Below are 65,516 nucleotides of genomic sequence, written 5' to 3' on the forward strand. Positions count from 1 at the left end.
TGTTGTTGGCAAAACCCCTCTTATTGTGATTAATTCGTTTTAAATGTTTAACTTAGTTCCACTAGGTATAAAAACCAATATGCACCTTTTGGTATGTAGCTTAATACTACATTTGCCAATATTTGCTATTTAATACTGTCATAATGAATATTGAAAATATAAAATAATTCGAGATACGGCAGGAATAGCAAGTGTTGATGAGGCAGGCAGTGCATGACCCTTGTACAGCCTCCCTGGTTCCGGAAAGAACCCTCCATTAAAATACATTACTTTAATTATTTGCTAAATGACATCACAGTTTATCGACGTTACATAAGTTAACTTAACTTGTATGTTGCTGTCCATTGGACAAAATCATGTTCGTCTAGTTAAAAGCAACTTAAACATGTATTACAACATGTATACATACATGAAGGCAACCTCAACTCGCCGTAGCATAGCATTCAACAGATTGTTTAGGACAGAAATCATTATTAACTTTTCAAAATGTACATTAAGTAATTCATTTAGGGTCCGCAAATATTCTCATATTTACTATATTGAAATTACGGTTTTAAATCGCTTTCTCTGAATTCCAGGAACGCAGTGTCTTAATTCATTCACCATGGGGAGAGAGGATGGGGGCATACCAGACTCTCTACCAACCATCCCTGAGGGTAACGTCTGTTTCACAGAATTTACTGTCTTATTTATTAGCATAGGATTCCTAGTTAAGAGTAGATTATAACGAGTTGTGGTTGACTGATACAATCAGTAAGTTAAATAAAATAATTCTGTACAGTCAGTACACCAAAGTGAGAGGTATCTTTCAACCTGGTCTCAGAGCATTTCCTATTATTCTCTATGTAAATCGTAAAATTCAATTTAGTATGATATCAAATCAAATCAAATCAAATGTTATTGGTCACATACACATGTTTAGCAGATGTTATTGCGGGTGTAGCGAAATGCTTGTGTTTCTAGCTCCAACAGTGCAGTAATATCTAACAAGTAATATCTAACAATTTCACAACAGTACACACAATACACACAAATCTAAAGTAAAGGAATTAAGAATATATAAATAAATATGGATGAGCAATGTCGGAGCGGCATAGACTAAAATACAATAGAATAGAATAGATATGTTACGTTTTTTATGGTATGTATTATTTGTGGATGTCCATCACCCATTTCGTATATGACATGTTACAAATTACAATTCGTATTATATGTTACGAATTTGCTAAATGTACAATATGTTCCGAATTTGCAAAAAGTATGATATGTAATGAATTCTAGCTAGGTGGCTAGGTGGCTAAGGTTAGCTAGCTTGCTAACGTTAGCTAGGCTAGGGGTAAGGTTTATGGGTTAGGGTTAAGGTTAGGGTTACGTTAGGAGTTAGGTTAAAGGGTTAAGGTTAGGGTTAGGGTTATGGGAAGGGTCACTGAAAGGGTTAAGGTTAGGGTTAGGGGAAGGGTTAGTTAAAAGGGTTAAGGTTAGGGGAAGGGTTAGCTAACATACTAATTTGAGTGTCCCGAATTTACATTTACTATGTTATGTCTAATCTATGAGACCAAGCTGCCTCATTGGACGCAGGTAGCCTAGCAGTTAAGAGCATTGGACCAATAACCTAATCGAAAGGTCGGTGGTTTGAATCCTGGAGCTGACTGGGTGAAAAATCTGTTTATGTGTCCTTCAGCAAGGCCCTTAACCCCAATTGTCCCTGTAAAATGATGTAAATGTTCAATTTATCATTGGTAAATGTTTAATTGATTCAGAGGTATTTGAAAAAAGTTACCCCAAGCTGGCCATCGATGAGGATAAGAAGCCTCAGGAGCGGATGACAGAGGGGCTGCCAACTGTTGACACGGAGTGCAAGCCAAAGAAGGGCCTGGGGTAAGCAACATTGCCATAATGGTATTCCTACTTTATTCCTGTCACAGTGTGCTACTACTGTTAAATATATTTTGTTTGCTCATAAATCTATGTTTCATTTTCAAGAAGGAAGAAAAAAGAACCTGCAAAAGCAGTTGGATTTTTCCAGTTGGTATGTCGTGACTTTGGTTTCAGATATAGTAGGAAATACACAACAATATTTTGGTAATCTGCACATACACTATAGTACATATAGTATATGTCAAAATGTGATAATTTGTTACAAGTGATCATGACAAGATTCATATTCTCCAGTCATTCCAATTTCGGCTGCATATGACTGTGGTTTTATGTGTGTTGTGGTTGTAGTTCCGCTACGCCACGGGTTGTGAGGTGCTCCTAATGATAATCGGCCTGCTATGTGCTGCCCTCCACGGGATAGCGCTGCCCCTTATGTGTGTAGTGTTTGGACAGATGACCGACAGCTTTGTACAAAGTGGACAGCGGCTCAACGTTACAGGTACAAATTCTGTTTGACAAGGTACATATGTAGGATCTTAATTTGAACACTCTGTTAAAGGACATTTAAAACTTCAAATCAAAACACATTTTATTCATCACATGCTTCGTAAAAAACAGGTGTAGACTAAGGGATCTATTTGAACAAACCTAATGCAATGGTACATCTAAGTGCTGGGGGTAGGGCTTTAGGTTGGGGGGTTTGTCAGAAATATATTTTCTATTTTCACAACCAAAAATTATCGGTGACGGTGGCGAGAAAGGGCTGGGTTTTTTGACAATTAAACCAGTTGTGGGTGTGTCAGGCTTGGCCCCTCACTGGCCATTCAGAAAGTACTCCATGGCTAAATATTTGGTTTATTCAAGTTGTGTATTTATGGTCTTTTATGTATTGCCTTGGAATCAACTCCAATTCCAAAGTTAGTCCATTATAGTTTGTTAAACAGATTACATAAATAATAAAATGTAGACCTATCCCATCTTTGCTAAATATGTTAACTTGAACCTGTTTGCAGTCAACATTGTTCAAAGTAATTGCATGGCTTCAATGTGGACATACAGTGGGGGGAAAAAAGTATTTAGTCAGCCACCAATTGTGCAAGTTCTCCCACTTAAAAAGATGAGAGAGGCCTGTAATTTTCATCATAGGTACACGTCAACTATGACAGACAAATTGAGAAAAAAATATCCAGAAAATCACATTGTAGGATTTTTAATGAATTTATTTGCAAATTATGGTGGAAAATAAGTATTTGGTCACCTACAAACAAGCAAGATTTCTGACTCTCACAGACCTGTAACTTCTTCTTTAAGAGGCTCCTCTGTCCTCCACTCGTTACCTGTATTAATGGCACCTGTTTGAACTTGTTATCAGTATAAAAGACACCTGTACACAACCTCAAACAGTCACACTCCAAACTCCACTATGGCCAAGACCAAAGAGCTGTCAAAGGACACCAGAAACAAAATTGTAGACCTGCACCAGGCTGGGAAGACTGAATCTGCAATAGGTAAGCAGCTTGGTTTGAAGAAATCAACTGTGGGAGCAATTATTAGGAAATGGAAGACATACAAGACCACTGATAATCTCCCTCGATCTGGGGCTCCACGCAAGATCTCACCCTGTGGGGTCAAAATGATCACAAGAACGGTGAGCAAAAATCCCAGAACCACACGGGGGGACCTAGTGAATGACCTGCAGAGAGCTGGGACCAAAGTAACAAAGCCTACCATCAGTAACACACTACGCCGCCAGGGACTCAAATCCTGCAGTGCCAGACGTGTCCCCCTGCTTAAGCCAGTACATGTCCAGGCCCGTCTGAAGTTTGCTAGAGTGGATTTGGATGATCCAGAAGAGGATTGGGAGAATGTCATATGGTCAGATGAAACCAAAATATTACTTTTTGGTAAAAACTCAACTTGTCGTGTTTGGAGGACAAAGAATGCTGAGTTGCATCCAAAGAACACCATACCTACTGTGAAGCATGGGGGTGGAAACATCATGCTTTGGGGCTGTTTTACTGCAAAGGGACCAGGACGACTGATCCGTGTAAAGGAAAGAATGAATGGGGCCATGTATCGTGAGATTTTGAGTGAAAACCTCCTTCCATCATCAAGGGCATTGAAGATGAAACGTGGCTGGGTCTTTCAGCATGACAATGATCCCAAACACACCGCCCGGGCAATGAAGGAGTCTTTGGAGGGAGTTGAAAGTCTGTGTTGCCCAGCGACAGCCCCAAAACATCATTGCTCTAGAGGAGATCTGCATGGAGGAATGGGCCAAAATATCAGCAACAGTGTGTGAAAACCTTGTGAAGACTTACAGAAAACGTTTGACCTGTGTCATTGCCAACAAAGGGTATATAACAAAGTATTGAGAAACTTTTGTTATTGACCAAATACTTATTTTCCACCACAATTTGCAAATAAATTCATTAAAAATCCTACAATGTGATTTTCTGGATTTTTTTTCCTCATTTTGTCTGTCATAGTTGACGTGTACCTATGATGAAAATTACAGGCCTCTCTCATCTTTTTAAGTGGGAGAACTTGCACAATTGGTGGCTGACTAAATACTTTTTTCCCCCACTGTATATACATAGCATTCGCACTGATATCGGGGCTAGGCCTACTGTAAATTGCATTATGGCTGAGCATGGACATGCCAAAAGTTGTCAATAAGCAAGATACAATTCATTATTGATAAGGCCTAAAAAGAGAGCAAGTAATTCTAATCACATTTTAAACAAAACAACAACTTGTTTTAAATAGGCTATTTCCAAATACACTTACAGGCACCATAATTGCTCCCAGTGAACATATCATATTAAAACAACGCAGACTATGGAGGGTTTTGCACACATCCAAACGTTTCACAGTAGTTGGACAAAGATCCAATATAAAGAGAAAGGGAGGGGTCTCCCGAGTAGCACAGCGGTCTATGGCACTGCATCGCACTACAGACCCGGCTTCGATCCCACTTTACCTCTCCCGAGCCCATTGGGGAGTTGCAGCGATGAGACAAGATTGAAAAATGGGATTAAATAAAGGGAGAATGTCCACTCACCATCATATTGTTCCAAATATAGTGTTTTAATACATATTGGAACCATCTTATAGATCTCATTCACACTTCTCCAGAAGTTGCATGTGTGCCATGGACGTTCTCAACATAAAACCAGGACAAGCAATCTGTTAGTTTTTTCAACAACAACAACAACAATAAATACATGTAAAATGTAGAGATGTTATAAAACCTCCAGGATAAAAAAGACTGACACATTGCTGTTGATCCATCCTTTGTTATAGTAGGCCTATAGGGTAACGGTAGCCTATAGAGGGCTTGGGTTTAAAAAATATGAAACAGAAAACAAGCAATCGTTACAGGAAAATAACTTCTAAATATGAGGTTCACAGGTATTCACTGAGGTTCTCATCTCTCGTTTCATGATGGGCATGGACACATGTAGGGTTTTACACATGGCTAAAGCATGGCTAAAATAATGTACGCCTGCCTACAATACATAGACAAAAAGGGAATGTCAGCTCACTGTTTTGCTCCTCTCAAACTTGATCTTTTAATAAAGCTTTGGTGATTAAGATTGATTTCCAAGAGGTCTCACTGAGCCAAACCCTTTATATGGTCTTGACTAGCTTGATTTGATTACATTGGGCAGGACAAAAAAGAAAACAGGCTTCATTGAGAGGAGGGGAGGCTATGCTTGGTTTTTAATCAAATAAAACAAAATGGGGGGAAAATATAGTGTTTTATGTTTTTACATACTAAGAAGGCCTATACAGGCACCAAAAGAACATTACTCTTGTTCCATGTGCATATGGGCAGTGTGCATCACGGCTGGATAGGCTGCGTTTTCACTGTCAAAATTCATGCCATAACCAACGGCATAACCGCTAAAACCAGTATTTGTTTGGTCTTAAATATCCCTTCCAGCACTCCCTGAAATGAGCACTTTGATCATTTTTTTAAGGACGCACCTCAAATATTTCCACCCCTCCCATCTGAGTGCAAGCAAGCTGATATAAGAGAGGTAAATTACCAATCCTTGCGCAATAGTTGAACAATAGCAGAGCGCAAATTAACGTGCGTTTGACACTAGTGCTGCCTTAACGGCAGCCCAAAATAGAGCCCTATCAGTGAAATGCTTACTCAACAATGCAGAGAATGTTTACTGTTTATACTTTACCCTGTCCCCACTGCTAGTGTATCCCACTTTGTGAATGTTTAGTGTATACAGTGCATTCAGAAAGTATTCAGACCCCTTGACTTTTTCCACATGTTGTTACGTTACAGACTTATTCTAAAATTGATTAAATCTTTTTTTCCCTCATCAATCTACACACAATACCCCATAATGACAAAGCAAAAACTGATTTTTATAAATTTTTGTAAATGTATATAAATAACTAAACAGAAATACCTTATTTACATAAGTATTCAGACCATTTAGTCAGTACTTTGTTGAAGCACCTTTTGCAGCAATTACAGCCTCGAGTCCCCTTGGGTATGACGCTACAAGCTTGGTAAACCTGTATTTGGGGAGTTTCTCCCATTCTTCTCTGCAGATTGTCTCAAGCTCTGTCAGGTTGGATGGAGAGCATCGGTGCACAGCTATTTTCAGGTTTCTCCAGAGATGTTTGATTGGGTTCAAGTCCAGGCTCTGGCTGTGCCGCTCAAGGACATTCAGAGACATGTCCCGAAGCCACTCCTGCGTTGTCTTGGCTGTGTGCTTAGGGTCGTTGTCCTGTTGGAAGGTGAACCTTCACCCCAGTCTGAGGTCTTGAGCACTCTGGAGCATGTTTTCATTAAGGATCTCCCTGTACTTTGCTCCGTTCATCTTTCCCTCGACCCTGACTAGTCTCCCAGTCCCTGCCGCTGAAAAACATCCCCCCAGCATGATGCTGCCACCACCATGCTTCACTGTAGGGATGGTGGCAGGTTTTCTCCAGACGTGACGCTTGGCATTCAGGCCAAAGAGTTCAATCTTGTTTCATCAGCAGAGAATCTTGTTTGTCATGGTCTGAGAGTCTTTATGTGGCTTTTGGCAAACAAGCGGGCTGTCATATACCTTTTTACTGAGTAGTGGCTTCCGTCTGGCCACTCTACCGTAAAGGCCTGATTGGTGGAGTGCTGCAGAGATGGTTGTCCTTCTGGAAGGTTCTCCCATCTCCACAGAGGGGCTTTTTTGCTCTTAAAACAGCCTCAATTCGTCGGGGCATGGACTCTGCACCTCCCTGACCAAGGCCATTCGCCCCCGATTGCTCAGTTTGGCCGGGCGGCCAGCTCTAAGAAGAGTCTTGGTGGTTCTTCCATTTCAGAATGATGGAAGGCCACTGTGTTCTTGGGGACCTTTAATGCTGCAGAACATTTTTAGTACCCTTCTCCAAATCTGTGACTCGACACAATCTTGTCTCGGAGCTCTATGGACAATTCCTTCGACCTCATGGCTTAGGGTTTTGCTCTGACATGTACTGTCAACTGTGGGACCTTACATAGTCAGATGGGTGCCTTTCCAAATCATCTCCAATCATTTGAATTTACCACAGGTGGACTCCAATCAAGTTGTAGAAACATCTCAAGGATGATCAATGGAAACAGGATGCACCTGTGCTCAATTTCGAGTCTCATAGCAAAGAGTCTGAATACTTATGTAAATAAGGTATTTCAGTTTTTTATTTGTAATAAATTTGCAGACATTTCTAAAAACCTGTTTTCGCTTTGTCATTATGGGGTATTGTGTGTAGATTGATGAAGAAAACAATTAATTTAATCCATTTTAGAATAAGGCTGGTAGGATTTCAGTTTTCCTGCATTAAAATCATCATCCACTAGGAGCGCTGCCTCTGGGTGAGCATTTTCTTGTTTACTTATAGTCCTATACAGCTTGTTGAGTGCGGTCTTAGTGCCAGCATCGGTTTAGTGTTTGGTATTGGTGTTTATTAGAATCCCCATTAGCCGCTGCAAAAGCATCAGCTACTCGCCCTGTGGTCCACATGAAACATGACATAATTAGGGCCGTTATGGTGACCTTATTACGGCCACACTGGTGGTCACGAGTCACAACTTTTTCTAATCATCTCATGTAGCCTAGCCCATATGCTTTGATAAGGTTTGTGTCACAACTAAAGTGGCCAAATAACTTCTTAAAATGAAGCACATTAATCCGCTTTACAACGGGTGTAGATCCTAACTGGCATACATACGCATAAGTTTCAAGTTTGGGGAAGATAATTTTCACCATACAAATGCGCCTTTATAATAAAAGTATTACATGCATAATCACATTTGTGGTCACTTTCGAGAATGGTGTTTTCCTGCTAATGGAACATTTGTGCTTATAGCCTACTGCTGTGTGTGCATTGCTGCGCTTATAATGTGAAGAAATAGCCGACTAGTTTATCAACATTTTAAGCTAAACGTTCTCATCTGTTGCGTCAGGCTCATTGCTTAAAACAGGTTTTTTGATGTTAGTGGTTGTATTAATTTGGAATCTATCTCATCCTACAACTGTCCCAGACTATGTTTGGAATATTTATTTATTGCACAGAATAGAATAGGTCAACTTTTGTACTATGGGGGATAGTATATTGACATAGGCTAGTGCTTTTGCTGTTTGTTAGGCCTACTCATCTTGTTGGCTGACGAAAAGTAAATGTGGACAGTTCTTCCAATATTTTCAATATGCGCCTCGGAATTGGATAAGGATGAGCGCATTTGCGTCCCCAATGTGTCTGTCTTCACTTGTAGCCTGTGAGAAAGACCAGATCATGTGATGGAGAGCCATGCGAGTGAGAGGTGCTTTGGCACGCAGCCGGAGAAGGGAATTGTGTGTAATTGTTATATTCAGCCCAAGGGCATAATGGCCACTGGCTGCAAAAGGTATGGATTTTCTTTAGGGGCATTACGGCCACACAAAGGGGATGCAGCCGGGAAATTAGAGGCATTATCAAGTGCATGTCAAATTGTGATTAAGAGACTGATGACGAGTGTACAGCCTGCACAAAAAACAAAGCAGAGCTCATGCCTTTCATGCAACCTTTATCAAATCATGTCATTAGAGTCACATCATGCAGCCTTAGAATGTATTAAAAGTCAAAACATATAGCCCAACATTTGTATCACAACTAAAGTTGCATAAATAACTCTAAATTAAGCATATAGGAGGACCTTTGCTCTTTGTTAATACAGAATAGCTGCATGTTGCATGTTGCATGTTGCGTTTATATTTTTGTTCAGTATAATTTATTTCAGCCAATCATCAGTCATTTGTGTCAGTGCTGAGCATGTTGAGTCCATCCCTATAAGCTGAAAGTCAGTTGTCTGTTATTGTTTTCTGTCAAATAACTTTGTATTTGATCAAACCATTTTTTTTCAAAAGTTTGCTAAGCACTTGTAACAGGCTGATTGGTCAGCTGTTTGAACCATTAAGGGTGCTCTGCTATTCTTGGGTAGCCGAATGACCTTTGCCTCCCTCCATGTCTGAGGGCACACACTGTCTTCTAGGCTTGTGGTGTTAAATACACAGCTATCTTGGTAAATAGTATGGTCTACAGCTTATCATGAGGTATTCTTACTCAGGTGAGCAGAACTTCGAGACTTCCTTAATATTAGAGATTGCGCACCAGCTGTTGTTAACAGAGACACACACCTCCCCCCTTGATCTTATCCGGGGTAGATGTATATTGTCCGTGTCTTCATTCAGCCACGACTCCGAGAAACATGGGATATTAGAGTTCTTCAGGTTCCATTGATATGATAGTCTCGAACAGAGCTCGTCCAGTTTGTTCTCTTGCACGTTCGCCAAAAGAACAGAGGGTAGAGGCAGTTTATGTACTCGCCAACGTAGTTTTGTCAGGGTGTCCGCATGTCGGCCTCTCTTGCGCTGTCTCTTTCTCTTCCGAGTGTCGGGAATCAGGGCCTGGTCCGGGGTGAGCAGTATGTCCTGCGCCGCCGACTCGTTGAAGTAGAAATCTTCATCCAATACGAGATTAGTGATCGCTGTTCTGATGTCCAGAAGCTCTTTTCGGTCATAGGAAACAATGGGGGAAACGTTAAGATCAGGTCTCAGGTTCAGGAATGGCTGAAAAATTATAACATTTACCTAAAATTAACTCTACAAATAGCACTGTTGGGATATTTGGAAAGACATAGTCAATCAATCAACAATATTATAACATTTTAGTAAAAATATTCATCTTTAACTTACAATCTTTGGATACTGTGAGATTAGAAAGGTTCAAAATTCATGTAAGACATCACAGCACAGTCGAAAGATATGTGGCACGTGAAAATCTAAAGAGGATGGTCTACGGAGATACATTTAGGTGGGGTGGACTGAGAGTAGCAGAGGGGTGGGATTAAAAAGCTCATGATCAGTAATAGTTTTGACTGAAACCACTATGTAGATTTCTGAGTACCTATCCAGTATCTATCCAAAATGTAATGTGTATAATCAAAAAATATATATATTTGTTGTCTAATTACTGTGTATAAAAGTACCATGTGTGTAAAATGTATATCTAGCCTAACCAAAACAAGTGGAAGAAAACAGGGTCAATAATAAAACAAATAAAGAAATAAAAACCTAAATAGCAGAATTGGTTAGGAGCTCGTAAAACGTCCGCTATCCAATCCAGCGCCATTCTTAACTTGTAGCTGATTTGAAAAGGTTTAAAAAGGCTCCTGAAGTTTGTCATTTCCACTTTGAAATTTCAGACTTGATTTTCCCTAATGAAAATGTCCATTAATTATAGGCAGGATTATTTTCCTGCTTGTAGCAAACTGTCTCAAATTAAGATCTTACATGTGTAATGGCTATAAAGTGCAGGGATCCTTTGTGTCCATGTATTACAGAATGAGATACACATATGAAAGTATTTATATTATGGTTGTATTGTTTAGGCATATCTTCACCATATATGATGGTGATTTGTGGATTATGTTTTATACTACACATATCATATGTTAGGTACGCCAGATTGTGAACATTGCCAACTGGTATTGTCATTTTTCCATAGCCAATTTGACTGTGGAGGAGATCAGTGCTTTATTGAACTCAACTGACGGATGTATTCAAATTCCTGGAGTTGATATAGAGGCTCTAATGACTCGGTAAGTGATAATGAGTACAGTAGATAACAAACACATTATAAATATATTATATAATAAATATAATCCTCATGTAAATACAATTATGATTTTATTTATGATTATAAACTGGGTGGTTCGAGCCCTGAATGCTGATTGGCCCGACAGCCGTGGTATATCAGACCATATACCACGGGTATGACAAAACATTTATTTTCACTGCTCTAATTACATTGGTAACCAGTTTATAATAGTAATAAGGTACCTCTAGGGTTTGTGGTATATGGCCAATATACTCTGCGTTGCATCGTGCCTAAGAACAGCCCTTAGCCATGGTATATTGGTCATATACCACACCCCCTCGGGCCTTATTGCTTAAACATATACTCTTTGATGTATACATTTGAATTTCCAGACATGCCTATTACTTCATCGGGATCGGTTGTGCTGTGTTCCTGCTGGGGACCTTTCAGGTGATGTTGTTCTTGCTGACAGCCACCAAACAGACCAAACGGATCCGGGAGAAATACTTCCATGCCATCCTCCACCAGCAGATGTCCTGGTTTGATACACACCAGATAGGAGTTCTCAACGTCAGGTTGACAGAGTAAGTTTGATACATTGGATGAATGATTGGGGTTTATTTTATATCAAAGAAAGTGTGATATTTTAGCCTAGATGATCACATTGAACAACTACAGATGTAAACAATGCTATTAAGATTGTTTCAATAATCAGGATTATGTCCGTTTTAGCGCACTGCCAATAATTTGACTTTCTACAGTGACATCAACACAATCAACGAAGGCCTTGGAGACAAGATCTGTGTGTTTGTGCAGTTCTTCTGTACCTTCTTGTCAGGGTTCATCATTGGTTTCATCTTCGGCTGGAAGCTGACCCTTGTCATCCTGGCCGTCAGTCCTCTCCTGGCAGGATCAGCTGCCGTCTGGTCCAAAGTAAGACTACCAATGACCTACAATGATCTTCATCCCAAATGGCACCCTATTCCCTATATAGTGCACTACTTTGGACCGTATGGGCCCTCTTCGAAAGTAGTAGACTATATAGGGAATAGGGTGCCATTTGGGACGCAGGCAAAATATTGTTTTCATATGTGCCACTAAACAGTGGTGGCATCTCTACTCTTGTGCCCAAACCCAAATTGACCCCTAGTTTATACTTATGACCCCTAGTTTATACTTATCCAATCCTCTCAGATTTCCACAATCACATTTATTGTATAAATTCCTTTTTACATCAGCAGTGTAAGATACCGTATTCATTAACGTTTGTATTTGATTTCAGATACTTGCCACCCTGACCAGTAAGGAGCTGTCTGCCTATGCCAAAGCAGGGGCGGTCGCTGAAGAGATACTAGTGGCTATCAGGACAGTTGTGGCTTTCAATGGACAGAAGAAAGCTGTGGAAAGGTTAGTCAGTTATTAACTAATTAATGTGTTGCATAAAACAGTGTATCTCTTCCCATAATTATTAATACAATCTACCAAAATCAAGACACATTCCACAATTGATGCATGTCTTCTATCTATTTTAGGTATGAAAACAACTTGGAGGATGCTAAAAACTTTGGAATAAAGAAGGCCATCACCACTAACGTGTCCATGGGCTTCACCCAGTTCGTCATATTTGGGATGTACGCCTTGGCTTTCTGGTACGGGACCAAGCTCTCTGTAGACGAGCCTGAAAACTACACCATTGGAAAAACCATTACAGTAAGCTTTTATGGAAGATCCTAAAGTGAAATTAAAATGTTATTGTGAAGAGGCCTCTGCAATGTCTTCACACCTGTCACTCTGTCTTCACACCTGTTACTCTGTCTTCACACCTGTTACTCTGTCTTCACACCTGTTACTCTGTCTTCACACCTGTTACTCTGTCTTCACACCTGTTACTCTGTCTGGCATGTAATATAATTCCTTTCTTCATTACATTTTTTATTGCTGTTCATTTTAGGTTTTCTTCTCAGTGATGATTGGGGCGTTCTCTTTGGGCCAGGGTGCTCCTAACTTGGAAGCCATCGCCAAAGCCCGGGGTGCTGCCTATGAAGTCTACAATACCATTGACCAGGTACCAGAAGTATTCGGTTTAACCCCCTGAATCACAATAGCATTGAAACTGTATGAACTCACTCTAACTCACTCAGAACAACATGATCTCAAGAATTCAAGTCAAATTTAGACGTTTGTCCTACTGCCGCAGTTGATGTGAGTTGATTTGTTTGTCATAGCCGCGGCCCATAGACAGCAGTTCAAAGGAAGGTCACAAACCAGACTGTGTGAAAGGAGACATTGAATTCAAGAACATCCACTTCAGCTACCCCTCCAGGAAAGATGTCAAAGTAAGTAGTAGATTTGAATCGAACCAGATCCAGACACTAACCTGTCTCCAAATTATTTGTAAAATGCAAAATAAGGAAGAAGTTTTGTTGAATTTTCACAGTTTCCAGTTGGATTAGCATACTTGCATAAATGATGACAAAAACATAATGACAAGCCGTACAATAGTAAAATGACAGGTAAAAATACATTGTGGAATGTGTTCCCTGTCGCTGTAGATTCTTCAAGGAGTGAATCTGACAGTGCCTCGTGGGAAGACCATAGCTCTGGTTGGAGCCAGTGGATGTGGGAAGAGCACCACCATTCAGCTGCTGCAGCGTTTTTATGATCCAGACTCAGGAGAGGTATGAACACATCTAATCAAGGTTTATTCAAAGTGTGTTTAAAGTGCATTTTAACAGAACCAGAGTGCATACAGAGTCATGAAGAAGAGACACATGTCCCACTATAAAGACTCCAGAGGAGGCTGGTGGGTGGAGCTATAAGAGGACGGAATAAATTCCATCCATTACAATGAGCCCGTCCTCCTATAGCTCCACCCACCAGCCTCCACTGAAGGACTCACATGCTTTATTATCCAACCTCAGGAGAGGTATGCAGGACAAGAGTGCATTTAAAGTTCACTGAACTGACCCATAGTGCATACAGAAACTCACATGCACAAACACACGTGTAATGTACACACACACGTGTAACGTACACACACACACACACGTGTAACGTACACACACACACACACACGTGTAATGTACACACAAACATTCACTCACGTACACTCATTCTCAAGTTCTGGTTTATCAGGTTTAGGGTTGACATCAGTTCAGTAAAGAGTAAAATAGTATTATAGTGCCCTCTTGTGGAATATTGATATATAATTTGTCAGGAACGCTGCTGGTCTGGGTTGCATAGCTGCGGGTGGTAAAGGGTGTTAAGGCTGCTGCAGCACACCCTGATAAATCAAAATAATAAATACAATAATAATTATTATAATAATAAACAAAAATTCCCACCTTTATTACTCCTGTATGAGCAGAGAAAAATAATTGTCAGCAAAGCGGAGAAATTTGCATGCCTAGTGAATATGACCCTGGTTTGTTGTCAGATTACCCTGGATGGTCGGGACATCCGGACCCTGAATGTGAAGTGGCTGAGGGAGAATATGGGTATCGTCAGTCAGGAACCTGTGCTATTCGGAACAACCATCGCAGAGAACATCCGCTACGGCAGAGAGGATGCCACAGATGAGGACATCGAACGGGCCGTGAGAGAGGCCAACGCATACGACTTCATCTCCAAGCTCCCCGATGTATGTGGGATAGGATCCTCACAAATGACAGCATACAATGGCTTCAGTGTTTCACATGTACTATACATTAAATTATCTATGGTGTACAAATGATCTGAAGTAAGTACGACAGAAGATATTCTGTTGTTTCTATGGTGACTGTGTTGAATTGAAAGGTTTTTTGTTTTGTTTTGAAATTGTATTTAGAGTAAGGAAATGGCCGAATAGTGATGATATTATCCAAATGGACAAATTAAATATGATTATTGAATCTCCATCCCATTTCATGTGGCGTTAACAGAAGCTGAACACCATGGTGGGGGAGCGGGGAGCCCAGCTCAGTGGAGGACAGAAGCAGAGGATTGCCATCGCCCGGGCCCTGGTCAAAAACCCAAAGATCCTCCTGCTGGACGAGGCCACATCCGCCCTGGACACCCAGAGTGAGTCGGTCGTCCAGGCCGCTCTGGATAAGGTCAGTACCCTCCCTGAGGACCAGACCCATGCTTAAGGTTGTTCTCACACCTGGTTTTGCGCAACCTAATCTCACATTTGACGGCGTAGCCTAATTCTATTTGCTTGACTGCAGCCTTGCAAGTTCACGTTTACGGCACTCGGACAAAAGTCAAGAATCACAATGAATCCATGAGATCTGGTTGGAATCCATCTCAGTGAAAATGAAGACCTAATACAACATTTTTTACATTTGGAATAAATGATGACAATATTGTCTCCTCCCATTCCCTTAGGCCAGGGCGGGCCGCACCACGATAGTGATCGCCCACCGCCTGTCCACCATCAGAACAGCTGACGTGATCGCTGGCTTCAGCAATGGGGAGGTGGTGGAGCAGGGAACACACAGGGAACTCATGGCCAGGAAGGGAGTCTACTACTCTCTGGTCATGCAGCAGGTACTGTATCCCCCTCACTGAGTCCCAAATGGCACACTATTCCCTTTATAGTGCACTACTTTTGACCAGGGCCCCAACTCTGCCTCGACAGTAGAATCAGTCAACATCTAAATCATGTTGATCAGAGTCATATTTAGAGCCACATCAGCATCAGAGCGATATACCTTATCAAGGCTGTGTCTATATGAATAATGAACAGCAGTAAACAAGCTCTGTGTGTAACATGATCAAATCCACTATCACACCTTGTCTGTTGTTCAGAGTCAAGGGAAGCCCACTATCATCACCTTGTCTGTTGTTCAGAGTCAAGGGAAGCCCACTATCATCACCTTGTCTGTTGTTCAGAGTTTTAAGGGAAGCCCACTATCATCACCTTGTCTGTTGTTCAGAGTCAAGGGAAGCCCACTATCACACCTTGTCTGTTGTTCAGAGTCAAGGGAAGCCCACTATCATCACCTTGTCTGTTGTTCAGAGTCAAGGGAAGCCCACTATCATCACCTTGTCTGTTGTTCAGAGTCAAGGGAAGCCCACTATCACACCTTGTCTGTTGTTCAGAGTCAAGGGAAGCCCACTATCATCACCTTATCTGTTGTTCAGAGTCAAGGGAAGCCCACTATCACACCTTGTCTGTTGTTCAGAGTCAAGGGAAGCCCACTATCATCACCTTGTCTGTTGTTCAGAGTCAAGGGAAGCCCACTATCACACCTTGTCTGTTGTTCAGAGTCAAGGGAAGCCAGAGGAAGATGAAGAGAACCCTGTGGAAGAAGAGGACAACCCTCCTAAATATGAGGATCTGGATGATGTCCTGTATGACTCATCTGACATGGATGAGCTGGAAGTGGTAAACGAGGAAGGAATAGAAAATGGCGGCTTTGAAAGGAACTCAATCAGCAGTGGCCGCGTGGAAATGAGACCGACCAAGAAGAAATCTAAGAAGTCCAAGAAAGACAAGAAGGTACTATTACATAGATAATCCTTAAGGGAGCAATATGACATCCTTTATGTGTTATATGGGAACATGGCTTTGTTATAGTGCTATTGCTGAACTATCATCATAAGTACTTACTATATAATGTATGGTATATAATGTATGGTATATAATGTATGGTATATAATGTATGGTTGCATTAATTTACAGTGGGGAAAAAAAGTATTTAGTCAGCCACCAATTGTGCATGTTCTCCCACTTAAAAAGATAATAAGTATTTGGTCAATAACAAAACACGGACTTTCAACTCCCTCCAAAGATTTTCTATGGGGTTGAGATCTGGAGACTGGCTAGGCCACTCCAGGACCTTGAAATGCTTCTTACGAAGCCACTCCTTCGTTGCCCGGGCGGTGTGTTTGGGATCATTGTCATGCTGAAAGACCCAGCCACGTTTCATCTTCAATGCCCTTGCTGATACATGGCCCCATTCATTCTTTCCTTTACACGGATCAGTCGTCCTGGTCCCTTTGCAGAAAAACAGCCCCAAAGCATGATGTTTCCACCCCCATGCTTCACAGTAGGTATGGTGTTCTTTGGATGCAACTCAGCATTCTTTGTCCTCCAAACACGACGAGTTGAGTTTTTAACAAAAAGTTCTATTTTGGTTTCATCTGACCATATGACATTCTCCCAATCCTCTTCTGGATCATCCAAATGCACTCTAGCAAACTACAGACGGGCCTGGACATGTACTGGCTTAAGCAGGGGGACACGTCTGGCACTGCAGGATTTGAGTCCCTGGCGGCGTAGTGTGTTACTGATGGTAGGCTTTGTTACTTTGGTCCCAGCTCTCTGCAGGTCATTCACTAGGTCCCCCCGTGTGGTTCTGGGATTTTTGCTCACCGTTCTTGTGATCATTTTGACCCCACGGGGTGAGATCTTGCGTGGAGCCCCAGATCGAGGGAGATTATCAGTGGTCTTGTATGTCTTCCATTTCCTAATAATTGCTCCCACAGTTGATTTCTTCAAACCAAGCTGCTTACCTATTGCAGATTCAGTCTTCCCAGGCTGGTGCAGGTCTACAATTTTGTTTCTGGTGTCCTTTGACAGCTCTTTGGTCTTGGCCATAGTGGAGTTTGGAGTGTGACTGTTTGAGGTTGTGTACAGGTGTATTTTATACTGATAACAAGTTCAAACAGGTGCCATTAATACAGGTAACGAGTGGAGGGCAGAGGAGCCTCTTAAAGAAGAAGTTACAGGTCTGTGAGAGCCAGAAATCTTGCTTGTTTGTAGGTGACCAAATACTTATTTTCCACCATAATTTGCAAATAAATTCATTAAAAATCCTACAATGTGATTTTCTGGAGAAAAAACATCTCTCAATTTGTCTGTCATAGTTGACGTGTACCTATGATGAAAATTACAGGCCTCTCTCATCTTTTTAAGTGGGAGAACTTCCACAATTGGTGGCTGACTAAATACTTTTTTCCCCCACTGTATGTTTTAGTCATTTAGCAGACGCTCTTATCCAGAGTGACTTAAAGAAGCAATTAGGGTTAAGTGCCTTGCTCAAGGGCACATCGACATATTTTTCACCTAGTCGGCTCGGGGATTCGAACCTGCCACCCTACTTTATATAGTGATAGTCTATTATCATCAGAAATAAGATCTGTTATATCATGTTGGTCCTTGGTCATTTAGTTTGTCATTGATGACAATGTTTGATGACAGAAGGAAGAGAAACCAGAGGAAGCTCCAGACGTCCCCTTCACCAGAATCCTGGCCCTGAACAAGCCTGAGTGGCCGTACCTGTTGGTAGGAACCCTGTCTAGCCTGGTGGGGGGAGCCGTTTATCCCTGTGTCGCCATCATCTTCGCCAAAATCATTGGAGTAAGTGTTTCACAAGAGCACCACCTTGTGTTCATATGAAGAATTATTAAATACTGTAGAGACTACTTACATTTTCTTGGTGTCTTGATTGAGTTTGATTTAAAGGAGGTGGTCTTATTTTTCCACATCATTTATTTGATGGTCTTGGTTGGTGGGTTTTGTGTCTTATTTTCCTAAATGTCCTTTTCATTTTCTGTTGTTATCTAAAAAAAAATTGTGGGGGGGGGGTTCTCTCCACCCCTTGACCTTCTCTAGGTGTTTGCTGAGGTTGACCCGGAAGTCAAACGACAGAGAACTATGATGTTTTCCCTGCTTTTCCTTCTCATCGGAGGAGTGGCTTTTGTCACCTACTTCCTAAAGGTTTGCTAATCTATAGATTTAACCTGTGTCCAAAATGGCACCCTATGCCCTATACAGTGCACTACCTCTGACCAGGGCCTATAGGGTGTCATTTGGGACACACTTTAAAGTACAATTCTGTATCTATCTCAAAGCCTTAATACGTTGTGGGTATGACTGGTTGGGTAAATCTCTGCTGTTTCAGGGTTACATGTTTGGAAAATCAGGGGAACTTCTTACCATGAGGCTGAGGAGGCAGGTATTCCATGCCATGATGAGACAGGTAGGACAAACTGTCATGCAGGAAAATAAATAATTCAGACATTGTACATAAATTCAAAAAGACTGACTTGTGATTTTTAATTGACTTTACTGTATTGATAATACCAAAAACAAAGGACGATTCTGAACTGCCACTTTGCTGTGTTTTGCCTCAGAACATTGCTAAAATGACGATTCTGAAATGCCACTTTGTAGTGTTTTGCCTCAGAACCTTTCTAAATTGCTTCCTTACAGGAGATTGGATGGTTTGATGACAACAACAATGCAGTGGGAGTTCTAACCACCAGATTGGCCACAGATGCATCTCTGGTTAAAGGGGTAAGCACAATGCACTGATTTACACATTGAGCTAGCAATCAAAACCTATCACATCAAGTCAATGTCAATTCAGAATCATTCTACTGTACAAATCTTTGAAAATATCTACCTGTACATATGCTTCTATGTATTTGTGACCATTTACATTTACATCATATAGAGTTCCAATGTCTGAGAATGGATGGATCCAACTTGTTTCCTCTCTCCTCACCACCAGGCGACTGGGTCTAGGTTGGGTCTGGCCACCAACACAGTGTGTGCTCTCACCATCGCCATCGTGGTGGCCTTCATCCACAGCTGGCAGCTCACCCTCCTCATCCTCGCCTGTGTGCCGTTCCTCATCGGAGCCAACATCATTCAGATGAGGGCCATGGCAGGCCACGCCTCCAAAGACCAGGGTGCCCTGGAACTGTCTGGGAAGGTAAACATCAACCTTCTATTGCAATTAGGGTTGCAAAATTCCGGTAATGTTCCCAAAATTCCCAGGTTTTCCAGTAATCCCAGTTCTAGTTTTTCCGGAATCAGGAGGGAATCAGCAGGAAATCAGGGAAACCTTCAAACAGGATATCTGGATAACAGGGAATTTCGGGAAGGTTACTGCTATTATGCAACCCTAATTGCAATGCACTTTGGGACAGTGGCCTATATCAGTGTGTGATACCATTTGTTCAAATAAAATGTTCATATATGTTTGTAGATATCTACTGAGACCGTTGAAAACTTCAAGACGGTTGTTGGATTGACACGGGAGGACGTCTTCTTTCACAAGTTCATGGACAGTCTAGAAAGACCATACAAGTAAGAATACAATTATTCACATTGTTATAGACTCAGCTTTTGGATTGCTTGACCTTATAAACGACAATCAAGTACTGATTTGGTTTCAATTGAATACATCAGGAACGGTTTGGTGAAGGCACCCATCTACGGACTAACATTTGCCATTGCCCAAGCAATCCCTTACATGGTCAACGCTGCAATCTTCCGTTTTGGGTCCTGGCTTATTGCTCACTGTCACACAGAATATGAAAATGTTTTCCTGTGAGTATACATACTGCTACTGTTACAGTATATCCTCATCTAAATAAATACACTCACACCAGGGTTGGAGTCAATTCCACTTAAATTCCAGTCAATTCAGGAAGTATACAGAAATTTTAATTCCAGTTCTCTTCAATGCTTTTCAATTAGGAAAATGTGGCATTGGAATTGGGTTTACTTTTTGAATTGACGGCAATTGAAATGGAATGTACCCCAACCCTGACTAGAACCCCTGGCTGCCACATTGTCACTACACAGTAATATAATAATATAATAATAATAATAATAATAATAATAATAATAATAATAATAATAATAATAATAATAATTTGGAGGGTGCTTATATTTGTCCTATTTCACACATGTACAAGTGTGTATTAATGCGCATGTGTGAATTGTAAATGTGTTTTTTGCATATTCCAAATCTCCCTGAGACACCCTCGTTGAGTTGGGTCATGGCCAGGGTCTGCCAATATAGTGGCAGTGATAGTACAACATTGTCCTTTTCTTTCGCAGTGTGTTTTCCGTGATTATATTTGCTGCCATGAACATAGGAGAGTCTGCGTCTTTTGCTCCTGACTTTGCCAAGGCGAAAGCAGCAGCAGGGAGAATTCTTGGCTTGTTGGAGAAGAAACCAGAGATTGACATTTACAGTGAGGAGGGAGGGAAGCCAGTGAGTGAGCTATGATGCGTCTTACTCCAATACAAACAAACAAACAAACAATGATATAACATTGTTTTCTTTCTGGAACAAAAATGTTCTCTTTTCCAGAAGGACTTTGCCGGGGACATTGAGTTCCGAGGGATCCACTTTGCATACCCGACCCGTCAGAACGTAAGGGTTCTCCAGGGGTTGAACGTGTCAGTGGGGCCTGGTCAGACCCTGGCGCTGGTCGGGGAGAGTGGCTGTGGGAAAAGCACCTCCATACAACTACTAGAGCGCTTCTATAGCCCTGCTGAAGGACAAGTGGTGAGACCAACCACAAAAATAATAAAATAATAAATGTAATGTAAAACATGCTTTTCAAAACTATTTCAAGGTGCTAAACCAGTATACTGTGTATTAGAATGCAACAAATATAGTAAAACTGTAAGGCCACTTTTTAGCATTTAAATATTTAATATTTGTAACATTGGTGGATTATTAACTCCTTTGGTATTCCAAGATGTTACTTCTTTTTAATCTGAACATTTAAAACATTCTAATCTTAACTCTGTAGTATTATTGTGGTGTCTCAGTTAGTGAAGGGGTTGACCTAAATCTGTGTTATTTTTGTGGTGTCTCAGTTAGTGGATGGGTTGGATACTAAGAGCCTGAACCTGTTGTGGCTGAGGTCTCAGCTGGGCCTGGTGTCACAGGAGCCCATCCTGTTCGACTGCAGCATCTCAGAGAACATCCAGTACGGGGACAACAGCAGAGAGGTCTCCCAGGACGAGATAGAGGAGGCAGCCAAGAACGCCAACATCCACAACTTCATCATGGGCCTGCCAGAGGTATAGAAACAGTATAGTGAGGGAGATGGGAGGAGAGATGATAGGCTGTAGCTGTAGGATGATATTTGAAGTCTTCTCAAAAGGGATCCCAAAAATGTCAGTGGTGAGGTCACAGTAGAACTTAAACTAATGTCTCTCTACAGATATTAATATACAATAGCTATTGACTAGCCCAAGACTGGCTATTATGACTTAGAATTTGGCTGCTGGAAATTTATATTTAAAAGTGTTCAATATAGACAGACTATAAATTGTGTTGTTGTTGTTGTTTTGTCAGAAATACAACACCAGGGTTGGGGACAAGGGGACCCAGATGTCTGGAGGTCAGAAACAGAGGATAGCCATCGCCAGAGCCCTGGTCAGACAGCCTAAAGTACTGCTGCTGGATGAAGCCACTTCCGCCCTGGACACTGAGAGTGAGAAGGTAAGTCACATGGACATTGAGTGTTGGCCATCTCATTTTCTATCTATGAATTAATTAATTAATTAATGAATTAATGAATGGCCTGGTGACGGGCGGCAACACACAAAAGCTTATCTTCACACAGTATGGCCTCTCCCTCCTTCCCAAATAACCTCTCTGTCTCTCTGTTTCCTCCCTCCCTCCCTCCTTCCCCCTCTCCCTCTCTCCCTCACTCTCCCTCCCTCCCTCCCCCAGATTGTCCAGCAGGCCTTAGACGCCGCCCGGCAGGGCCGCACCTGCATCGTGATCGCCCACCGCCTGTCTACCATCCAGAACGCAGACCAAATAGCGGTCATTCAGTATGGTCAGGTGACAGAACAGGGTACACATGCTGACCTCATGGCTAAAGAGGGGGCTTACTATGCCCTGGTCAACGCACAGGTCACCCACTAACTCATATTCAGATTGACGTTTTTGCTGCATATGTACTGTTCTGTTGAATGTTGTTTTGTGAGCTCTTTTTATTGAGCTGCCCTTCGTGGCCAGGTCCCCCTTGAGAAAGAGGTATCCTGTCCATAATGGGACTTCCTGGTTAAATGAAGGTTATATATAAAAATGAATAAAAAATAAGGACTCTATATGGATAATGGTATGGCAGCCAAACTCACTTTGAATGGACTGCTAAAATGATGTTCAATTGTATGATACAAACTGTCTCAGTGTCAATCAGTAGGTGGTGCACTGAAATGTAGCCTATTGGTTTACTGTGCTATTGGGTTACTGTGCTATTGGGTTACTGTGCTATTGGGTTATATTGGGTTACTGTGCTATTGGATTACTGTGCTATTGGGTTACAGTGCTATTGGGTTATATTGGGTTACTGTGCTATTGGGTTATATTGGGTTACTGTGCTATTGGGTTACTGTGCTATTGGGCTATATTGGGTTACTGTGCTATTGGGTTACTGTGCTATTGGGTTATATTGGGTTATTGTGCTATTGGGTTATATTGGGTTACTGTGCTAGTGGGTTACTGTGCTATTGGGTTACTGTGCTATTGGGTTACTGTGCTATTGGGTTACTCACTGTATTACTCACTTTAGCAGTAATGCTGGAGCAGTGACATTAGCGTAGATAAGTTTTGATAAGCTGCCTCGAATGAATTAAGTGTTCTTGACCATGGAACCTTTCATTGTCTGAAGACAACAAATATGTATTTCTATGAGAAATACAGTAATACACATTATCACAGTTAAATTACTGGATAAAAGCAGTGATTGGAAAAGGTTGTATACCTGTAAATATGATAGGTTGATGTTCTGAAGACTATTGTATATTATTGAATACTGTAATATTTTGATTATTTTAAACAGGGACATTATGGTGTAAAAGCTAAAGTATGCATTTGAAGAATATCTATGTATTTAAATTAGTTCACTATTACTTGTTTGTAAATATACATTCAAATTAAAAGTGTAAAAGCTAAAGTATGCATTTGAAGAATATCTATGTATTTAAATTAGTTCACTATTACTTGTTTGTAAATATACATTCAAATTAAAAGTTAGATCCCATAACATTTTATTTTTAACCTGATTCTAAAGTGACATAATGATTAAATTAATCTATAATCTAAATTGGATTATGGGGTATAAATCAATACATTTTCAAATAAACTTGGAACTCGTTAATTCTAAATGACAAGTTACACTGACGATGAGCCAAGAAATTACTCATATCCAAATGCAGGCTAAAAGATGCGCAAGAGTTTTGTTATTTGAGAGCATTTTCAAGGATAAACCTATGTTCTCACACTGAAGAAGGCACAGTGATGCCTAAACGTTGGTGGTTTTTTACCCAATAAATTACTGGGAGGTTATACATATGGAGTGTGCGACGCTCTTTGTTTTTACAGCTCAAATATTTCTTGAACATAAAATAGTCCGACTAAATAGGCCACTGAAGTGTGCAGAGGGCTGATGAACACAAGATGGCGCACGTTGCCAATGAAACCCGTTAGTGGGGAAATATAACTTCCAAACGACTTCACTTCGATTGAGGCCTATTTCAAATGCCACTAAATGTAGCCTATCTCCAACCAAAGCTAACTTCGGTAAAAATGCCAATTGTTTTCCAACTGTAAATGAAGGTTTAAACAACACTAGGCGACATAAAAAAAAATTGGCCTATGAAGAATAAATTGTAGAAATATATGGCCACGTCGTTTTAGTCTAGTGTTATGGAAATGAGCTTCTTTGGTTTACATTCCTAAAAAAATGGCTGTAAAGGTAACATTTCTTATCTTGCACGCCGCAACATTAACTTTCTTTCAACCTCCCGAATTCGATCAGAAATAATAGTCTACAGCTGGCCATAAGGGCGGCAGGTAGCTTAGTGGTTAAGAGCGTTGTGCCAGTAACCGAAAGGTCGCTGGTTCTAATCCCCGAGCCGACTAGGTGAAAAATCTGTCGATGTGCCCTTGAGCAAGGCACTTAACCCTACTTGCTCCTGTAAGTCGCTCTGGATAAGAGCGTCGGCTAAATGTAAAAATGTAAATAAGAGAATGATAAAAATAAAAAACGTAAAAAAAAATTGTTATCATAAAAATCTAATCTTGAAATGATAAAATCCTGATAGGCCCAGGCTTGGTGTTAAACGAGGTCGGACTATTTCAAAAGGCACAACATCAGGTTACATGAAGCTATGAACCAGTTATCCTATCGTGCATGCCCTTCTCAGTCAAGTTAACCTAAACCATCTTGGCAGAAATGTATTATTATGCGCCAATGTATTCACTTCCTTACATTTTATTTATTAATAGTTATAAGAACTTAGCCTATATTTTTGCCTGTCGTTTTAATATTAGTAAGTTTCCCACAGCAGGTGAAACATGCACCGCTGTACTGTTTCCCAAATCCAGTAGCTGATTACGCAAATATTTTTCCAAATAGGCAGACTATAGTTTTTTTAAGCAATAAATATAAAATATTATTTTGTGGGAATAATTTTGTGGATCTAGAGAAGTTTTGCACTATGATAGTTATGCACTACAATAAATATAATAAGTATTATGATGGAAATAATTTGACGGATCTAGAAAAGTTTTGCGCCTCAACTTTTTCATCCGATTTTTGTCCATGATATTTGGTTTTGTTTGAATAATTCTGATATTAATAACATCCTATAAATATTACTTTATGGCAAATTAACAAGTGCTGTAAAGTTATACATATTAGAAAGCAAAACTACTTCCACCTATTTGTAAAAGTGACACATACATTCGCAACCAAATATGGAACCCGTTTTACGGGCGCAGCAGTTTCTCTGGACGCGAGCTTTTATGTTCAGAAAATGAGATTGGACCACAGGAAAATTATAATACTTAAAATAGTAGTTAGAGTATTTATTTTTCAAACATGGTCATGCAATCCAGCTAAAATATTTGTTTTTAATGTGGATGGTCGTTTACACAAACTACCCAAACTTTCAGACACATATCTTGGCGTGGAAACGTCACCTGCATGACATACATTTCTCTCTATACTTTTGTTATAATTGCCCATCGGTAATAACAACTTCATTACATACATTCAAATATAGATTTGTATATGTTTTTATATAAAATGTTTTGCACATCTGGAAGTAAAACGTCACAGAAAGGAAGTTCAGTGCTAATAGTAATTTCTTAAGAAAAACTAAACCTATGTTTTAGGCTATAAAATTCTGATGAAAGAATATGTTCTATTAAATATTTTGTTTGAACTTTCTTATTTGTTTAAGAAGCAACAGATCGGAGAATCAAGGACAATTTGATTGATATTACATACAGGTCATGTGCACCATCGGCCTATGTCAACTATATGAAATAGCCTACCACAGCATGGCAACATTTTAGGTGGACTCTACCAGTAACACTTTTTGCCTAATTCTCATTGCAGAGAATAGCTTTGTCGACTGTGCCAATGACGTGTTCAATTTCAATTACGAAGCAAACAAACTGAGTCTGAACGAATTGATTCTGAATCCATAGCGACTTTATTGAGTGCCTTAAATTAGAAAGCCAGTCTCTGAGAAATGATGCTTGTGAAATTAACGTCACTTTACAACATGCTTACTTAAATTAAAACATGGGAATAATAAACAGTGAATGATTTCGAAATCATCTTACAAATAAATTCAAAGTGCGTCTTTTAAAAGACTTCGAAATACAAGTAAAACTCGTGGTTAAATATAACTCCCCACAATAACATGTTTTATATCCTGACAAACAAACAAAACAAAATAAAACAAACATTTCTAAATACAATTCCGTACATGTTCAGATGTTTACTAGAGCCAAATGTACAACTAGAAATGACTATACAAAATCGTCTCCTGGACAAATACATAACTCACCTTTACATTGGTGCGGAATAATTTTCTAGGCTATTACATTTCTCATTATATACAGCCTTGCAGTGACGTGAAATGTAAGTATTTCTTACAAACTTGGTCAGGCTCTTTCTGACAGTATCCGTGGAGCGTTTAATCAATGCGCGATATAACTTTTCCTCCATTATTAATAAACAGGTGATGTGTTTGATAGGGTAGATAAGGGCATAAAGAAAACGTTGAAACCCGCACATACATAGCTACAGTGATTTGTTCTTACAAAGGAGCCATCGAAAAGGACACACACTGATCATTTTAGTGTTCAACAGGCTAATAAAGTGCCACAGTTTGGTTTTGAATAAAAGTACGTCAGCACAGCAGTAACAAGATATTTCAGGCCACATATTATCACCAACTGATAGAACAACGTTGTCTATGTCTTGCTTATTGTAATGCCCATGTAATAACCATGTTGCGTAAAAACACTCAAAAGGGTACATACACCAAAGTATAGGCTTCCCGGTTGGAACAGTCTGTGCGTTAGAAGAACATTGATGTGTTTACATTGTGCCCCAGTGTTCCAGTGTGCCTTCAGGATTACTTTACCACTACTGTATTTGACCTGTACACCCCACGTCGTCAATAGGCTACTAGGAAATATCATTTGATCAGTAGTCTAAATCACTTGATTAACTCAACTCGTACACATGAGCATAATTACGCATACTCAACGTATGTCCACTGTAGTTTAGCCATTTCCCTCAGATCATCTGTTTTTCCCAGATATCATACTTAGTCGAGAGAGTTTAGAAAGGCCGTTCGTTGCCCGTTCCTGGGGCAGACTCGGGAGGTTGCAACAGGTCGGGGGAATGGCATGGAGGGCTCCCCGGGGCGCTGTGCTCACTGTCGGTATCGCTTCCCCTCTTTCCCCCGCTGCCCGAGCCAGACCCGGCGGAGCCCCCGGCGCTGTGAGTCTTTACGTGTTTACTCAGATGGTCGCTCCGCATAAACCTCTTGTTGCAGACCGGACAGGCGAACCTTTTCTCCCCGGTGTGCGTGCGCAAGTGTCGCTGGAGCTCGTCAGAACGCGTGAACCTCTTCCCGCAAAACAGCCAATTACACACAAACGGTCTCTCTCCGGTGTGCCACCTCAAGTGCGCCTTAAGGTGCGACGTTTTGCCGTAAACCTTACCGCAGCCCGGAATGTGACAGCTATGGAGCCCTTTCCTCCGCAGACTTGCTCCCGCCGGCCCCAGCCTCTCCGACTCCTGACAGTTGGGACAGTCGCAGGTGGCTCTGCCAGAGTAGCGCCGTGCAGAGGACCGGGGAGACCCCGCTAGAGAGGCCGTTGGCCCCCCAGACAACATAGTCCCCCCTGCTCCGCCTAATGGAGACGGACTGGAGTCCGGATAAGAGGACAACACCGGCTTGTATCCGTCCATCAGGTGCTGCCCGGTTGTCAAAAGGTGTGGAGAGGGACTTGTACTGAAGGCTGAGTGACTTAGGCTGGAGTAATCGGAATTGTAGCCCCCTAAAGGAGAGTGTAACGACGTCTGGAGTCCACCGGAGTGCAAGGAGGTCTGTAGAGCTGCACCATTCGGGTTCTGAACATCAATCCATCCCGCTCCCACGTCCCACCACGCAGATGCGCCGGTGGTGCCAACCTCTCCTGTGGGGATACCATGATGGGACGACTTGAACCAGGACTCGTATGGATGAGCAACGCTCATTCTCGGGTAGATGCCTTGCAGACTGTCCACTGAGGAGTGCACCTTGGAAATAAAGACGGGTTGATGGCTGGGTTCTTGAGAACTGTTTGTAACGGAGGCCTGAAATACAGAATAGTCGTTTCCAAAGTGGGGCGTGGATGAGGTACCGGACGTGAGGGAGAAGGCACTGGATCCAGGGGAGCTGTTGGTGCCAAACGAGTCCGATAGACCAGCTCCGTTACGGGACACTCCGAAACTGGATAGGCCGGACCCAAGGCTGCAGCTGCTGGCGGTGGCTCGCTTCCACGGGTGGAAGCCTTTCCCAAACGTTGAAGAATTATCCGAAATGGAGGATGGTGAAGGGCTCGGACTCCCTATCTTGTTGCATGTCGCAGCCAACATGGCTAAAGGAGTCGATCCTAACCTCGGCTCCTCCTGAAATGACAAGAAACAACATGTAAGTCCCTGTTGATATTGATAACGAACGTTTCAGTTTGCTTGGTCAGTTGGTGCCTAATAGCCTTTTCTATAGTAAGCTACAATAACAATGATTATTTGGTCGGTGAAAAGTTAATTCCGTGCTAATGCGAAAGCTACTTTGTAAACTATTTGCATTTGCAATAGGCCTACTAGCGGGACAGTTTAAACAGGCATATTTTCCAAGGCATAACAGAATCATAACATACCTGTAGACTGATGAAATAGAAAGCACCAAAATGTATCTATAACAAAACTATTAAATTACGTTATATATGACATGCACAACAACATGCGCGTCTTGTGCACATCAGTAGAAAGTTATATCCCGCGCGCGTCTCTCTGTCGTTGCGAAATGAATCTCAGCTTTTTTCTAGTGACCCACTTGCTTAAAACATAATCAACGAACTGTCTTTCCTACTGTGACCGAAGTAATGCTAATCCCCTCCGCTGGACAATAAAATAACTAATTAAACCAGCAAGAAACCCCTTAGACTCACCCCTAGAAGTGAAGTTGCCATCACAAAAAGTACCCTCCTCAGAGGATCTTTTTATATTTATGAATCACAGCAGTGTTTTTTTTTTAGAGGTGTGCAATACAATGATGTGTTCCGCCCATTCCACCACAATTGTAGGTCTTCTCCGGCTTTGAAGTACCGCTGTGACACGGGCGACCAATCAGCGCCCCTGTACCACCACACCGCCACATTCTGACGTGAGGTCATCAGTAGACTACTTCAGACAGCTCTCCACCCCTTCTTCATAATAAAAGAACGGAAGAAGGTAAAGTTAAATGAGAGTGAAAAGATTTACTTACTGAAATTTGAAAGAGGAAATTTGGGAATTGTATTTCTTTACGATGAAAAGGAGACTACTTGTGCTATTATTTATTGTTATCCTAATTATTGTTATTAGGTTATTATTCGTTGTTGTTGTTATTGTTATTTATATTTTGGTATTATTACAGTGGTATCAAACATTTGTATATGACTTTTTAGGAGATTTTGAATCCCATTTTTCAAAACTTTTGCTCCACTTTCTACCAGTGTTACATTGAGGAAATAAATGTCTTAGCTACCCTTTTGTGGCGTATTTCCCTTCGAAGTTTTACATTAACGTTGTTGTCATTACTTTTAAGTAGTTCATGCAAACAACGATTATGAAGCCTACAAAAGACTCCATTGTTTTCACAGGACCAATATTACCTTTTTTGAAAATGTCACTTTACTGTAATTGCATTCAATTATCTTGCCAATGTTGATTAAAACTACAATGCACTGCATTCCAGAAAATAGATGACTGACGTTATTATTAACTTCATAGTATGACAAAATAATTATGTAAGTACACCTAATTTAGCTAGTTCGTTTACATTGATACATCAGTCCATGGAGTTACAGTGTGTGTGTGTGTGTGTGTGTGTGTGTGTGTGTGTGTGTGTGTGTGTGTGTGTGTGTGTGTGTGTGTGTGTGTGTGTGTCTGTGTGTGTAGGTGTGTGTGTGTATATTTGTGTGTGTGTGTGGGTGAGTGTGTGTGTCTGTATGTGTGTGTGTGTATGTGGGTGTGTGGGTGAGTGTGAATGTGTATGTGTGGGTGAGTGTGTATGTGTGTATGTGTGTGTGTGTGTGTGTGTGTGTGTGTGTGTGTGTGTGTGTGTGTGTGTGTGTGAAAGAGAGATTGAGGAGCTTAAAGGAGAGCAGAGCACATCTCAAGTAAAAGGAAATCAACTTAATTACATCATTCTTACCTTTCCCTGTTTTGTGTGGCCATATGAGATCTGTTTAGCCTAATTATATCGTTAATAATTAATCAATGTGATCTTAGATTTGGCCTTTGTTGAGATTGAGATATCAAAACAGTATAGCGTACCAGAGCATTACAGTGGTACAAGGCACGTTTCTGTCCTTTTTCGTACAGCCTATGCGGAGCTTACACATTCGATCAAATATAAAAATGAAAGGCTATTTTGATAATATCGAATATGTTCCATCACATCTCAACTGTTATGAGCCCATGTAGCTAAGTACATCATAATAATAGCTTCTGTTCGTTACATAACAGGAACTTGTAGGCCATAACATAGGTTGAACCCGGGGACTCTCTCTCTCATTCTCTCTGTCGCTCTCTCTCTCTGTCTTTCTTTCTTTCTCTCTCTCTCTCTCTCCTCTCTCTCTCTCTCTCTCTCTCTCTCTCTCTCTCTCTCTCTCTCTCTCTCTCTCTCTCTCTCTCTCTCTCTCTCTCTCTCTCTCTCTCTCTCTCTCTCTCTCTCTCTCTCTCCTCATCGCTCTATTAGCATGCAGTGTGCATTGGCAGCATACATTTCATTTGAATTTCAAATTTAATAACGCAGGAGGTTTTTAATCATGCGCAGTTTTATTTGTTTGATATTAACATGCTTATTGACCGGGTCTGTTGACCAGCTTGGTCATTACAAGACAGCGAAAAGTTAATTAAAACGACCAGGGATTATTCATCACATCATCTGCCTAACCCATGTCGCTTCCTTTATTACACTGTGTGATAGATGGACTCTCTGATTAATTCCTCTGTTTATTCGATTGGACAACAGCTTTTTGGATTTAATTTACGCTGCTAGAGCGAACAAGGTGCCATCAAAATGTGTCCAGAGCGCTGGAAAAACAAAATGAAAGAAATTAATATCTAGGCTAAGTAACAGAGCGCATTGGAGAAATAAAGTTCATATTGGAATTGGACATCCACAATTTTGATACAGGGTAGCGATTACATAGGCCTATAGATGGACTAAAAATGATTATTACTATAAATTTAGTTGATATAGCCTAAGTAACAGTTGTGCTGTATAATGTCTATACATCTGTCTATTTGTAGCCTAATATTGACATAATCATTTCTCGTGTTCATGCAGTAAAGGTAGAAATAGTTAAAAAATTGTAGTAGGCCTATGTTAAAAAAGTACTTTGTATTTCTCTTTGAGTTCTTCACATTTATGCACATCTCAGTTTTACATTTTATCATTGGTTTTTATTGTCTGTAATTTCTGCAAATATTGAAATAGAAACATTCTCTGAAAATAATTCAAACTTTAGATTTGTAAAACCTGCCTGTCAATGAATTAATGCAACCCATTAATTTAGCTTATAATTTCGAGAAAACTGGGTCTCCAATATTAAACTTAAAACACACTAATATGCTATTTAATATTTAATATAACCATAAAAAAGCAATACAGAGTTTCCATAAGAACAGAAGTATATGCTATACTAGAACTCAATCAGTTGATTAATTGACGTAATTTCTCCCTAAACAATTTAGCACAAATGGCAACAACAAAAAAAGTCAGAAAACGATGCAACAGATACACCAAATTATTTGAATAATACAATGTGTAGCCTAGATAGAAGCTTACATACCGTGCTCCACTCGGCGCCATATTGATATCGATTGACCCTCGATGTTTCTGTCTGTACTGCATGAGGCTGAGCGCAGCGCTGCATCCCCTCCACCCGCAGGCGGTACAACAGTAAACCCGGTCCCCTGCAAGATAAATGGTACTTTGGGAATTGCGTTTAATTAGGAATAACTGAGGAGAGAGCGGCTTGCTAGTCCACTGGTGGTCTAATCACAACATGTGTTCAAGCCAACTGACAAGGTTGCGCAGTCATGTGCTTACCTAAATATCCCAGGTAGGTATGAGAGCTAACATAAGGGATGCAAAAATGTGATGCTGCGTTATGCGTTTTGCTATTCATGGGGAAGGAAGGAGAGGTTATATTTTTAAACAAGTCACCATGTGTGGAAACCAAGGTATGTCACATTGATAAATTGCTGGGTTGTATTATCAAGCAGACTGATTTGATAGGTCAGCAAGATAACAGTTAACGATGCAACATGTTTCAGCATGTCACTGATGGACAACTACATCATTGATGGGAGAGAGAGATTGGACACTTCCAAATGGTCAATTGACTTTCATATGTCTAGGGTGGTTTTACCGATCCGTATTTTACAATTTAAACAATGCCCTTTGTCGGCTATTTGTGCGCACAGACTCTCTCCCATAAACCTTTCAGTCACAGTGAGGGTGGGTTGGCCTGAGTTCACATGGTGAGGCCAGGCACAGGTTGTTCTTTCTGATCGCCTATCTCTCCGCTAACTGTACGTCACAATGAACAGATGTCCCCATTTAGGGCTTTCTTTCTCCTACACACATGGACTATATTACCATCATGAAATCAAACTCCAAACCTGTCCCTTTCGCCGCTATAATGACCGCGTTATTCAGGGCCGCTGAGCACGAACAAAATGTGCTCAATATTGTCTTCTTTAGAAATATTCTGCATAGAAAATGAAGGGAAGGAGAGTCTGAGGGGGAAGTAGCCGGGTGAAAGGGATGGTGAACTTTACTCTAAATGTGGTGATTTACAAAAGCAACTCGATAATCTCTGGGCCTTACTGCTGAAGACCCATGCTCCGAAGTAAACTGCAGGTTGCGGCTTGCCACAGCAATTAGTCGACTATCATGTTGAAATTAGATAGCCCCATTTTTGCAGAAAACCATACAAATAATTGTCTTGGGTTTAGGGGCACCACCTCACTCCACCTCTGACTGTTCAATTAAGTTACAAGAGAAATAAAGAGTTGAGTGTCCTAGGGTAGCCTACAGATGCCTATCAAACCCATGTTTCAACCATATCATACTTAGCCTACGCTATGTTGTTTTGTGCAATATATCTCAAGTGACAGAAGAGGATTTCAGGACACAAGTGTTTTTGAGTGACGGCTCCTCCACTATTCCACTATTGTTACTCACTCTGCACATAGATGTGATCATATCTATAGCATGGTGTTAACTCAAGTGACAGAACAGGATATGGGGACACAAGTGTTTTTGCCTGACTGACTGCTGGTGTGGGCTAGTAGTGGTTCTCTCCTCTCCTCTCCTCTCCTCTCCTCTCCTCTCCTCTCCTCTCCTCTCCTCTCCTCTCCTCTCCTCTCCTCTCCTCTCCTCTCCTCTCCTCTCCTCTCCTCTCCTCTCCTCTCCTCTCCTCTCCTCTCCTCTCCTCTCCTCTCCTCTCCTCTCCTCTCCTCTCCTCTCCTCTCTCTGTTCACCATGCAGGAGGTTAGGAGGAGCAGATGTCTGTCTGCCCTGTGAGCTGCCAAGTGGGTCTGAAGCAGGGGAGCCACAGACACAAGGGCCCAAATGGTGTTACAAAGGATGTGCAGGAAGCCCGTCTCCGCCTGGGTGAGCCACACTCACTGAGGGCCTCCCCTCTCCCAGCAAGCCAGCAGGGGCACAGAGGTTGTGTGTTCCAAATGGCACCCTATTCCCTATATAGTGCACTACTTTTGACCAGAGCCCATAGGGTGCAAAAGTAGTGCACTATATAGGGACAGGGACACAGAGAGCCAGGGACAGGGACACAGAGAGCCAGGGACATATATGGACAGGGACAGGGACCTAGAGAGCCAGGGACACAGAGATCAGGGACACAGAGAGCCAGGGACACAGAGAGCCAGGGACACAGAGAGACAGGGACAGGGACAGAGTAGGGGCAGCAAACCCATGTGTTACACAGGATGTTTGCAGACAAGCACTCAAGTATGACACTCACTCAAGTATGTACACACACACACACACACACACACACACACACACACACACACACACACACACACACACACACACACACACACACACACACACACACACACACAAACAAACAAACAAACAAACAAACAAACAAACAAACAAACAAACAAACAAACAAACAAACAAACAAACAAACAAACACCAATGGGTGACCAAGATGACCATATTTTGATTTAGAGTAAATATACTGTATTGTTCTGTGTAAGGATTGCACCTTTATAATCACAGTGTCATGCAACAATGCAACAAACAGTGTAATTTAGCTTATTTCAGTGGCTTGCACATCACATCACATCCAACTCTGTATCAGTAAATTAGTATCAGTGGGTGGTGCTCCGCTCAGAAGAGTTTTAAAAGCTCCTAAATATCTTATCACAGTGAGTTGGCTAGATCTACCTACGCATAGCCACTACAGACATCAGACAACTTGAAGACTTTGTTCAGAAATAACATTGAAACTGTAGCTAGCATTCTCAAAAACCAAGATAAGCTGTCATAATGATTCTATAAAAAAGTCAACAAACCCTGAACAAGAGACTGTGTGCCGAAACTCTGGTGTTTATCCATTACATTATTGGGAGCTTTTATAGAGCGTGCAACTCTCTTTATTTATTTTTACACCTTTTGCCGTAATCTACATTATCTGGGATGTCACTTCAGTCAGACTGGGAGTGATGTTGCAGACAGGTTTTCTGGGCCAGGTCAGGAGGTCATCAACAGTGGGAAAATAGTGTTCCCTCATAGTGTTCCAGGCACAGGTGTGCAGCATGGCCTGTACTGAAGAGAAGCACTGGACCATAAACAATGATATAAATGTCTGGCAGATAAAATGGCTAGTTAACAATCTTTTGACTGCCTTAACCTCTGGGCCTCTGTGGCATATCGATCAGCCAGCTGCTTGGGGCATTGTCTAGCAGGAGCTCTTTGGTTCAGGGATGAATGGACTGGGGCTGGGGCCTCCAAATGCTTTTTATCCTCCTTTTATTGTTGCTTTTTGGGGGGAAATAAAAAACAAAATAATGGAAATGTATTGATTGCTACTTAGTGTAATAAAATGTTTTAGGTTTAATTTAATTTAAAAACAGCTTTGCTATGGCAATGTAATAGTTAGGTAATGTAATACAGTTGATAATAGTTCATAAACGCTTTACTTCCTTGTGGACCATGTCCTAGTTATCTCCACGGTTCTATTTTTGAGTTTGAACAACCCACACCTTATACTCTGTTCCCTGCACAGGTGTTGCTGACGCAATGCGGTAAGTTTCTAAGTTTACAGGGAAAAGATTCAACACCAAGAGAGTTACTGGGTAATTTACATGGACGTAATTGGTCCTATGTATAATATCAAGCTAATTGCACGCTAAACAACACATGCCCCCAGAGGCTGAAGTGACGGCTGGTGGAGGCTGTAAGACTGTGATGGCAGGGATGGTGTGGTAATGATCACTCTTAACACCTGTCTGTCACTGTGACTATGTACATCAGCCTAGATGCACGTCTCCAGCTGTTATGCATGTAGGCCCAGATCCAATTGTAGGAACCAGAGGGAAAAAAGGAACAGAAGTCTCAAAGATACACTATAGAAGTTTAGTTGCTACTTTTAGGTCGTATTTGGTCTTCAATGTTGTCTGTATGGTCCATACATACAGTATATGATATAATAATAATTACTTTCCTATCTATGAAGCCATGCACTGTTGTTCCCCAAGCTGCCTGTGTGTTTGACTCTCACTTTGGGATCAATACGTATCATTGTTGGGAGACACTCAGACAACTTCTCCAGTAGTGTTGTGTGTTCAGCGTGAAGAAACAAAGGAGTTATTGTTTTCTTCAGTTTCGTAATACGCTTCACAGTTCACGCAAATGACTGGCCATCTATGATAGATACAAAGTGGTTGCATTATCCCTATAGCGTGTCATGATTAACTGTTGGCCTAGCTCATAACGCCCCGTTCACTCTTTTATACGTCTAGTAGCTGTTTGTTTGGTACATGAGTGATAGATTGTTGCGTCTCAGGTGAGTCCAGGAATAAGGCCGTTTACAGTATATTGTGCTGCCATTTGGTTTGACTGGTGCATCTGTAGGCCATGAGGCCCTCTTGTTGACATTCAGCGAGCCGAAGCGTTGCACTTTGTCTGTGTGAACGGCAGCCTAAGAGACAGGCGGGCTGGCGGCGGGGCGAGGGAGGCAGGCAGGCATACAGAGTCAAGTACCTAGGATTAGCCCTGGCTCTTCAAGTTTCTCTAATTATCCGCCTGCAGGCATTCTGGCCGTGTGGGATAATAATGGAAGTCCGTGTGTTCGCCCGTCACCTTTCAAGTGTGGGTGGAGAAGGCGAGCGAGAGGAGAGGCGCGGAGCAGAGGAGAGAAATGTTTGCTTTCCTTGTTACGTCACCCATGGAACACAATAGATACAGATGACTTTGTTTTGTTAGTTCACGGAACGGAACGGATTGGGGCTGAAGCATAGCTAGCTTAGAAAGTACTTAGCTACCCACTATGCACAGACGTCAGTTCAACATCTAGTTTTGTTTTACATTTGGTTGAGTTGTCAACTAACATGAATTCAACATGAAATCAACAAAAAAAGTCACCACGTCGTTGGATTTAGGTTAAAAGTTGGGTGAAAAAAATACGAAATACCCTCACTTTGACTTTTTTCCAAATCCAATCAGTTTTCCACGTTGACTCAACATCATCACATTTAATTTTGGGGGTTGAAATGATGTGGAAACAACATTGATTCAACCAGTTATTGCCCAATGGGTAGTTTCTTTATACTTGTGAACTGTAGCCAATGAATCGATATAAACAATGATGTTCACATTGCCTTAGTTGTGACTTTAGTGTTACAGCACATACAGTATGTTCAACAATGTTCAAGTTGTAGACGTGATCATAGACTTGTGAAACGCCACGTCACACACGTTACAGATAAGTCAATCTTTCCAGAACATTGGATCAAAGTTTCCAACCTGTGAACATATTCTAGTGTGACGGAGGATCAATTGTTACAACCTGTGAACATATTCTAGTATGAGGGAGTGAGCAGTGACACAATTATCACATTTCGAGAACATTATTCTGTTTTAATTACTGAATGTGTGCTAAACATTTCCCCTCTCTATCAGCCTACACTGACAGACAACAGGGCCGGTCCTCTGCTGTCATCTCTCTTCATCTGACATCTTAGTTTCCTGTAAACAGCCTTGTTCTTCTCTCAAGTACACATGGAGATAATAGAGCGCTGAGAGAAAACACAACGCTTTAATTAAGAACTGGACCGATTTCCCTAAGGGGGGGAGATTGTCTGCTTCCATTAAGTTTGTTTATCATACAGTAAAGAGGTTGCCTTGTCCTTCCCTGACAATTGGTTTTAATCAGCTAGCATGCCTCCCCAGGCTGATCATTTATGCTAAATTGACAAGGGTGGTGGATACCTCTGAAAATCATTATGACAGGGCTAAGGCCACTGGCGTCACTGTCTTTGGCTTCAGTGTTTTTTAAACAGCATATCCTGGTGTATATCTATATTTTCTATACAAGGATATTTGTTGCCGTGGCAGCCTATACGTCTCTGGTGTTGTTTCGTCTTTGAAGAATAGCAATGTGGCGTGGGTGTTTTGGAGCAATGTTTTGCTTTGCTGAGAGAAACATAAACTGTTAGGTTGGTTTGTAACCCCAGCAACACCATCTTGTAGGTTGCCAATACATCAACAGGTTTCGCTGGCTTTCTTTCACTCTTTTGGGCGCAATACATTAATGTAATGTGCATGGGTTGTTGCTAGAATGACAACGTCATTTATGTGTCTAAGAGAAACCCACAATGTACATCATTGGATTATTTTGATGATTTCACAATGGGCTCTGAAATGTCTGTTTTCACTTCACTTGGCACCTACACATGCAGACTGTGCAAGTGTGGAAGTACAAACTGTGATTTGAAGTAAAGGGTGGTGGGTTGGGAGGGAGGGAGGGAGGGATAGAGGAGGGGGATAGAGGAGGAAGGGGAGAGGATAGGAGGATGAGTATGAGGAGGAAGCTGGGACCCACTTCTCGCCCTGCAATTTAATCACTGTACACCCAGGGAAGTATTGACAGTTGTCCTGTGGAAGCTATTAAAGTTGCTGTCCAAGGTTAAATGAAATTGCAGTTTATCAAGGCAGCGTTGAGAAAATAAGGGAATCTGTTCATGGCTGTTGATTAATGTGGAGCCTGATCAACACAAGGGGTTCATTAAGCTATACATCACAGGGGTAATTTAACATGTCATCACGCCTGCTGCGGTCTCTTCCCGCAACACGTTTTGTGTGTCTGTGTGTGTGTGTCTGAGATGCTCCCCATGGGCGTTTGCAACAGTTGACACATGCAGCCACAGTCTCAAATGGTATGGACGAGGATGCGCCCCGCCAACCCCCTTTGTGTCTGTCTGTATAATCCCCCAACCAACCTAACCCCCAGTTATCAATGTTGAGAACTACTGGAATAAAGACTAGTGTCTGACTGCAGCATTACAGAACAACATATCAGAAACTTTACTTCTACTGTATATGCAGTAATACACATGACTTAGTGCAGTAATACACATGACTTAGTGCAGTAATACACATGACTTAATGTTGTGATACACATTACTTAGTGCAGTAATACACATGACTTAGTGCAGTAATACACATGACTTAGTGCAGTAATACACATTACTTAGTGCAGTAATACACATGACTTAGTGCAGTAATACACATTACTTAGTGCAGTAATACTCATGACTTAGTGCAGTAATACACATGACTTAGTGCAGTAATACACATGACAGTGCAGTAATACACATGACTTAGTTCTGTAATACACATTCCTTAGTGCAGTAATACACATGGCAGTGCAGTAATACACATGACTTAGTGCAGTAATACACATGACTTAGTGCAGTAATACTCATTACTTAGTGCAGTAATACACATTACTTAGTGCAGTAATACACATGACAGTGCAGTAATACACATGACAGTGCAGTAATACACATGACTTAGTGCAGTAATACTCATTACTTAGTGCAGTAATACACATTACTTAGTGCAGTAATACACATGACAGTGCAGTAATACTCATTACTTAGTGCAGTAATACTCATTACTTAGTGCAGTAATACACATTACTTAGTGCAGTAATACACATGACAGTGCAGTAATACTCATTACTTAGTGCAGTAATACACATGACTTAGTGCAGTAATACTCATTACTTAGTGCAGTAATACACATTACTTAGTGCAGTAATACACATGACAGTGCAGTAATACACATGACAGTGCAGTAATACACATGACTTAGTGCAGTAATACTCATTACTTAGTGCAGTAATACACATTACTTAGTGCTGTAATACACATGACAGTGCAGTAATACACATTACTTAGTGCAGTAATACACATGACAGTGCAGTAATACACATGACAGTGCAGTAATACACATGACTTAGTGCAGTAATACACATGACTTAGTGCAGTAATACTCATGACTTAGTGCAGTAATACAGATGACAGTGCAGTAATACACATGACTTAGTGCAGTAATACTCATGACTTAGTGCAGTAATACACATTACTTAGTGCAGTAATACAGATGACAGTGCAGTAATACACATGACTTAGTGCAGAAATACACATTACTTAGTGCAGTAATACTCATGACTTAGTGCAGTAATACACATGACTTAGTGCAGTAATACAGATGACACTGCAGTAATACACATGACTTAGTGCAGAAATACACATGACTTAGTGCAGTAATACACATGACTTAGTGCAGTAATACTCATGACTTAGTGCAGTAATACACATGACTTAGTGCAGTAATACACATTACTTAGTGCAGTAATACACATGACTTAGTGCAGTAAAGACATGACTTAGTGCAGTGCATATCAGTAGAGAAGACAGAGATAGTATTATAGTCATAAGTCACCACATGGACATTTTATTTTCCATTACTTTCACCGATTTTAGATGCAATGCATACGGTATATAACATTGTTGGACACTTGATTAAACAATGATTTAACTCAATTTAAAGTGAAGCTTTATTGCTGCAACTCAGCCTCAATGCACATTGTACAATACATATTGTGAACCAGAACCAGGCCACAGTGGTCACTATTCCGCCTCCTTGTCATGGACCTTAACTGCATCCACTGTCCATCTCTGTCATCAGGGCAGGATGGACCCTAACTGCATCCACTGTCCATCTCTGTCATCAGGGCAGGATGGACCCTAACTGCATCCACTGTCCATCTCTAGCATCAGGGCAGGCAGGGTTTTGATCACTTGGGTTTTCTCTACTGTAGCCGCAGGAGACAGGACAGCAAGGAAACAGGACAGACCCAAATGGCACCCTATTCCCCATATAGTGCACTACTTTTGACCAGGGCCTACAGGGAATAGGGTCATTTGGGATGCAGACAGAGCTATGCTAATCAGGCCTCCCTCCCAGTGTTGTTGTCGCCGTTGTGATTTGTTTCTTGTGGGGGATTTGTTGACTGGCGGATAATTGATGGTGCTTGAGGGACAGGCGTGAGTCGGACATGAATCACGGGGCGACGCGCCTCATGATAAGGAGCTGAAAGTCATCCGTAATTAAGCAGGGCACTAGAGACCAATTGTTTGCAGAATGATTTGGCCGCCGGCTAATTGACACTAATTGTTTAATCTGATTTTTCCCCCCCTCCACACCGTCAGGCTCCTCTTGTGCACTCATCCACAGCACTGTGCATTAATACACAGTGGCGGAGTCCCAAATGGCACCCTATTCCCTATATAGTGCACTTATTTTGTGAAGTTTCCTGGCAAAAGTAGTGCACTGTATAGGGAATAGGGTGCCATTTGGGACACAGCCACTGTGTTATGATGATGGGGGGGCTTTGTTACGTTACAGCCTTATTCAAAAAATGATAAAATAGTTTTTTTCCCCTCATCAATCTACATACAATACCCCATAATGACAAAGCAAAAACAGGTTTTTAGAAATGTTTGCTAATTTATTCGAAATATAAAAACTGAAATATCACATTTACATAAGTATTCAAACCCTTTACTCAATACTTTGTTGAAGCACCTTTGGCAGCGATTACAGCCTCGAATCTTCTTGGGTATGATGCTACAAGCTTGGCACATCTGTATTTGGGGAGTTTCTCCCATTCTTCTCTTTAGATACTTTCAAGCTCTGTCAGGTTGGATGGGGAGCAGCGCTGCACAGCTATTTTCGGGTCTCTCCAGAGATGTTCGATCGGGTTCAAGTCCGGGCTCTGGCTGGGCCACTTAAGGACATTCAGAGACTTGTCCAGAAGCCACTCCTGTGTTGTCTTGGCTGTGTGCTTAGGGTCGTTGTCCTGTTGGAAGGTGAACCTTTACCCCAGTCTGAGGTCCTGAGTGCTCTGGAGCAGGTTTTCATCAAGGATCTCTGTACTTTGCGCCGTTCATCTTTCCCTCGATCCTGACTAGTCTCCCAGTCCCTGCCGCTGAAAAACATCCACACAGGATGATGCTGCCACCACCATGCTTCACCGTAGGGTTGGTGCCATGTTTGCTCCAGACGTGACGCTTGGCATTCAGGCCAAAGAGTTCAATCTTGGTTTCATCAGACCAGAGAATCTTGTTTCTCATGGTCTGAGTCCTTTAGGTGCCTTTTGGCAAACTCCAAGCAGGCTGTCATGTGCCTTTCACTGAGGAGTGGCTTCCGTCTGGCCACTCTACCATAAAGGCCTGATTGGTGGAGTGATGCAGACATGGTTGTCCTTCTGGAAGGTTCTCCCATCTCCACAGAGGAACTCTGGAGCTCTGTCAGAGTGACCATCGAGTTGTTGGTCACCTTCCTGACCAAGGCCCTTCTCCCCCGATTGCTCAGTTAGGCTGGGCGGCCAACTCTAGGAAGAGTCTTGGTGGTTCCAAACTTCTTCCATTTAAGAATGATGGAGGACACTGTGTTCTTAGGGACCTTCAATGCTGCAGAATTATTTTGGTACCGTTCCCCAGATCTGTGCCTCAACACAATCCTGTCTCGGAGCTCTACGAACAATTCCTTCGACCTCATGGCTTGGTTTTTGCTCTGACATGCACTGTCAACTGTTTGGACCTTACATAGACAGATGTGTTTCTTTCCAAATCATGTCCAATCAATTGAGGTGGACTCCAATCAAGTTGTAGAAACATCTCAAGGATGAATAATGTAAACAGGATGCACCTGAGCTCAATTTTGAGTCTCATAGCAAAGGGTCTGAATACTTATATAAATGTGATATTTCTGTTTTTTATTTTTAATAAATTTGCAAACACAAAAAAAAAAAACAGTTTTTGCTGTGTCATTATGGGGTATTGTGTGTAGATCAATGAGGAAAACAATTAATTTAATCCATTTTAGAATAAAGCTGTAACGTAACAAAATGTTGAAAAAGTCAAGGGGTCTGAATACTTTCTGGATGCACTGTATAATCATCCCATTTGCTTATAAAAAAAAAAAAGCAATTTTACCCCCAAGATGATTTTCATGCATCCTCCTCCTCAACCTTTGAGGTAATCAGCCGCCACTGAGAGAGACAAAAGGGTTTCTATGGTATTTGTCTTTAGTCCGCTTAGTCTATGTAGACTAGACTACTCAGAAGACCTTACATCTGTAGGTGGATAAGTGTGAGAGGAAACAAAGTGTTGCTGGACATACAGTCCATGAGGAGTTAAAATATCTGAACTTAGATCATACATAGACAGTAAACAGCAGACAATAGACAGTAGACAGTAGTAGACTGTAGAAGACAGTAGACAGTAGCCATCGTAAATGTAGCAGTGGCGTTGTAACATCCACTAAAGCCTCATGCATGGTCACATTAAAGCTAGTTGTAAGGTACTTAATAACATTTTTCTCTATACTTTAATATATGTCACTTTGGCTTGTAAAACACATGAGAGATACATCTCTCCATATTGGCAGTGCCTTTTACCTGCTCTTGTTACAGTGACAGTGGTTGTAGGGACGAAGTGTTTAACCTACAGATGTAGGATCTTAATTTGAGCCAGTTTGCTACAGCAGGAAAATAATCCTGCAGCAACAGGAAATGGGATTATAATTAATGGACATTTTCTGTAGTGGTTGATAAATTTTTCGTTAGGGCAAATCAAGTCTGATATTCTAAATGGAAATTACAAATTTTAGATTCCTTTTTAAACCTTGTATACACTACAAGTTTGCATTTCCTGCTGTGCAGGAAAATTCTCAGTAAGAAAGGAGTGATCAAATTAAGATCCTACAAGAAACAACGTTCTTCTGTGGGAATTTCAGTACTTCAGCATAATGTTTTCTACAGGTTTCCTCATGGTTCTATTTAAAGTCATGTTCTCAGAACATTAAGAAAACTTTCCATAAATAACACCAGAAAACATTAGTAATGTTCATAAACGTTGTAAGAATGTTATTTAAAAACATATACATTCCATTCTCAGCATCAACAAAACTCTCTCTATTCTCTATCTTGTTAAGTGTGTTCAGGTGTATTGGCCGCGCCGACTAATTGGCCACACCTGATCTTAATGAGTGGTTGTTTCCTTTGAACTAGGGTCCGTTTGAATAGACTAAAATTAACATCCTGGTGGAGCAGTGGACTAATTCCATTGATAGAGAGCAGAATATCATAGGTTTGAATCTCACTGATGCCATGCCACAATAAAAAAGGAATGTGTTTGCATGATTAATGCCTAGAAAATGAATTTCCATGTGTCCTATCTGTGCTTGGAGTTCAAAACAGTTAACCCAAACTAAAATAGCAGTGTTATTAAAAGTCTTATTGAAACATGTTCTCAGTGTGTTATTTAATTACCTTCAAATAACCTAGAATTTCTATTCTCAGGACGTTAATAAAACCTCCCAGGATAACTTTCAGGGAACCATAGAAAAACGTTCTCAGAACCTCCCTGCAACCTAAAGATTAACGTTCCCAGAACAGGCAAAGTTATCACTTCCATTCTCAGAAAGTAATAAAAAATGTCAGTTTTAACCATCAGGAATCTTATGGCTTCGTTCCCAGAACCAATGGGAAACCAAAAACGTACGTTCCCACAGCTTCCAAGGAACCAAATGTGCTAGCTGGGGCAGCTGCTGTTGATGATGCAACCAGGGAACACCCTGTCTTCCTTCCCATTCGTCAAGCCTCCTGTCACTCCTGCGTAGTTACTTTCATAATGTAAACCTGTTTTGTTATTAAGAGTACAATGCTAAATCTTTGGATTGTATAAAAGTAACTTAGTTGCAGTGTACCAGTTATAATATACAGGACAATAAATATAAACAAATGAAAAAAAAAAAGATCCTACATCTGTAGTTGATTTATGGCATTGAGAGAAGGCTTATAAATTAACAACAGTAATCCCCTCCTCCTCCTCCTCCTCCTCCTCCTCCTCCTCCTCCTCCTCCTCCTCCTCCTCCTCCACTATTTTGGCTGAATGACATATACTGCTTTTTAATAGCAGCAATACTTTATAATTAAGGGGTCAACATTAAAGCAAAGGAACATATTTTATGGCTCATTAACCAAAAATGTTAGGATCACAACAGAGACTAGGCTATGTTGTAAAAGGATGTTGACAATCATGTCAACTCTACCCCTACAGTATCTGGGTCATAGAGATTCTATGGTCTATAATATTTTAGCATTCTATCCTATAAGTGAATTACATGATCTCCATCGTCTGGGTAGTAAGTACAGAAACCCTCATGACTATTGTTTTGATAAATACAGGACTTGAAAACACTAAGAATATGGGATTTGACACCTGATTATTGAGGATGAAGGACAATGGATATATTTCTGATATATTTCAAGCTGTGTCACAAGAGTGGGTATTGAGAAGACACCTCACAATATTACAGAGCTGTTGCCTTTATGGGGCATTCATGTGCTTGTGGGAAGTGGGAAACTTGGAATTGGGAAGTCATAAGTCTGACATAATTGTGTTCAAGTGCTTTTGAAGTCGGACCAATTTTTCAACCAATACGATTTTAGCTAGCTTGATAAGCTAGCTAATGTTGCTAATAATAAAGTTAGCTAGCTTGCTTAACATTGACAATATGGTCAAACTAGCTACATTATCCAAGTTTGTTATTGTCAAAAACAGATTTGTTTTGAAAAGGTAAAAGGTCAGTGGTGAAACGTCACAACTCGGTAACTCCGGTAACAACATTTTCTCAGAGTTTCCCACTTGTAGTTACGACTTTGAGGGATGTTCAAGTGAAACTCTGAACCTTCGATAACTCCGACAGCATGTGAATGCCCCATTAGCCAGAACCAGATTAATCATAATAGTAGCATAGCCACTTAGCATCTCTGTTAGCTTGCTAGCCTAATATTCTGGAGTAGGCCGATAATTGACTTGATTGACGTACAGTAAGTGAAGAACACAGGAACTAACGAGGAACAAACTTAGTTTGAAAACACATGACATAATTAAAATATCTAAATTATGCATATGAAAAAAGCACCAAACAAGCTATGTTATGAGCATCAATCTTGCACATTGCCAATATCATTATGCTGTGACAGTCCAATGCCTTTACTTTTTACAAGGCTACGATAACAGAACCATTTGTTACCTTGTGTTGAGTGTCCAGACAACTCAATTCACTTTGCCTTGCATGCATATTTGGGAGTTGGCACTCTTCATCTGGTTGCTGCTCAACATTACTGTGTCTCATGGTAACTGTGTCCCGCCTGGCCAATATATCCATATCTATCTGGAGCTCTGACAGAAGGGGATCAAAGAGAGTGAGTGGCTGGTACTATTTAATGAAGCTGCCAGTTGAAGACCTGTGAGGCGTCTGTTTCTCAAACTAGACTCTCTAATATATTTGTCCTCTTGCTCAGTTGTGCACCGGGGCCTCCCACTCCTCTTTCTATTCTGGTTAGAGCCAGTTTGCGCTGTTCTGTTAAGGGAGTAGTACACAGCGTTGTATGAGATCTTCAGTTTCTTGGCAATTTCTTGCATGGAATAGCCTTCATTTCTCAGAACAAGAATATACTGACGAGTTTCAGAAGAAAGTTATTTGTTGCTGGCCATTTTGATCCTGTAATCGAACCCACAATTGCTGATGCTCCAGATACTCAACTAGTCTCAAGAAGGCCCGTTTTATTTTAAAAATTTTTAACCTTTATTTAACTAGGCAAGTCAGTTAAGAACAAATTCTTATTTACAATGACGGCCTACACCGGCCAAACCCGGACGACGCTGGGCCAATTGTGCGCCGCCCTATGGGACTCCCAATCACGGCCGGTTGTGATACAGCCTGGAATCGAACCAGGGGGTCTGTAGTGACGCCTCAAGCACTGAGATGCAGTGCCTTAGACCGCTGCACCACTCGGGAGCCCATTATTGCTTCTTTAATCAGCACAACAGTTTTCAGCTGTGCTAACATAATTGCAAAAGGGTTTTCTAATGATCAATTAGCCTTTTAAAATGATAAACTTGGATTAGCAAACACAACGTGCCATTGGAACACAGGACTGATGGTTGCTGATAATGGGCCTCTGTACGCCTATGTAGATATTCCATAAAAAATCTGCCGTTTCCAGCTACAATAGCCATTTACAACATTAATAATGTCTACACTGTATTTCTGATAAATTTGATGTTATTTTAATGAACAAAAAATGGCTTTTCTTTCGAAAACAAGGACATTTCTAAGTGACCCCAAACTTTTGAGTGGTAGTGTATACTTGTCCAAACCCCTATAACTACCAAACTCATATACATCCTAATAAAACTACTCAAACACATATCCTGATGAACAATACCTCACTGGTAAACAAACCAAGATTCCCATTACGCAAAACATGGCTGCTGAACTCCAATCCAACCAATCCAATGTCTACTACCGACGATGTGTTTGTTTTGGTGTCAACTTAAATAATTTCTTTAGCTCTGCCAATACGAATACTGGAAAGTCTTAGCCGATGTTAGTGAAGTGCTGTGTGTGTGTTGTGTCTCGGCGTGAAGATGAGATGATGAAGTAGAACAGATAATTCAATATAAAGGGGGAGAAGACTTCCCTCTCTATCTGATTAAACTCACCAAGTCTGAATAACGAGAGCCATGATGGATGGGATCCTCACAAATGAACATTAGATCTAACATCATTACATTTAACGGCAATTAAGTTTGTAGCTTTTTTAATTAACACAAACTATGATGGGACATTAATGATTATTAGAGGGGGAGACAGCAAAGGGTTGACGCCCCGCTACACCCCCACCACCCCCATACAGGACAAACAGAGCGTGTGCAAATCCAAACATACAGTATTTAAGAGAGTGTCGTATTTAGTCCAATCCTTTGTAAGAGTTCTCTATGCCAACTTCTCCATGACTTCAAAGCCTATACTGTGAACATGAATAACTGTTGTTTTCCCTCAATTCATAGCTGTTGGGCATCAATCAGATGAGAGCCACTCATGTGCATCTATTTAGGTCCAATCCACTGAGAGAATGATTAGAAGCGTAAGGAAATGATAGTGTTAGTTTAATTATGGCTTGAACTTCCAAAGACACACTGATAGTACGGTGTCATGGAGATGGCCTTAGAAAAGCCGGCGGTAAACCTGTTAGTTTTTGATCATTTGTTGACATTAAGTTTATGACTTTGAGGTGGAGAGATTGATGAACCCTCATATTATTTCTGTTCATTTATCTTGAACTACGTGTCATTGAATTGTACTACTATCTCATCAAACATAACCATCTCAAATAAATGGTAAGTAATACATCGGAGAGAGGCTGTATCTTTTAGCGCAGTATTGTGCATTATTTGCATTCCAATCAACATTTATCTTGTCTGTGTCTCTTTTCAATAAAGTTTGCTGATTTATTGTGGAAGGCTGCCTTTACTTTGTGCTAATAATTGGATGCTATTGAAAGGATGAGTTTCTATTGATTTTGTGGATGACTGGGAGCATTAACAGGGCCAGACCTTAGATTGTCAGCCAGCTCTCTCTGTGTTGAGATGGGATCGATGTCTGTGAATCTTCCCTCCCAGCTTTTTTATTCACTTCTGTCTCCATTGATTGAAACATGCAATAGTTCAGGGGGCTATTATCACACTGATGCAAAGTCTCTCTCTCTCTCTCTCTCTCTCTCTCTCTCTCCCTCTCTCTCTCTCTCCAGTGAAATCACTCCCTTTATTTCAAGCCATACCTCACTGCAGCAAGTGCTCTCATCTGTTCCTTTCTAACTAATGAGTGAAAAGTATTACTATGACCTGTTAGCATTAATCACAATGAAAGGGTGCTATGATTCTGGGACGTATTAGTTTCAAGTTTAAAAAACAAACTGCACTTTATAAAAAATAATTAATTTGGTAGCCCGGTGGTAGTGGTGAAATACATTCTATTACTGTTGGAGAAACAGGAACAGGAACGTGTCCAATGGAGATTTTTGGTTCCAACCGCCTTGTCTTTGTGAGACGCGGTGTGGGTGAACGGATGATCTCCGCATGTGTATTTCCCACCGTAAAGCATGGAGGAGGAGGTGTTATGGTGTGGGGGTGCTTTGCTGGTGACACTGTCTGTGATTTATTTAGAATTCAAGGCAGACTTAACCAGCATGGCTACCACAGCATTCTACAGCGATACGCCATCCCATCTGGTTTGGGCTTAGTGGGACTATCATCTGTTTTTCAACAGAACAATGACCCAACACACCTCCAGGCTGTGTAAGGGCTATTTTACCAAGAAGGAGAGTGATGGAGTGCTGCATCAGATGACCTGGCCTCCACAATCCCCCGACCTCAACCCAATAGAGATGGTTTGGGATGAGTCGGACCACAGAGTGAAGGAAAAGCAGCCAACAAGTGCTCAGCATACAGTGGGGAGAACAAGTATTTGATACACTGCCGATTTTGCAGGTTTTCCTACTTACAAAGCATGTAGAGGTCTGTCATTTTTATCATAGGTACACTTCAACTGTGAGAGACGGAATCTAAAACAAAAATCCAGAAAATCACATTGTATGATTTTTAAGTAATTAATTTGCATTTTATTGCATGACAAAAAGTATTTGATCACCTACCAATCAGTAAGAATTCCGGCTCTCACAGTCCTGTTAGTTTTTCTTTAAGAAGCCCTCCTGTTCTCCACTCATTACCTGTATTAACTGCACCTGTTTGAACTCGTTACCTGTATAAAAGACACCTGTCCACACACTCAATCAAACAGACTCCAACCTCTCCACAATGGCCAAGACCAGAGAGCTGTGTAAGTACATCAAGGATAAAATTGTAGACCTGCACAAGGCTGGGATGGGCTACAGGACAATATGCAAGCAGCTTGGTGAGAAGGCAACAACTGTTGGCGCAATTATTAGAAAATGGAAGAAATTCAAGATGACGGTCAATCACCCTCGGTCTGGGGCTCCATGCAAGATCTCACCTCGTGGGGCATCAATGATCATGAGGAAGGTGAGGGATCAGCCCAGAACTACACGGCAGGACCTGGTCAATGACCTGAAGAGAGCTGGGACCACAGTCTCAAAGAAAACCATTAGTAACACACTACGCCGTCATGGATTAAAATCCTGCAGCGCACGCAAGGTCCCCCTGCTCAAGCCAGCGCATGTCCAGGCCCGTCTGAAGTTTGCCAATGACCATCTGGATGATCCAGAGGAGGAATGGGAGAAGGTAATGTGGTCTGATGAGACAAAAATAGAGCTTTTTGGTCTAAATTCCACTCGCCGTGTTTGGAGGAAGAAGAAGGATGAGTACAACCCCAAGAACACCATCCCAACCGTGAAGCATGGAGGTGGAAACATCATTCTTTGGGGATGCTTTTCTGCAAAGGGGACAGGACGACTGCACTGTATTGAGGGGAGGATGGATGGGGCCATGTATCGCGAGATCTTGGCCAACAACCTCCTTCCCTCAGTAAGAGCATTGAAGATGGGTCGTGGCTGTGTCTTCCAGCATGACAACGACCCAAAACACACAGCCAGGGGAACTATGGAGTGGCTCCGTAAGAAGCATCTCAAGGTCCTGGAGTGGCCTAGCCAGTCTCCAGATCTGAACCCAATAGAACATCTTTGGAGGGAGCTGAAAGTCCGTATTGCCCAGCGACAGCCCCGAAACCTGAAGGATCTGGAGAAGGTCTGTATGGAGGAGTGGGTCAAAATCCCTGCTGCAGTGTGTGCAAACCTGGTCAATACCTACAGGAAACGTATGATCTCTGTAATTGCAAACAAAGGTTTCTGTACCAAATATTAAGTTCTGCTTTTCTGATGTATCAAATACTTATGTCATGCAATAAAATGCAAATTAATTACTTAAAAATCATACAATGTGATTTTCTGGATTTTTGTTTTAGATTCCGTCTCTCACAGTTGAAGTGTACCTATGATAAAAATTACAGACCTCTACATGCTTTGTAAGTAGGAAAACCTGCAAAACCGGCAGTGTATCAAATACTTGTTCTCCCCACTGTATGTGGGAACTCCTTCAAGACTGTTGGAAAAACATTCCAGGTGAAGCTGGTTGAGAGAATGCCAAGAGTGTGCAAAGCTGTCATCAAGGCAAAGGGTGGCTATTTGAAGAATCTCAAATATAAAATATATTTTGATTTATTTAACACTTTTTTGTTTACTACATGATTCCATATGTGTTCTTTCATAGTTTTGATGTTTTTACTATTATTCTAGAATGTAAAACAATTTAAAAATAAAGAAAAACCCTTGAATGAGTAGGTTGTCCAAACTTTTGACTGGTAGTGTACATATTTTTGTACTTTCCCTGTTGTGAATTCAACTGATGATCCTTAATCCAATTTAGTTTTCGCAAGACTCTCCAAAAACCATGAATTTTCAATCCAAGCGTTACAATCGAGCCCCTTTCAAAGTGAGAACTTGCAGAATCTACCTTGTAGTCGCTGCCCTGGTTGATTATTTTCACAATACAACATATCTGGTTGTTGTACGGCTGTGGCCTATCCTGCTATCCTATCCTTCTACATCAGATTTTCTCTAGAGTTGGCAGAAAGGTCAGTGTCGCGTCCAACTGGGATTCTCCTGATTCAATGTAATCAGTATATACTTGTTATTCTGAGTGCCAGGGCCTTTCTTTTATTTGCTGGCCCAGAAGTTAATTTCCCCAGTGACCTTTGTGTAATAAAACGGTATTATCTGTTGCAGGAGCCACTGGGAGGAAGCAAATTAGCTTTCTCAGCAGCATTTTGTCACTAAGGTGATCAGTTATAAGTTTATTTCCTTTAATTAGATTAAAAGTGTGCTAAAGGCATGCGTCTGTGTGGGAACAGCTCCCTTGTCTCGTTCCATTATCTGATCCATCCGGCCATTGAATCAGACAATGGCTTAGCATTTTAAAGATTACGCACTCAGTCTCTTTGACACGTATTGGTGGTCAATGCCATTCAAGGGGGTAGGTTGATGTTTTTAATACGTTGAAGAATTAAAATAAGTGTAGATTGTTTTTAATACAAAGTTATAAGCATAATTTATAAGTAATGACACGTTCAGTACTATTGTTGAAGTACGTAAAGAAAATGTCATCAACTTAATTTTGATAGGGAATTCTATAACCTACTGACGGAAATTTAACCTACAGATGGACACGGACAAAGGCTTAGTAATTACAGTGTTGTGAATGAGCACAGACATCTAACAGGGGGAAATAATCTGTTCATTTCTCACACCTCTGCACGAACATATGCCATCTGATACACAAGAAGGAATGTCTCTAATCCTTCCTGTTGTTTTGAAGGGAGTGGAGCAGCTCCCTAATTGTGCTCTGTCAAACACACTTTCTCAAGAGACTGACAATAATCTGTCAGAAACACTCAACAGACTATTGATTTCAACCTAATTCCTGTTCCAATTTCATGATAAATAGATTTACCTTGAGTAGCTTGTTATGTACATCCGAACAAATCTGTGAACAAATCTGAACAAAGTTCAGACTGATTCACAAATAGTCAAAGGCTGAGATAATTGACATGTATTAGGACTGACTCTCTCTGTAGTTTACTATAGTATACTTCTCTTACTGATGCCCATAACTTATCCTCATGCCCACTGTTCACGGGGCAGCAAGTCCACCTCATTGGCTCTGTCTCTCTCCAGCATCTAGCTAGTAGCTTTAGAGTGCAGCCTGGTGTGTGTGTGTGAGAGAGAGAGAGAGAGAGAGAGAGAGAGAGAGAGAGAGAGAGAGAGAGAGAGAGAGAGAGAGAGAGAGAGAGAGAGAGAGAGAGCCGACAGTAGAGAGGGAGAGGAGAGAGAGAGGTGAGAGAGAGCTGACAGAAGAGAGAGAGAGAGAGTGAGAAAGAGAGAGAGACGGCAGGAGAGAGAGAGAGAGAGAGAGAGAGAGAGAGAGAGAGAGAGAGAGAGAGAGAGAGAGAGAGGTGAGAGAGAGAGAGAGGTGAGCGAGAGAGAGAGCCGACAGTAGAGAGGGAGAGGAGAGAGAGAGGTGAGAGAGAGCTGACAGAAGAGAGAGAGAGTGAGAAAGAGAGAGAGACGGCAGGAGAGAGAGAGAGAGAGAGAGAGAGAGAGAGAGAGAGAGAGAGAGAGAGAGAGAGGTGAGAGAGAGAGAGAGAGGTGAGCGAGAGAGAGAGCCGACAGTAGAGAGGGAGAGGAGAGAGAGAGGTGAGAGAGAGGTGACAGAAGAGAGAGAGAGAGAGTGAGAAAGAGAGAGAGACGGCAGGAGAGAGAGAGAGAGAGAGAGAGAGAGTGAGAAAGAGAGAGAGAGAGAGAGAGAGAGAGAGAGAGACAACAGAAGAGAGAGCTAGCTGCAAAGGCCTAGAGGAGAGGTGAATGCAATGCTTTACTGACCCGAGGAATCTCCTTTATTATGGCCCCTCTTTGTGCCTCTCTCTCCCTCCTCTGCTGCTCTGTCAGCCCATTCAGCCTGGTGGCAGCACCTACATTATGTCCTGGAAGGGCAGGGACATTCATGCCTTTTTAGCCCATTGTCCTTTCCCCGGGGTGAGGGCCCAGCGCGGGATGTGAGAACCCCAGGCCGGCCATTGTGTCCTGCTCCGCACTCTTCACACGCCTGGCGGGATACTTCCTTTCTGGTGTCACCGAAACCTGTGTGGTGTAATCCCCCAGCACCCCGCTGGGCAGGATGGGAAGGTTATTGAAAAAAGTGCCCCTAATGTCTCGTTAATAAATCGCTTCCATTTTCCGCTTCGTTTCAAAGCCATCGCCGAGGGATCACCGACGGGGGGAAACCCGGATAAGGGGAGAAGGATGGAAGGAATGTGTTATAGGACTAGCCTACTGGCCAGGCTGTGTTTCTGAACGTATCAAAACAGCTGCTGTTTTAATCAACCACCGCCTGGATCATGACACGCTACAAGTCCAGAGCCCATTAGAGATGTCAACCTTTGACCTTCCTGTCACAAATCTACTGTCTGCACCTACTGCTCCCTGCAGACGTCAGAGTAATATCTCGGGGTCAAGCCAAAGGACTCTGATGGTAGTGTGATTGCGGTGGGAGGGATGTCTGAACAAGGCAGACTGAGCAGAGAGGTTTGGGTTAACCACTAGACTATGACCCAGTAGGGTGCCGTGTTTAAGTCTCCTCTGGGGGGGCAGCGGTTAGCTCTGCGCTCCCTGCTCTCTGCTAACGGAGGTCACTCCAGTCAAAGTGCTGCTGTGGTGAAGAGGTTAGAGAGCATTGGGTCTCCACACCGGGCTAACACAAGCACTCTCTATGATACGATAGAGAGTAGAGAGAGGTGGCGATCCCTGAACTGCTGGGGCTGATTGGCACACTGGGACCTGGGAGGGAGGGGAGGGGAGGGAGGTTAGGGACGGCCCTGCACTGCCCCAGTAATCCCATTAACTGTGACCCCCCCACCCCCCCCCCCTTCTCTCTCTCTCTGTGGGGTGTGTGTGTTGTTTGTGTGTGTGTGTACTGACCCCAAAGACATTAGCCTGCCTTACAGATCAGAGGGCAGAAGAAATTAAAACGCAAGTGAATCATTCATCAAATATGAACGTCTCCCTGCCGCTCACAATGAGCTGTTAGTATGAGCAATCACCTGTCACAGCTTGTGAACCTTGAGGCCCAGTGAAGTTGGTCAGTCAATGACTAACCTCAACCTACACCTACACATAGTATTTTCTAAAGCTTAATTGTCCGTCAGCCCCATGACAAAAAGCCCCACGCTATCAACATTTGCATGCCGACTCCGCAATAAAAGATTGTCGGTCCATTATTTGAATGTAGCGAGGGTTTAACATCCATGTCTCTATCGCTGCTATGTTTTCTTCATCTTACTTTGTGGCGTCAACTTTGGGAACTTTTTTCTGAAAGGACGAAAACGTTATTATTTATCTAATTTTCAAATCATAAATTGTCAATTCAATTAAATGTTTTCTTTATAACATCTATATACTATATGGTATATGTACACTGACAGGCAATTACATACTTTTTTTGGTATCTAAGTAACAGTCATTTTCACAAGGCCTGTTGTTTGACAGTGTGAAGTATGTGTTGAGTGTATATCTGCCTGTTGACAGAATGAGCTGTGACAGTTTCATGTGTTGATGCAAAGCTCACTCATTAGTAATGACACAAATAATCACAGAAAAACGAAGGTACAAGTCCAGCCTTCGCTGTAATAACAATTCATGCCTTTAGCTGAGTGCCATCAATTATCATATGCCTTTCATTTTGCTGTGAAACTAATTGTGTCTCGAATTACACTAAATACATATTGACCTCCTTTACATGGAAGATCTTCAGCGTTGAACTGATTTTAACTGTGAAGTATTCTATTCTTAAATGGCTTGAAAATATCACATCTATTATATGTTATCCACTGTGTTCCCTGCAGCTATCTTATCGGCTCTCAGTCACTCAGCCAATCAATGCAAGACTCTATCTGCAGAGGCATAAGTGGGGGGCAGTTATAGCATCAGTGATACTGAATAGAGAGAAAATACTATAGAGGTCAGACGTCAATGGCAGCGACTATCAGAGAGGGAGGGATTGTTATCAATAATAGCTTGGGGTGATTGAGAGAGAGAGATTAGTCTGGGGAAAGAGCTTTGGGGGGCGGCTGGGTTAGTGCTGTTCTGGGGAGATAGGTTACACGTAAACGACACACACACGCACACGCACACACACACACACACACACACACACACACACACACACACACACACACACACACACACACACACACACACGGACATCTACAGAGACGGTATAAGGTAAACTCGATATAAGATCATGCATTATCTCACTGCTCTCTGTTCTGAATACAGTTTACTTACAATTGAGGAAAGTCTTTATTCACACAGCATTTATTTCGTAAACATTGTGATTTTGGTTTATGGAAAATATATTATATGAACATTATAATCTTGTTGTCAACTGAGGGTGGCTTTTAGTGCAACAAGTTTGTACTTTGAATTTGTACACTGAGTCTGTACTCAAAATCAGAGTTTGTACTCTGAATCAGTTCAAGGGTTACCCAACCAGAGAGGCCATTTTGGCCAATCAACCTCACTCAAGCGTTCTCTGTAATGGCCAATTCATATGGTTTCCCAGAGGACTAGCTTCTCAGAGCGCTCTTGTTGCTTGAGTTTTTACACATTGTCAGGTTACAGAAATATGTGTTGCTTTTTTTCACCAGTGTCTGGACTGGAGAGAGACACACAAAATACAGCCAGCGTTTTACATTGACATTTTATTCATCTAGCAGACGCTCTTATCCAGAGTGACTTTAGTTAGCGCATTCTTTTTTCTTCTTCTTTTTGGGGGATCCTGATCTTATATTTCTCAGATAAAGGACAGACACTTCAGAACAAACTTCCTTTTCATCTTTTTTGGGGGAATATCTGTTGTTCCATGTAGTGAATCTGTTATTCAATGCGTTTGTATGGGCTAATAGCAGTAAGACAAGTTTGTGGTCATACGCACATCCTTAAAAACATAGGTGCTGGGCTAATAAAGAATACTAGTATAGAACAAGAAGGCACTGTTAAAGCTCCCAATTCACCGCTTTATTGACAACGTTTCCATCCGAAACAGATTGTCATCAGGTCTGAAAATAGCAGTAAGGCCAAAATAATTTTGTGAATACTTCAAGGGGTCTTAAAATTCAAAATCAAATAGCTAAACGATCATTGGTATGACCTTCTTAAAACAATTCCATATAGCTTAGAAGAACAACACCACGCCCCCCCACCCCCGTCCCCGTCCCCCCCGTCTCCCCCGGCTTAGATAGGACTTAGCCTCTTATGGGTAAGATAGGTAGGTAAGACAACCACATATCACAGTCGTAGTAAGTACATTTTCCCTCAATAAAGACGTTATCAGCAAAGTCAGTGCCAGTAAGAAAAGACTAGTGCCAACAATCACAAATGGACGAATTGCAGAAACCATGCTATGATTTTATGCTCTGACTCTGTCACTAAACAATGTGTCACTCTTCAAGCTAAATATCCCATTCCTCATTGAGCTGTTAGTAGCGCAGACACACATTATGTACAGTGGGGGAAAAAAGTATTTAGTCAGCCACCAATTGTGCAAGTTCTCCCACTTAAAAAGATGAGAGAGGCCTGTAATTTTCTTCATAGGTACACGTCAACTATGACAGACAAATTGAGAAGAAAAAAAATCCAGAAAATCACATTGTACGATTTTTAATGAATTTATTTGCAAATTATGGTGGAAAATAAGTATTTGGTCACCTACAAACAAGCAAGATTTATGGCTCTCACAGACCTGTAACTTCTTCTTTAAGAGGCTCCTCTGTCCTCCACTCGTTACCTGTATTAATGGCACCTGTTTGAACTTGTTATCAGTATAAAAGACACCTGTCCACAATCTCAAACAGTCACACTCCAAACTCCACTATGGCCAAGACCAAAGAGCTGTCAAAGGACACCAGAAACAAAATTGTAGACCTGCACCAGGCTGAATCTGCAATAGGTAAGCAGCTTGGTTTGAAGAAATCAACTGTGGGAGCAATTATTAGGAAATGGAAGACATACAAGACCACTGATAATCTCCCTTGATCTGGGGCTCCACGCAAGATCTCACCCCGTGGGGTCAAAACGATCACAAGAACGGTGAGCAAAAATCCCAGAACCACACGGGGGGACCTAGTGAATGACCTGCAGAGAGCTGGGACCAAAGTAACAAAGCCTACCATCAGTAACACACTACGCCGCCAGGGACTCAAATCCTGCAGTGCCAGACGTGTCCCCCAGCTTAAGCCAGTACATGTCCAGGCCCGTCTGAAGTTTGCTAGAGTGCATTTGGATGATCCAGAAGAGGATTGGGACAATGTCATATGGTCAGATGAAACCAAAATATAACTTTTTGGTAAAAACTCAACTTGTCGTGTTTGGAGGACAAAGAATGCTCAGTTGCATCCAAAGAACACCATACCTACTGTGAAGCATGGGGGTGGAGACATCATGCTTTGGGGCTGTTTTTCTGCAAAGGGACCAGGACGACTGATCCGTGTAAAGGAAAGAATGTATGGGGCCATGTATCGTGAGATTTTGAGTGAAAACCTCCTTCTATCAGCAAGGGCATTGAAGATGAAACGTGGCTGGGTCTTTCAGCATGACAATGATCCCAAACACACTGCCCGGGCAACGAAGGAGTGGCTTCGTAAGAAGCATTTCAAGGTCCTGGAGTGGCCTAGCCAGTCTCCAGATCTCAACCCCATAGAAAATCTTTGGAGGGAGTTGAAAGTCCGTGTTGCCCAGCGACAGCCCCAAAACATCACTGCTCTAGAGGAGATCTTCATGGAGGAATGGGCCAAAATACCAGCAACAGTGTGTGAAAACCTTGTGAAGACTTACAGAAAACGTTTGACCTGTGTCATTGCCAACAAAGGGTATATAACAAAGTATTGAGAAACTTTTGTTATTGACCAAATACTTATTTTCCACCATAATTTGCAAATAAATTCATTAAAAATCCTACAATGTGATTTTCTGGATTTTTTTTTCTCATTAAGTGGGAGAACTTGAACAATTGGTGGCTGACTAAATACTTTTTTGTATATAGTCTTTGTATTGGCACATGAAGGTACAGTGAGGGAAAAAAGTATTTGATCCACTGCTGATTTTGTACGTTTGCCCACTGACAAAGAAATCAGGAGCAAATCTATCATTTTAATGGAAGGTTTATTTGAACAGTGAGAGACAGAATAACAACAAAAAAATCCAGAAAAACGCATGTCAAAAATGTTATAAATTGATTTGCATTTTAATGAGGGAAATAAGTATTTGATCCCCTCTCAATCAGAAAGATTTCTGGCTCCCAGGTGTCTTTATACAGGTAACAAGCTGAGATTAGGAGCACACTCTTAAAGGGAGTGCTCCTAATCTCAGCGTGTTACCTGTATAAAAGACACCTGTTCACAGAAGGCTGGAATGGGCTACAAGACCATCGCCAAGCAGCTTGGTGAGAAGGTGACAACAGTTGGTGCGATTATTCGCAAATGGAAGAAACACAAAATAACTGTCAATTTCCCTCGGCCTGGGGCTCCATGCAAGATCTCACCTCGTGGAGTTGCAATGATCATGAGAACGGTGAGGAATCAACCCAGAACTACACGGGAGGATCTTGTCAATGATCTCAAGGCAGCTGGGACCATAGTCACCAAGAAAACAATTGGTAACACACTACGCTGTGAAGGACTGAAATCCTGCAGCGCCCGCAAGGTCCCCCTGCTCAAGAAAGCACATATACAGGGCCGTCTGAAGTTTGCCAATGAACATCTGAATGATTCAGAGGAGAACTGGGTGAAAGTGTTGTGGTCAGATGAGACCAAAATCGAGCTCTTTGGCATCAACTCAACTCGCCGTGTTTGGAGGCGGAGGAATGCTGCCTATGACCCCAAGAACACCATCCCCACCGTCAAACATGGAGGTGGAAACATTATGCTTTGGGGGTGTTTTTCTGCTAAGGGGACAGGACAACTTCACTGCATCAAAGGGACAATGGACGGGGCCATGTACCGTCAAATCTTGGGTGAGAACCTCCTTCCCTCAGCCAGGGCATTGAAAATGGGTCGTGGATGGGTATTCCAGCATGACAATGACCCAAAACACACGGTCAAGGCAACAAAGGAGTGGCTCAAGAAGAAGCACATTAAGGTCCTGGAGTGGCCTAGCCAGTCTCCAGACCTTAATCCCATAGAAAATCTGTGGAGGGAGCTGAAGGTTCGAGTTGCCAAACGTCAGCCTCGAAACCTTAATGACTTGGAGAAGATCTGCAAAGAGGAGTGGAACAAAATCGCTCCTGAGATGTGTGCAAACCTGGTGGCTAACTACAAGAAACGTCTGACCTCTGTGATTGCCAAAAAGGGTTTTGCCACCAAGTACTAAGTCATGTTTGCAGAGGGGTCAAATACTTATTTCCCTCATTAAAATGCAAATCAATTTATAGCATTTTTCACATGCGTTTTTCTGGATTTTTTTGTTGTTATTCTGTCTCTCACTGTTCAAATAAATCTACCATTAAAATTATAGACTGATCATGTCTTTGTCAGTGGGCAAACGTACAAAACCAGCAGGGGATAAAATACTTTTTTCCCTCACTGTATAGGCTACTTATGACATACAATATTGATGGTAAATGCAGTAAGGAAACTTAGCATTTAATCACTTTCATCCCAGGTGGTTTACTCATCTCAATCTAACTAATTCAGTTGGTCCTACGGTACCTTTGGGAGTTATTGGTTATCTGGGACAATATGGTCACTGTGTGTCTATATGTTCTCTGTCAATACTGTCACCACGGGAACTCTTAACCAGCCCAGACCACGGAGGGAGACATCACAACATTAGGACAGTCTAGTAGTTAGTCTCCCACCTCCCTCCTTTAACCCTAAACCCAGGTCATAAACCATTCACAATGCTACCATACAGCAGAACACAAAACATTTAATTTAGACTATTAGGAATGTAAATGATTGTGTCCCAAATGGCACCCTACTCCCTTTATTGTGCACTTCTTTTGCCTATGGGGCTTTCGTCAAAAGTAGTGCACTATATAGGGAATAGGGTGCCATGTGGGACACATTTCATTTACATTCCTAATAGTTTTATGACAAGTGATGTCATTGTCATGACATGTGCCTTGCCTGGGTAGGTGGAATGAGATGGCTCAGGGAAGCATGGTATAAGTGTCCACTTATCTGTTCTAGGGATGATTACAGTAAACCACATTCATCCTATCCCTCTCTAGTCCTGTCAGTGAGATCTGTCTGTGCATTCGACAGGTATGATCTTGGAATGGTCACAAAAATATGTCGGTGCATGGGAGATCAAAACAGAAGACAAGCAATTTGCGTTGTAACAAATTAACAAACTAAGTTGTGTTGTATTGTACTGGCCATAATTCATTACTGTCCATCTTCAGGCCTTATTACACAGTCATCCAGTCCCTCTCAGTCTGACCTCACTAACTAGTAGCTATAAGTTAGTAAGCCTTGTCCAAGCCAGAACGGCCCGAGCTTTCTGTTCCTGTAGTGAGACAGTTTGATGTACCAGTACACCCCCTGGACAGGACACTAGTCTATCTCCTGTTTCTGTAGTGAGGCAGCTTGATGTACCAGTACACCACCTGGACAGGACACTAGTCTATCTCCTGTTTCTGTAGTGAGGCAGCTTGATGTACCAGTACACCACCTGGACAGGACTCTAGTCTATCTCCTGTTTCTGTAGTGAGGCAGCTTGATGTACCAGTACACCACCTGGACAGGACACTAGTCTATCTCCTGTTTCTGTAGTGAGGCAGCTTGATGTACCAGTACACCACCTGGACAGGACACTAGTCTATCTCCTGTTTCTGTAGTGAGGCAGCTTGATGTACCAGTACACCCCCTGGACAGGACACTAGTCTATCTCCTGTTTCTGTAGTGAGGCAGCTTCATGTACCAGTACACTTCCTGGACAGGACACTAGTCTATCTCCTGTTTCTGTAGTGAAGCAGCTTGATGTACCAGTACACACCCTGGACAGGACACTAGTCTATCTCCTGTTTCTGTAGTGAGGCAGCTTCATGTACCAGTACACTTCCTGGACAGGACACTAGTCTATCTCCTGTTTCTGTAGTGAAGCAGCTTGATGTACCAGTACACACCCTGGACAGGACACTAGTCTATCTCCTGTTTCTGTAGTGAGGCAGCTTCATGTACCAGTACACTTCCTGGACAGGACACTAGTCTATCTCCTGTTTCTGTAGTGAAGCAGCTTGATGTACCAGTACACCCCCTGGACAGGACACTAGTCTATCTCCTGTTTCTGTAGTGAGGCAGCTTCATGTACCAGTACACTTCCTGGACAGTACACTAGTCTATCTCCTGTTTCTGTAGTGAGGCAGCTTGATGTACCAGTACACCCCCTGGACAGGACACTAGTCTATCTCCTGTTTCTGTAGTGAGGCAGCTTCATGTACCAGTACACTTCCTGGACAGGACACTAGTCTATCTCCTGTTTCTGTAGTGAGGCAGCTTGATGTACCAGTACACCTCCAGGACAGGACACTATTAACTAAACTGGGAGGCTGAAGGCTTGCATGGAGAATCACAGATAGAGCCTCAGACTGACGGGACACATTGAGTTTAACAGAGTATCCCTCCCTCCCTCCCTGTCTCCCTGTCTCCCTGTCTCCTTGTCTCCCTGTCCCCCTGTCTCCATGCCTGCCTGTCTCCCTGTCTTCCAACACTCACACACTCACACACACTCACATACTCACACACACACTCATACACACTCACACACAAGCACCCACACTCATACACACTCATACACACACTCACACACACTCACACACACTCACACACACACACTCACACACACACTCACACACACTCACACACACACTCACACACACACACAAACACATATACACACTCACTCAAACACACACTCACACTCACATACACACTCACACACACTCACACACACACTCTCACACACTCTCACATACTCACTCACATACACTCACACACACTCACTCACACACACTCACACACACACTCACACACACCCACACACACACTCATACACACTCACACACACTCACACACACTCATTCACACACAAACACACACACACACAGCAACCCATCATAAATAAAAGAGTGAGCAGAGAAAGAGAGAGGGGCCTTTGTCACTGTTTATCTGCTCTGCTTGTCTTCCTCGTCCTTGATTTCCTCAGAAAATTTATGCACCCTTAAATTGAAGCGGAGAGTTTGACAGGTAATGGTTAGCGTGATAACTGCACAGATTTCATCAGCCAGGTTTTTTTTTTCTCTCTCTCTCTCTCTCTCTCTCTCTCTCTCTCTCTCTCTCTCTCTCTCTCTCTCTCTCTCTCTCTCTCTCTCTCTCCCTCTCTCTCTCTCTCTCTCTCTCTCTCTGTCTCTCTCTCTCTCACACTCTCTCTCTCTCTCTCTCTCTCTCTCTCTCGCTCTCACTCTCTCTCGCTCTCTCGCTCTCTCTCCTTGCAATTGTTGGAACTTTCAGCCAGAACTTTCAGCCAGATGACCTGTCACCCAGAACATCAGATACACATGCACAGCTGAGGAATCAGGGGGATGGGATCCAGCCAATGGCAGGGCTGATAGGGAGAGAGAGGAGATAGTGGTGTGAAAGAAAGGGGCATCAGTATGAGTGGTATGAGTCTGTCTCTCTGTAACCTACAATAGTCGGTACCCTTTCATACAGCGTGGGCTGTTATTGTTGGTTTGTACCTTGCAGTCCCTTCATGCTGGCTATGCAACAGTTTAGCAGCCCTGTAGCCTGTTGAAAAGCTTTGTTTAATAGTCTCTTAAATAATTTTCAGTCTCTTATTTTATCCTGGATCACAACTGGTTGTGACCCTCATTTTATTTTGTGATAAAAGTAACATGAGGAGAAATATATTTGTTTCGTGAAACAGTTACATCTAATGATGTGTAGAATATTCACATGAGTTGCAATCATTTTAAAGTGTTTCCAAATCTATTGACATGAGGGTTCTGGCTTGAAATGGCTTGAATTGATATTGCTTGTGCTTGTGCAGACAGACAGAAGCTCAGAATAAAATTGCTCTGATTGTCTGTGAGACACAAGCTATGAAATCGCAAACAGGCACAGTCAAAAATCTGCATTTGATCTGTCACTCTATTGACATTGTAGTAGTAATCAATAGAGCTGAAATCTTTTGGCAGATGTGCAGAAGCTCATTTCCCCCGTCAGCTATTATAGCATTATAAACACTTGGTTGGAGTTACATAAAACATGTATATTTTTTCGACTGCATGGGAGATTCTTTTTTTCTGATGAGAGAGAGAGAGAGAGAAACAGCTGTGCTGGCCTTACAATGCATTAAGTATTTCATCCCTTTTAGATGGTTAAATTGTGCATGAAATGTCGCTGGCGCTGGGCTCTCCCGAGCTGGACTGATTAGACAACATCTGTTACATGGGGAGAATCCCTGTCTTTCCTAATTAGCTGTCAGCTTGCGCCTCCGTTGTGCCTGATGGTGCCCGGGATCTGCCACAGGTTCCTCTCCTCATCCTGTCACCTGCCTGAATCCTCCCCCTCTCCTACCCCCCTCTCCACTCCCCATGCCCATCTACCCCTGCTACCCTCCCCTCTCCTCTACTCCTGCTCCTCTCCCCTTTCCCTGCTCCCCTCTCCTCTCCTTTACCCCTGCTCCTCTCCTCTCTCCTCTATCCCTGCTCCTCTCCTCTCCCCTCTACCCCTTGCTCCTCTCCCCTCTCCTCTCCCCTCTTCCTCTACCCCTGCTCCTCTCCCCTCTCCTCTCCCCTCTACCCTTGTTCCCCTCTACTCTACCCCTGCTCCTCTCCCCTCTCCTCTCACCTCTACCCCTTGCTCCTCTCCCCTCTCCTCTCCCTCTCATCTACCCCTGCTCCTCTCCTCTCCTCTCCTCTCTACCCCTGCTCCCCTCTCCTCTACCCCTGCTCCTCCTCCTCTCTACCGCTGCTCCCCTCTCCTCTCCTCTCCTCTCTACCCCCCTGCTCCTCTCCTCTCCTCTCCTCTCCTCTCTACCCTGCTCTGCTCCCCTCTCCTCTACCCCTGCTCCTCTCCTCTCAACCGCTGGCTCCCCTCTCCTCTCCTCTCCTCTCCTCTCTACCCCTGCTCCCCTCTCCTCTCCTCTCCTCTCCTCTCTACCCCTGCTCCCATCACCTCTCCTCTCCTCTCTACCCCCTCTCTCTCCCTCTCCCCCTCACACACAGTCATCAGCTGTAATTAGTGAGCAGGGCTCCATACAAAGGAGCATGCTGGGGACGAGCCCCAGCCCCAAGCCCATCTGTGCTGCTACCGTCATCAGCTACCAGGAAGGAGGCACACTGCTTCTCACACAGTGGTGCCTCTCCTCTCCTCTCCTCATCCTCTCCTCTCTCTCCTCTCCTCTCCCTCTCCTCTCCTCTCCTCTCCTCTCCTCTCCTCTCCTCTCCTCTCCTCTCCTCTCCTCTCCTCTCCTCTCCTCTCCTCTAACCTCCTCTGACACTGGGGGCAGCTCCAGAGCTATAGGCCCCCGCAGGGAGCCAGTCACACAGAGCCGCCCACAAGATGATTCCCCACCAGCCACGGTTATTCTGCCTGGCCCCCGCAAACTTCCCTCCCTGTCTTTCTCAATCCCACTCTCTCTCTCCCCACCCCCCCCCCCCCCCACCTGCACTAAAAGGAAATCCATGGCAGCGGGGGGCGATTCATCTGCTTTAATAAGGCCTGGGCATCAGTAAATATTAAGTACGCGGTGGACAGGAAGGATTGTCAGACAGCACTGTTATCAGGTATTGACCAAGTGGAAGAGTAGATGGATGGAACGTGGCAGAAATCCATACGGACAAATGAAATTACACGGAAGCCTCAAAGAAACTTAAAAACAGACGACTAATGAAGCGTTGAGTTAATACTGTTGATTTGTTATGCACGCATAATTCTGTCTGGATCATAACGCCATTTCATACCCCCAACTCACTCTCAGTCGTATAATAGCGGTAGATGGTAGTTGGATAAGACCGCAGTTCAATAATATTACCTGACTAGAGATATTAGAGGCATTGTGGGCTTGTTCATATCA

General features: G+C 42.2%; 2 protein-coding genes across 2 annotated transcripts; one reads left to right on the top strand and one right to left on the bottom strand.

The window, feature by feature from the left end:
- Positions 1–604: 604 nt before the first annotated feature.
- LOC311115715 (ATP-dependent translocase ABCB1-like) lies at positions 605–23,709 on the top strand (the record flags this gene model as incomplete). Its single annotated transcript, XM_084157333.1, has 28 exons — positions 605–656; positions 1,761–1,878; positions 1,984–2,029; positions 2,227–2,377; positions 10,912–11,005; positions 11,397–11,588; positions 11,766–11,937; positions 12,287–12,411; positions 12,537–12,714; positions 12,956–13,069; positions 13,230–13,340; positions 13,557–13,682; positions 14,441–14,644; positions 14,925–15,095; positions 15,370–15,531; positions 16,253–16,486; positions 18,191–18,349; positions 18,605–18,709; positions 18,894–18,971; positions 19,205–19,288; positions 19,506–19,709; positions 19,986–20,086; positions 20,189–20,329; positions 20,846–21,002; positions 21,102–21,299; positions 21,617–21,823; positions 22,101–22,247; positions 22,482–23,709. The coding sequence occupies 28 exons, from the start codon at positions 605–607 to the stop codon at positions 22,677–22,679; spliced, it is 4,029 nt and encodes a 1,342-aa protein (XP_084013459.1). The 3' UTR covers positions 22,680–23,709.
- A 2,534-nt stretch (positions 23,710–26,243) lies between these two features.
- LOC311116695 (transcription factor Sp8) lies at positions 26,244–29,313 on the bottom strand. Its single transcript, XM_084157441.1, has 2 exons — positions 28,992–29,313; positions 26,244–28,740 (listed from the first exon to the last, which is right to left on the bottom strand). The coding sequence occupies exon 2, from the start codon at positions 28,705–28,707 to the stop codon at positions 27,403–27,405; it is 1,305 nt and encodes a 434-aa protein (XP_084013567.1). The 5' UTR covers positions 28,708–28,740; positions 28,992–29,313; the 3' UTR covers positions 26,244–27,402.
- Between the last annotated feature and the right edge of the window lie 36,203 nt (positions 29,314–65,516).

The sequence above is a fragment of the Coregonus lavaretus genome, assembly GCF_964263955.1.
Source record: "Coregonus lavaretus genome assembly, chromosome: 3".
In the NCBI taxonomy this organism is placed as follows: Eukaryota; Metazoa; Chordata; class Actinopteri; order Salmoniformes; family Salmonidae; genus Coregonus; species Coregonus lavaretus.

Excerpts from the sequence above, each read along its gene's own strand:
- LOC311116695 (XM_084157441.1), bottom strand. The coding sequence starts at position 28,707 with ATGTTGGCTGCGACATGCAACAAGATAGGGAGTCCGAGCCCTTCACCA.